We start from the raw sequence: 72,089 nt of genomic DNA, 5'->3' as shown, positions 1-72,089 counted from the left end.
GCACGCCGCTCCTGACACCAGTATTATGGCCCACCCTGACCTGCATAGCTGAAAAGGGAGGGTAAAAAGAGTTCTTTCAATATATGCATGGCAAATTGGAGACCAACAAATCTCCCAAGGTAAATTCAAATGCAGTATTTATTTTGTAAAAAGCCAAAATCACAAACCAGGTACTCGGGTGTGCTTTGAGTCACAATTTCTCAATGCTGCAAAAACAGATCCCAATCAGTTCAGATCACAACTTGGTACCTTGAACACAGCCAAGGCTGCTAAACAGACTACAACACAACTCGGATTTGATCCGATACACCATAGCGCCAAGAAAAAAAAAAGAAGGTACAGTAAGATAAGCCAGAGAAAGAGAGAGAGAATTAGCAGGGGAAAAAGAAAAATTATCATCACTTCAATGGGGCACAGCAGTTCCTCAGGAAAACGTGGTCCATCCAGCTTCAAGTCTTCAGGAAGATGTGGAGTTCTTCTTCGGGCCAGTGGAGCACCAGCAGCACTTCTTCAGGCCGATTCCATGGGGTGTGTGCACTGCGCCCTCTTAGCAGGCACTTTTTACAGGTCAAGTCCATGCCTTACTGGCAGGTGGTGGTGGGTGAAGAGCACTACCTCCCTGCCCCTCTCATTGTTAACCAGGAGCCACAGAAAAGCCCCTCAGGGCACACAGACCTGCACTAAGATAATGTTTGAGACTAAACAAATAGAAGTAACAAGTTGGTCTTTACAGAAGCCTTCAATTGAGTTTTCAATTATGGTCTCCCTAGGTCATTTTCGGTATGTCATCAGTTCCTCTTAGGTCCTGTTTTCCCCCATGTGTTCAACAGGGGTAGGAAAATATCTCATTTCTCCTCATCCATTTTGTCTGGCCAGATTGTGTAGTTCAGGTCCAGTTACAACTTGAAGAGGCTATGTGTTCACAGTAGAGCTGAGTTTAACCCAAGATGATTAAGACACCAAGGGAGGCAAACGGACATCCCTCCTCACATACAGATTTGCATGTCTCCTGTTGCCAAGGAGCTGCACCTATGCAGAGCTCCTGCTGTGGTACCATCCATTCCCACTGTGCATCTGCTCCTAGGAGGAGACAACTAACTTTCTGTAAATGCTCTCCCCCCATCTCAGCAGGGCAGAGGGTTTAGTCTTTGTTTCTTCCACAGGCACCACACCACACCTAAAATATAAATTACATTCCATAAGGTGGGGGATTTGTTGGTTTTTTTCACCCCCTTTTGTAACCTTGTGCTAGGGTGTGGAAAGTGAATAATCCCAACTGAGCGTTCCTTACCTAACAAATTTACAGTTGGCTGTTTAATGAGAAATTTAATAAAGATTACTTAATTATCTCTTAACAAGATTGCTTTATAAATGCCTACGGCCATACCCCTTCAGGGCTCTTGATCTTGTCAGATCTCAAAAGCTAGGCTGAGTCAACATTTGAACAGTTACCAATAAAATACCTTGTGCTGCCAGAGGTGGCATTTGAATGTTACTAGATGATTCCCTCCCCAGGTTGTTCTCTGTACCTTCACATACTGCCAGCTAAAGCTTTGCTCTCAGAAGTTCCTTCTCTATGTGAGATGCAAAGTGGAGAACTGAGCACTTCTGACATAGGTCACAGTAGGCAAAGTCTTTAAAAGTCTTACTGGCCAAGCCATACTCAAGCTGAAGTAATTACAGTTTGCTTTACTTCAGTTTTCATTAGGAACTAGTCTTCTTCACTTTTGAAGAGCTGTTCAGCAATGCTGCCATATACTATTAAGACCTGTTGACATGGAAGACTTTTGACATCTTAAGTATCTGAAGTACCTATAAAATTCTCCTTGGCCACCTAGCAGTTTTGTTACTATTAGTATTAGAAGAGAAGCATGTATCGACACCTCTCATTTCTATTCTCAAATGGGTTTTTAAACTTGTAAGCAACTTCATTAAACTTGAACTTTTTCAGGTTGAACCCTTCTGGTTTCTGCCTAATATTTTTGGAAAGTTTGGTTCAGCTGGTATATAGATTTAAGGCAGTGAGTAGGCAGGTGAAAATACAACCGTAGCCATGATTTAAAAGTTAAAACAAATATTCTGTCACCTTATCTTGAGAAATAGTGTACTTCATCAAGAAATTAGAACTTCTAAAGCAGGCTCAGACATGCACTTATTAGTTTTGCAGTGAAAACACATCTCAGATTAGTTGAATCACATCAATGCCTACCAAGATGACCTACTCAGAATCCACTCCTTAAAACCCAGGAACAAATTCAGAGATGAGTATCTTAGGCAATAACCAGTCAATAGCAGCAATGGTGATAGAGGTCATGGCCCTTGAATGTTAGAAAGATATTTTGCAGAGCCAATTCTTCAGGTCAAAGGAAGGTGGTTTAGAGGAAAGGTTGCATCCAGCATCTGAAAAGAGGAAGATGGTGCCAGAGAACACCCTGTTACTGATGGTTTTTTTATTGCAAAAGTAAAAAAGCAAGCAACACTCTCCCATGCCATGCTGTTAATTCAGTACACAGCAGAACAGCAGAAATAGCTGCATCAGTACTGCAGAAGACGCAGCAACCCCTGGGGAACAACTGCCTGATGAAGTGACATCTCAAAACGAGTCTATAGCTGACAGAATTGTAGCATAAAGCCACAGATTCAACACAAGACCCTTATCCAGCTAGCATAAGAGGAACAGATATTAGACAGCAGAGTCTTTTCTTTTTTTGCCATGGCTACCCATATCCCAGATAAAGCTAAAAATAGTTTTTTATGAAACCCCGTGTATTTTAGGACCTTGTACTCAGCAGACCGTCTCTGGTCCTTTCAAGGTATGGAGAGCCTTTGTATCATGTTTCCTCTCCTGTGATTTGAACTACCCAGTGTTTCTTACATGCAAAACAACTGTAGCTCTGTACACATTTTCTCCTGGCCTGCCACAAAATGAAGGTGTGTTTCCTGGCAGGCAGTTTGTTGCTCTTCCAAACTGCACAGAGCAGTCTGTTCAGTGTTACAGGCAATGCAGACTGTTGCGGTGCAGCACACTGAGGAAATGTCCTGGAACAGTTTTATTTGGAGTTGACATCTCTGAGGTGAGCTGATGCCTCATGGAAAGCTTCAAAGCAGAACTGACACTACCTCTAGGGCAGGACAGCTTCTGTTTCCTTTTCCCCCTACCATGGATCCTTCTTGTATAGAAACAGCAGAAGATGTATTGTCAGAGGTGGGGCAGGAAACAGTAAACTGGAAACTAGAGACCCAGACACTTCTCTTGACTTCACCACTCCTCTTCTCTACCTCTTTAAGTTAGTTGCCACTTCTCTGCATTTGCTCTCTTTCCTCTCCCAAAGATGTCTCATCTGTATGGGTCACAAGCTCTTCAAGCCATGGGCAGCAACTCAATATATGTACGCTTCCAGTCTAATGTAATGGGGAACTTGACTAAAATATTTTAAATAATTACACTATCAACCAATAAAAGCCATGTTGTGTGGAAGGAACTGGTCAGTTCATCTTTGTTTTATGCACTTGAAGGCTAAATGCATACACACAGGGAGGAGGAAGTTGTTATTGGGCTCCAGTAAAGCAAAACTGCTGCTGCTTGGCTAAGGCAGCCACAGCTCACTGCTGCCTGGGGCTGAGGAGCAGCTGGACTCCTCATTAGCATGGACTTTCTCTTAAGACATCCCTTTTCCTCTAAGTTCTGCTGGCTCAAATAGGTGATGCTGCAGCACATCCCCAACACATGACAGCTGTAGCTAAAATGTATTGGCCAGGCACTTTGAGAACCTTAGAGGAAAAAAAAAAAAAAAGGCAGTCTGCCTTCCAGCAACCTGCTTTGGCACCTCAGCCCCAACTCAGCTTGCAGTACAGGTTCCTCCATCTGTCCCTCACCCTTGGCCAGCTTCACCAGTGCAATTCAAAGCCAGCTGTTAGAGAGAAGTGTCTTTAAGTCAGGAGTCTCTTGTGAAGCCTACATAAGCACACGAGAGGGATCTGCATGGGAAAAAGCTTTCAACAAGGTTGCTACAGCTTTGCAGAAGCACCAATGCCAGCACCCCTGTGAACTCCTCTTCCTCATGGTATGTTAGTGACTAAAGCCCAAAGGTTGCAGAGAGAAGAATGTGTAAATACCATGGCAGTAGGTTAACAAAGCAGATTACCTCCCCACCCAACCCACATAGTATCACAAGGGAGGCAGGTCAGCTCCAGCCGAGGTTTCAATTAAAGAGCACACTGCAGTAAAAATTGTCCCTGCCTGCTACTCATTTGGGTTTAAAGTTCTTTCACGATGCAGCTGCATTTAGTGCATTTAGTGCATTTAGTCTGTTATTGGTCTCATCTACATTACAACCTCCTCGACTCACTGGAACCATCAGGAGAGAGAACAAACAGATGGCACATGGCAGCCCTGCAAAAGGTATACAGTCATTTGAGAAGTGGTGTTTAGTTGTAATTAGGAGTGGTAAAGGGTGTTTGTGTGGTTTAATAAACCTCAGAGTAAAGATTAGCCTCTCTGTGGCACGTTGCTGGTCATTTTTTGGCTGGAAGTTTCAAGACATGAAGGAATATTAAACCTTATACTTCAGGGCTGAAGCCAAATAGATACAGAAATGTAGAAAAGATATTTCACACTTGCCTTTTTTTTTACAGGAGTGGTCTTGCATTTTCCTTGGAATAGAGCAGTGACATCTATGTTGGCACTGGGTGAAGCATATATACTTCAAAGCTGTTGTGGGATGATAGCTCCTAGACGAACGCATACACACATGAACACACACTTGTAGTAACGTGGGATCCATGCACCTAACTAGGCAGATGAGGCAGTTTCACATTGCTGCTGCAGTGCTGTCTCCCCAGTGACAGGCAATTGGAAAGAGCTTTAAAGCTGAGCTAGGGAAAGGACAAAGTAATGAAGCATAGCTTTACGTGGACCTGTGGCCAGAAACTGGCCCCATGACCCTACATACTATGTGTATCAGCAAAGCCCAGTATTTTCAGCTAGCAACTCAAGTCAACAGAGTGAAAACATCTCTTGAGCACTAACATCAAGTATCTCAAAGAATGTTTCTGTTCTGGCTTTTAATTCCCTTGGCAGACACTTCTGTACAAATGCATGTAGAGGTATATTTCTCTTTCATCTGTCCAGCAGTCATGTATATCCAGAAGCATGAAGACTAATAGCTCGGTCCAGTTAGGAAAGTACTGTTCTTCATGGGAATGCCTGAGCTTTCTTTTCCTTTAGTGTGCACATAGTTCTCTCCATTTCATCTTATTTCTTTCACCATTCATTACCTATTTCTCTGCTACCTTATGTGCCTACAAGGCTTTGAAATCGTGTAGGGCTGCTACTTCTTCCCTTGGGTGATCACTACACTGTCTGGCAGCTCTCACTAACACTTTCCAGAATTCCTAGTTGGCTAATGGAACTGCAAACACTCAAAGAAAAGGACACTCTACCAAACCCTGTGCATGTTGATGACAGAACCAAAGTACACTGCTGGAAAAAAACAGAGTTGTCCCAGGGCAAACCACGTGCATCTGCTGCCCATGTGGAGCTCTCCATCCTTTCAGCCGCTGCTCCCCTTCCTGCTTTGGTTCACATGCATGTGGTTTTCAACTGGTGAGATCATCTTTTGAAAAAGCTTCATGTTTGGCTACAAACAGACCCCAGGGATGCGTGTGATCCAGGACAGGCATGGAGACCATATTAATGAGGCTTACTATTTCCTTTAAAATGGTATGCTCACTGCATGTTATGAACTGCAGAGGGACAAGACTTCTCTCTCCTGCAGAAGAGTCCTTGCAGACTGAAATAGAACAGAAAGTGCAAAACCTTCCACAGAAATTCCTGAAGCATTTCTGTACCACAGGAACCTGCCTGACTCTCTGTGAGACTTCAACCCCAGCTGGGGGCTGGGCACTGGGGAAAGCTGTAATAAAAACTGACCCACTCCAGGGTGCAATTTCCAGGGAAGCTAATATTTTCTGTAGATCTTTAGTCCAATTCTAGGCATAGTCTAAATACTAAAGGCAGTGGGAGTATGTAAAAATCAATACATCAGCAAAAAAAATATTGCCTTCAGCTCTTACAATATCCTTGCAATATACTTTGACCCTGCAAACAGGAGAATGAGATAGAAGAGCTGGCTTTTATCCTACAGATGCAGACATTGGCTTGTAGCACACAGCGCTGCTGCTGATCTCTGACTGCTGGGAATATTCACCAGAATCAACAAAAGAGGAATCAGTTTAGAGCCATCTTCTAACAGCAACAGGTCCCCATAGCTGAGACAGTCAGAAATACACAGCACATTCATCCAGAACGTGTCTTTTCCATTTACACTGTGCACCTTGAATAGCTATATTAGCACATACCTACATAACAGGCTTTTACCTAGTTCTGATTACAGTCATCAGCAAGGATTTCAGCTTCTCCCCAACAGTATTGCCCTGTGCACTCACATCAGCAAAGCTTCCTCCCTAAGCAAACTCTCATTTCTGGCACTTTACAGGCTCATCTGCTTGCTGGAAACACCTGGACCATGCAACATAACACACAATATAAAACGTAACACACAATATAAAAGACATTCATGTTGTTGCCTGATGCCACAAGGACGAAGGACCAGTTGACAACCAGTGTGCACAGCCCCATTCCCCTAAATGAGGTAAAAGGTGTCTCAGTTTCCCAAGACCATGGGGAACTTCTGCCCCACAGTACAGCTGTTAATCATTACTTACCTGCTGACTTCAGATTAGCTGCATTAACCAAGGATGAGCAAATTTGCTCAGAAACTCACCTACAGCAGGAGGAGGCCACATGTGAGAAATCACAACATAAGTCTGGGATATTACGTCCCTATTTGATACTTTTAAAAATTCTCACTGAAATCTCAAGACCTTAGAGCAGATTTTATTATTAATCTAACTCTAGAATTTGGTGAAATCTTGACTTTTTTTTTTGTTGTTAACTGGCTATGAATAGTTACTTCTAAATGTGAGCAATTTCAAACGGAATAAACACTACTCCTTTCTACTCCATTCCTTGGTATTATGAGAGTTATGAGGGAAGATTTAATGGTGTTTACACTCATAAGCATAGGCTCTACAAACTTCTCTGCATGCAGTAAATAACAGGTACCACTTGCACAACCCTATGATCCTCGAACCACTGTAATTGGTTTCACCTGCCCCAGCTTGAATGGGTTAAAATAGTTGCACACTTTTAATGAAGACAAGTTATTTTCTTGCTTTTTCAAACAGGGTACAATTTCGTCCAAACAGCTTCAGTCTTTTTAATTGGGAGCAGCAGGATGTTGAGCAAGTTCTGCATGCTAGCAAAGGACCTTTCCTTCAAACATACTTTGTAATTCAAACATAAGTCCAGCCAAGGCAAAACCTGAACATCACCCAGAGCTAACCAGGAAGCCCCAGATCAGGCGGAAACTCCTCTATTTCCCCCAGAGCCCTTAGCGTGTCCCTGCCCAAGGGAGGCAGAACGTGAAAGCTTCAGAAGAACTGCCCCACAGCACAACCTACCGGCACCTGTCAGCCAAGGTAGGACTGCTCTAAATACATCATCCAGCCTAGTAGCAGTACAGAAACACAAGGTTCAAGGACGTGAAACTACAAGGAAGTAAACCCAAAATGCTGTAGAGCAAAGATCAGCTTTGCTCTAAATAAATAGCTATCACAGAATTATAGAATCACCCGGTTGGAAAAGACCCACCAGATCATCGAGTCCAACCATTCCCATCAATCACTAAACCATGCCCCTCAGCGCCTCGTCCACACGTGCCTTAAACACCTCCAGGGAAGGTGACTCAACCACCTCCCTGGGCAGCCTGTTCAGTGCCCAGTGACCCTTGCTGTGAAAATTTTTTTACTAATGTCCAGCCTGAACCTCCCCTGGCAGAGCTTGAGGCCATTCCCTCTCATCCTGTCCCCTGTCACTTGGGAGAAGAGGCCAGCACCCTCCTCTCCACATCCACAGCCTTTCCCTCATCCAGCAGGCAAGTCACTTTATCATAGAAGGCAATCAGGTTTGTTTGGCAAGATCTGCCTTTCGTGAATTCGTGTTGACTGGACCTGATCACCCGGTTCTCTTGCATGTGCTTCATGATAGCACTCAAGATCACCTGTTCCATGACTTTCCCTGGCACTGAGATCAGACTGACAGGCCTGTAGTTCCCTGGATCCTCCCTGCGACCCTTCTTGTAGATGGGCACAACATCAGCCAGCCTCCAGTCCAGTGGAACTTCCCCAGTCTTCCAGGACTGTTGGAAGATGATGGAAAGGGGTTTGGCAAGCACATCTGCCAGCTCCTTCAATGCACCCTTGGGTGCATCCCATCTGGCCCCATAGACTTGTGGGTGTCTAGATGGGCAAGCAAGTCTCTAATCACCTCCTCATGGATCATGGGAGCTCTGTTCTAAATCCTGAGCGTGCACAGACAGGGGACAAAGTAGGCATTAAGTACCTCAGACTTTTCCTCATCCTTTGTCACAGTTGTTCCATTTGCATCCAATAGGGACTGAATATTCTCCCTAGTCCTCCTTTTATTGTTAATGTATTGATGGAAAGATTTTTTTGTTATCTTTCACTGACTTGGCCAATCTGAGTGCTAGTTGGGCTTTAGCCCTCCTGATATTTGCTCTGCACGATCTCACTTCCTCCCTGTAGTCCACCCAAGACACCTGTCCCTTCTTCCAAAGCTCATAGACATTCCTCTTCATTTTGATGACCCTCAAGATCTCCCTACTCAACCAAGCTGGTTTTTTTTTCCCCACCAGCTCCTTTTCCGGAACATGGGGATGGTTTGCTCGTGAGCAGCTAGCATTTCGTTTTTGAGAAGCACCCAGCCCTCGTGGGCTCCCTTGCCCTTAAGGACTGTCTCCCACGTGACTTTGTCAACCAGCCTTCTGAACAGTCCAAAGTGGTGCTCAGCCTTGCACTAAAAATCTCAGTTTCTGCCCAGAAAGTAATTCACAGATGTAAATGCAGTAACTCAAATAAGAAAAACAACAGGCTGTGCCAGTATCTGAAGAGGAGATTTGGATATTAACACACCAGGGCTGTGGGAACTGCAAGAAGCTCTGAGGCACAAGGTCCTGCTTGACTCACCTCATCTCCTTCTACAACAAGGTGACCTGCTTAGCAGATGAGAGAAACCCTGTGGATGTTGTCAATATTGACTTTTTTAAAGCCTCTGACACCATTTCCCACAGCATTCTCCAGGAAAAACAGGCTGCTCATGGCTTGGATGGGCATATTCTTCACTGGGTACAAAACTGTCTGGGTGGGTGAGTCCAAAGAGTGGTGGTGAATGGAGTTAAATCCATTTGGCAGGTGGTCACAAGTGGTGTTCCCCAGGGCTCAGTGTTGGGGCCAGTTCTGTCCAATATCAATTATCAGGAAGAAGGGATCTAGTGCATCCTTAGTAAGTTTGCAGATGACTTTAAGTTGGGCATGAATGTTGATCTGCATGAGTAGAGAGGCCCTACAGAGGGATCTGAGCAGGCTGGATCAATGGGCTGAGGCCAAAAGGATGAGGTTCAAAAAGGTTAAGACCTGGGTCCTGCATTTGGACCACAGCAACCCCACACACCGCTACATGCTTTGGGACAAATGGCTGGAAAACTGTCCTGTGAAAAGGACCTGGGGGTGTTGGTCAACAGCCAGCTGAATATAAGCCAGCAGTGTGCCCAAGAAAACCAATGCCATCCTGGCCTGTATCAGAAGTAATATGGCCACCAGGAGTAGGGAAGTGACTGTGGCCCTGTGCTCAGCACTAGTGAGGCTACATCTCAAATACCATGTTCAGTTTTGGGCCTCTCGCTACAAGGACATTGAGGTGTTGGAGCATGTCCAGAGAAGGGGAACAAAGCTGTTGAAGGGTTTGGAGCACAAGTCTTATGAGGAGGGGCTGAGGGAACTGCGGTTGTTTAGTCAGGAGAAAAGGAGGCTGAGGGGACATCTTATCTCTCCTTACAACTACCTGAAAGGAGGTCATAGAGAGGTGGGTGTTGGCCTCTTCTCCCAAGTAACAAGGGTTAGGATGAGAGGAAATTGTCTCAAGTTGCACCAGGGCAAGTTTAAACTAGATATTAGGAAGTATTACTTCACCAAAAGAGTTGTCATTCACTGGAACAGGCTGACCAGGGAACCACCACCCCCGGAGGTCTTTACAAGATGGGTAAATATGATGCTTAGGGACATGACTTAGTGGTGGACTTGGCAGTGTTAGGTTTACAGTTGGACTCAATAATGTAACAGATCTTTTCCAATCTAAATGATTCTGTGATGAGTACTCACCTTCCTGTAACAACATGTTAAAAGACCGTGAAGAGTTCTATGGGGTTTTCTTTTAGCTGTAGCTGTAATATTCTTGCTGCGTCCATGAGAAACTCCCTAATACAGTTGTACACCAACTCCTACTCTTGTAATTACATCAAACCCACTTAAATTATGCCTGAAGGTTTTTATTTGTTTTCAATAAACCAATCTTAGAAAGCATCTCATTTTAGAAAAGAAAATTTTCAAGAGTTTTGTATAAGTAATGCCTCCTTCCTTTCCCTTCTCATTCTACTCCCTCCAAGAAATCAGAAGTCTAATGTCTCTTCAAAGAAGAGAATAAAACTAATGCAACTTCACAACCTTCCACTTCACAGAATCTGGTGTCCAACCAGATTCTGGTCTATGAATATATCCACAGAAACCAAAAGAAACAAAGACAAAGTTAGGGTGAAGCTCATCCTAAAATTTCCCTGTTTTCAGGATGAGCTATTATAAGGCCAATGATCCCAGTTTGTCTTTTTTGAAATGGCTTAGGCAACTTCAAAAAACCCCAAACATACTGCAGAGCACTAGTGGAGCAGCTGCAACACTGACCCTTTGTGCAGGAAGGCACTTCCTACAGACAGGAATTCACTTACATGTGAAGGGATAAATTACAAGGAAGAGCACTATTGCCTGGATTCACCCTATCAAAATGCAAGCATTTACCTGAGATGCCTAAACGAGGAGAAGAAGTAGTAAGCTGAATCTGAGGTAACACCTGTCTTGGACTTGAGAGATGGCAAGGAGTCAAGGAGGCAGCTTTTATTTCAGTATCTGGAGTAGACGACCACATGCTTAGGTCTGTGGCTCGTGATGCACCTGCAATTAAGATGAAACCCAAGACTCTTATGTAAAGATAAGTCTCTGGACTTTGTGGTTGTAAAGTAGCATTTGCCTGACATCTCCTAAAAGCTCAGAACATTCGCACTGAGAGGTTAACATTCCCAAACATCTCAACAGGGTACAACTCCCCAGCTATGCTGAGGGATGTTCCCAGCAGCTTGTTGCATATATACTGCACACAAGCCTCTCCTGGAAGACAGCAGAGATCAGGGTTCAGTTCCCTCCTGCTGAAGAAAAACCAATTAAAAATTCAGTCCCTAAAACTCTTTTTTTCCCCCCCTTACAGAAGTGTCATGTGATTTTTTTTGTCTATACTTCAAGCTTTCAAAGGAGAGAGACTCCCAAAACCACACTATCCTCTTATCCTGAGAGATGCTCTAACCTACTAGCATGCAGATGCAGTCCATATGAAAGCACTGCAACACACAACCTGATGCTGACAACCAAGTCATGTAACTTCCAAAGCAATCCCTTTCCTATCCTCAACATACATGCTGAAATTTTGTCCTCAAAACATGCATGGGTAAGATTCAAGAAATTACCTCCTATGCGTTTCTTTCAAGTAACCCCTTGCCTCAGCTGCTGCATGTTATTTGCAGCTGTTTTCACAGCACTTTCAGCTTAATGATGAACAAGAAGTCTAAAAAGTAACCTATTCCAGCATAAAGACTCCCTCCAAATTCTGAACAGCCAAATAATTTGGATAAATAACCAAAACAAAATCCAACAGTTCAAATTCTGAGGTTTGCCTATTATCATCCTCAAGAGTACACGCGAGCAGGATTAAAGAAGAGCCAACTAATTTGAAGTGAGAGACAAGCTATCAATCCGGTTAAAAAAAATACAACGCATATTGATCCAACATTTTGCTATTGGCATGTATGTGTCATTCCAATAAGATGCATCAATCATTGATGAATACTTGCCAAAAATCTCTCAACTGCAGTATCAGGAGGTGAGCTGCAACTGCACATGCAGTAAGGTTTCCATATTACTAGCAACTCTGAACTGGTCCTACATGCACCACAAAAAACAAACCAGAGCTTAACACTCTATGCATGAAAGATAATAAGGAATGAATGGCTCTGCATACCTGGGAAGCTGGCAGTATGCTACTCTGAAATTACAGGAGTACCCTCGAAAATGATCAGCATCTTCTGTGATACATCCATACTTCCAGTGAGGTGTTCAAAGCCCCCATGCGTGGAATATTGAAGTAAAGCTAATTTGCTTAAGCCCCAAAAGCCCGCTTGCCTTCTTCTGAACAGGCAGGGACAGGAATGAAAACAGAAATGCAATGAGATATGCCCTCAGGGCCTCATTTATTAAGTGAATACAAAAATAAGATCATTTAAGTGCAGAGGCGCAGTAATCCGCTCCATGGTGAAAAGACACCTTGGGTTATCAGTAAACAGAGTTTACAATGCCTTGTAAACAGATCTCTTTACAAGCAAGAAGCGTACTGAAACATGACACGCATTGGCTTAAAAGTTCCCTGTTGCAGCAGTACTCTGCAATTCTCATCTGGTGATTTCAGAGCACTTCAAAAAAGGTGATAGAATCCTTTGCTCTGTTTTCAAAGGAGCACATGCGAAATGAATGAAACATGAGGAATTTACACTGTAAACAGCTGAAAAAGTGCCACAGCATTTTCTGAGGATCATGGCTTACCCCTTGTTAGGTTTGTTTTGCAATGAAAAATAATGGCAAACCTATTGTGCATATGGAAGTTTTTAAATTTACTCTTCTTTTAATTATTTTTTTTACAGCAACCTGTTGCACAGTTGAATAAAAAAACCCTTCTTTTCCTTAATACAGTACATGGCATTTCTCCTCAATTGCACCAGAAGTAAATTTGGAAGCACTTTCAGTTTATGTTATAGGCAAATAGGAAAGAAAACCAAGTCAGGCAGGCTTTCAATCTGCTTTCCATCTCTCTGCTGACTGTTTTATCCCCATCCTTTCACATCTCCGAGTCCACATACATTCCATTGATAAGATAATCCACTTGTGTGTAATCCTTCTTCTTGTAGCTCTCGTAGGCCTGAATAAGGAAGAGAACTATAATAGTCATGAAAAGAAAAGTACCAACTAAAAGCACAGCAAGAAGTGAATTTTTATCCACTAAGTACTGAGTCAGGGGTTCGGCAGCGATGAGAAAATACTCATTGTCCATGCCCTGAGTTTCTGCAAGGCCTAAAGCCGTTGTTTTGGGTGCATCTGCTGGAGCTGTGGTTATTGAGGAAATGGGAAGTGTTGACTTCATCCCATGTGCAGTCGTAGTTTTTGCTGCAGAGGTGGTAGTTAAAACCGTGGCACCTCTTGTAGAGCCCAGAGGAGACGTTGATTTACTCAAGGACGTTGTGGCTGTACTTGTTTCTGTCTCTAGATATAGCAACGTAACAACAGAGAGTGTAGTTGCAGAGTGTGAACTCTCCAAAGGAGTGAATGCTGTGGCACGAGTGGAAGCAGTGGGAGATGTTACTGCGTTCTGTAAGATGAGGGTGGTCAATGTTGTGCTCAGTGTCTTTGGGCTAGCTTCAACAGTGATAGGGCTACTAGAGTGGTGAGCGCTTGTGGTAGTGGTGGCTGGGTTGAACTGCTGTGTTTGAGGAATTTGAGTACCTGCTTCAGAAATAACAGTGAGGGGAGCAGAAGTAGAAGTGGGGGACAATACTGAAACAAAACTACTATTTCCTGTTTTTTCAGTAGTGGCCACTAGCTTGGTGACATGGCTGGAAGTGGAAGCAGGGATGTTACCAGAAGTGGGAGAAGAAGCAGCAGATGACAAGGCTTCACCAAGGAGTTCAGAACCTCCAGGGGAATCTGAGGTGTTGGCAGCTGTTCCATAAGCTTTAGTGAGGACAGTTGCATTTGTAATATTTGTTGTTACGGCTCTAGCAGTGGCGGTAGTCACTGCGGTGCTGGTAGTATTGCTTGGAATTGTTTTTCCGGCATTTCTTGCCACATTTTCACTCTCAACCCCAAGCAAATGCCTCAAGTGAATCTTAGGAGTCTGAGCTGTTGAGGAAACCAGGTTTTCCACGCTGTGTCGGTCAGCCCATGTATTCACCATCCTCTCCTTTTTCTGTGGATAGCTTTGGTGGTGAAACAGGACTGTTTCCCTTTTCCCACTGACAATTTCTTCAAAAAGACAAAACCAATGAGTTTCATAAGAATAAAACCCTCAAGCTCAAATCTGACCTCACACCCCCAACATGCAAACCAAAGCACATACTCGGTAGCACAAATGAATAAATCAGTCCTGAAGTCAGCAAGAACAAAAAAACTCCAACCCCTGCCTTTATTGCACACAATCCACTTGGGGTTTTGGGTTGTGTTTTTTTTTTGTTGTTGTTGTTGTTAGTTTTTGGGTGGGGTTTTAGGAGTCAGTTTGTTTGTTTGGGTTTTTTTGCCACTTACCTCTGGCATTTCCCAACCAGGGAATTAATTCCACAAAAGGTGGGTAATGACATACAACGCAGAAGCACATGATCAACAGGAGCAGCATTCCAAATGCCAGCTCCCGAGAAGATGACTCATGCTTTCAAAGTTACATGGCATTGACAAAGCCTCTCAAAGCTGAGTGGAAATTTCCACTCACACCTTCATACTTTGGGAGAATTTCCTTCACAACTAGTGATCTAGATTTATAATGACATAAATCCCACCTGTTAATCAAAGGTCTGGTTGCTACGTTGCAGAGAAACCCTTGCCAACTCAAAAGAAACATGAACAAGCTTTTTTTAAAAAAAATTTGTTTACAGCAAACTCTTGGAATGTACTTTAGAAGACTGATTCTTCAATTACCAACAAGGTCCATTTTGTTATTGTGTCATTTAATTAAAACTGAAGACCCTGGCACCAGAAAGTCACCATGAGCAATTGCTGCTAAGGCTGCTCTGATTGTAGAAGCAGACTGCTGCCTCTAGCACAAAATCTTGGCAATCTGATAAAAAACAATGCCAAGACATTTTCCTTTCTTTTAAAAAAGTATAAATACATATGTTACGTCTTTATTTTCCAAAGGACAGTGCATGGAGTGCAAATGGCTTGAGTGAATGATGTCTGCAACATGGAGACAAACTGTTACTTAGTTACAGCAGTTACTCAAAGACACATCATGCACATGTAAGTGCCAAAGCCCTTATGAGGCTAGTGAAATAGTTTTTCCAGTGAACCACTTTATCCACAGAATATCTGCAAGCATTTCACAACCCATCTCACTCAGCAGAAAGCCAGTCAGAGTCTAAATGTAGGCATTTAAAGCAAAAGTACCAGGATCCTGGATTTAGTAGGAGCCTGAAGCATGGCGTTACCTCCAAGCAGACCTTTGATGTCCTGTTCTCTGGCATTCTGGCACATGCTGAGCTGGTGACATTGCAAGAGGATGCAGCCACTCTGGTAGGGCACAGACCAATTACAGCGATGGCTACCTGAAAACAGCAGAGAAAATGCATACTGAACACACTGCTTCATGGCTGTATTTAAAGAATTAAAAAACCACAAACAAAACATGACAGCTGGAAGGTCTGGCTTTAAAGGATCTGTTGGATCCACTGGATTTCATTGCAAAGCCAATGAAATCAATACAGCAGCTACAGCCTACCTACCTGTCTGTCTTCTGGTACCGACATCTCCTAACAACAATTCACTCACCCAGACAGGAACACTACAGTTTTGACCCGTCTAAATGCTAGCACGCATCTGAATGTCTTAATGAGGTAAAAAAAAAAGTGAGCTAAATCTGAGAAGACACCCATCTCATCATTCATCGGAGACAGCTCTCATCTCAGTGCGTGGAGTTACACAGAAATTTACTCTTCATTCGCTGAACAATGACACCATTCACCATGGCAGCCACCACCAAAATTGTCTTGCAGTAAGTCAACATAAGCTAAATAAGCTCATCACAGCAGAAACTCTTCTAAATAAATTCATCACAGCAGAAACTCTTCTCACTCGACATCTCTTCGAACTCATTAGCTTCTTTCTGGACATGTCTACATACATGTGACCAAGCTTTGAGGGAAAGAACAAACCTCCTCTAACATGCACTGAGAAGACATCCCAAACGTTGCAGCCAGTTTTGGGCTCCCCAGCATACAAGAGCAGTACTGACATGCTGGAGCGAGTCCAGGGGAGACTAACAGATGTCTGAGGGGCTGGAGCAGATGATGTAGATGAAATCTCAACTCAACGTAGAGTCATAAAGGCAAAAAACTAGTTTCCACCACAAGTGCATTCCAACACTGGGCTGGGAGCCAGAGAGGTGGTACACTTTCCATCAGGTCTTGAACAGCCAAATCTAAGGTGGGTTCAGACCAGAAACCTTCAGAAGGTCCCTTACTGCCTAAGTTATCTTATGATTTTATGTAATATCACAGTAGCACACAATTTCTGGGACACATGTTGTAACAAAAAACCACAGAAGATAACACAGTGCTCAGTCCGAGATGAAACGGATGCGTGCCCAGCTGATCACTCATCAGTGTATTAAAGAGAACTTAAGTGTACAGTAGGAGAAACTAATTTCTGGATTTCTTAGAAGCATGAGAAAGGGCAAAGAACATGCCTATATGGTATATACGGTTATATTCAAAGCTCTCATCTACAAAGAGTTACCTTTACTGAGGATTAAGGCTATTGAGACCTTGAACTCTTCGTAAAAAATCCATTTGTGTTACCATACTTATTAAAAGGACTCGTGGAAAATGTATGAACATGAAGAAATCCCTGTACTGCAGTCTGCTTTGACAGTCCTAAAGAAAGTAGCAAAGGTGGAATTTTACTGACTTTGGTAAAATATTAAGAAAGTGACTGAAACTATTCAAAGCCTTTAAAAATGGTACTTAGGAAACAATAAAAATGAAAAGCTTCAACAATCACACAGAGCAGAAGATACAGCTGCAGCCCTTCAAGAAATTAAAATCCACTCCTCAGAAATGAAAGCATGTTTACCCCAATTCTCAATCCCACCTCCTGTTCCTCACTTGATTAGCCACACTAGTGGAGAAACACAGACCATCTACTACCATAAGTTGTGCGATTTCTCACTTCTTGGGAAGGGGAAAACAAAAAGCCAGCAACGTATCTTGCACTGTCTACATATATAAGTAAATCAGTTCAGAAAGGTCAAGAGATTAATGGGGTCAGCATGGTCAAAGCACCCTGGTTTCTGTGGCCATCAGGATGACATCCACACTTCCCTATTGTTCCCCGGGACAACCAGATACTCCTGTTTATCTGGATTGAGCAGTACTCCCTCATGACTGTAATGAAAGAAAGCACAAAAATAAGTATTCTTGGGGAACGAGAATGAGAGCAGTAAAGCTGATCTTAAAATCCAAAGCTAATCATAAAATAAAAAGACGTCAAGTCCTTCTCTCCAGATGATCTCTCTGCACATAGCTATACATTTACGTCAAGAGTTTGAATGCTGTCTATCTCCCTTGACATCAGGTACTGCAGACTGGCCATCAAGTTACAAATGGAAATTAAATTGCCTCGGTGAGTTGTTTAGGCTTTTAAGTTTAGTTTTGCTTGGTTTCCTGAAGATGGAATGGGTCATCTGGTGATTCTATGACTCTATGATCTAATTCTAGAGGCTCAAGCCCCTCTTCCCAACAACGACAACGCTCACCTGAACTTGCCTGTACAAAACATGTCAGGAGAGAACAAAGTGAAGGATGTAAAAAGGCGATTGAAGTCAACAACAGGGTTGAAGCATACACTCAAATCATCTCCCAGCCCTGATCACAGACTAACTGAATTCCTATTTTCACTCGTCTGGAAGAGGCAGCTAATATCACCTTTTCTACCCTTATCAAGATATCAGGAGGTTATAACACATGTGCGCAGTGTTCACTAATCCTTCCCTCTCCCTCCCCAACCCAAGTCACGGTCTCATCTTCACTACTGCATCACCAATCGTTTGTAGGTGCTACAAGCTTTCACATGAGGTTAGATAAGAAAGTCCTTCATAAGGACAACTCTAAAAGACTCATTTACAAGTTTAATGCTTTTAAAGACATCTCAGAGGTAGACAGCAGAAGGCTCTCATCTTTTCAGACTTGTTTAACCCTGCGCTTGGTTGCAGAATACAACTGGCTTCTCCTAAGGCAGAAAAAGCACACATAAATACCAGTGAGCAAAGACTACTCATTCCATCACAGCTGTTTACAATGGCACTGTTCACTTGCCAACATCTGGCAGCACAGAATAATCAATCTTCCAGTCAAGTGACTTAATTACGTTTGCACGCTACCAGTGCCTACCAAGTACACATTCATGCTGTTTCTTACAGAAGCTAGAAGGGCCCTGGGAAATGGTTGTTCTGGATTCAATTTAAGCAAAGCTGTCAGAAGCAGCATAGAAGTGTACAAAGAAGCCGTAACTATAAATGCCTGTAAACCACCGGAATTAAGAAAGATAGTTGTCAGCAGAGCAGCGGAGACCTTTAAGGAACAAAACCGCAACTGGAATTCCAGCTAAAGGGGCAAGAACCTCACCTGAGGCATCTCGGTTTTGACAAGCCTGCCTGCATTGCTTTTCAGTTGTAAGCCTGTTTATTCGCACTACATAGACTCCTCTTCCTTTCAGGACAGAAAACCTGTGTTCACATATGCAGAAGGAAATTGGCAGAAAGAACACAATGGCAGTCCACATCTTCAGGGTTGGAGGGCTGGCCTTCCAGGGTGGCTTCTCTTCCTAGGAGCAACTCTTTCATATATCACTTTCAGATCCACTGCAATATACCTATTAAAAAGAAAAAAACAGAAAAAAAAGAACAATTTATGTCAAGACAGTGTTCTACTAAACACACTCATATCAGCCAGAATGAGAAAAAAAAAAGTATGAAAGGCAGGCAAGTATCATTACACAACATACAGGTAAAGGCATAGAGGTAGAAAGACTAAAGACCATTCCCAAATTCAGAGAGGCTCTTTCTTTGGAAAGGGTATGTTGCCTTCTTTCCCTCAGGCCCCAATGGAGAACAGCTCAAGTTAAAGTGATGTGTACAAAGCTAAACTCAAAGCCCAAAAGTGTACTGGCATAACAGACATGATGTCTTTTGACTCACTCTGGGATCAATATTGTTCCCAGGCTCAGCAGAAGGTTTTGCACAATCTTGAGCACACTGACAATATGGGCACCATAATCCTGGCTCTGCCTTCACATCAAGTCTGTCAAAACCAAGCATCAACCTTAGTTGATTCCGGCTCTGATTTTCCTGCTCATTGCAAAAAGATAAAAGAAACATTGATTGAAAAAAAGCAAAAGCCAATATTTCAGGTATTCCTAGACATTATACAGACATATCAGCTGCTACTGAATATTCACACCTACAATAAGCCTTCATTTCCCCATATAAAACAATAAATAGGCAATGTCTTTTCTTCATTACCAAGGCACACAAGACACTATCCCAATGGGTGGGTTCTCACCCTGTGTGATTCTCACCCTTGAAGTCACTGGAGCAGCTCCTGTTGACTTCAGAGCAGATCATCAAAGACTTCTTAAAGCTTTACATGAGCCGCCAAACAGTTCAGACTGAACCAGACCAATCTTAAATCTCTTTGCCAAGTAGTTTTTAAGGGCAACCTTCTTCCTCATCATGGAAGCAAGCATTAGCCATTCTGCATTTACGAAGAGAAATGTCATGGCCTTCAAACAGTGCTGAAATTCAACTTTGCATGGCATGTCAGAGGAGTATGTGGTGACTGCAGATGTAGATGCAAAGGCAGTTCACAACACAGAACAAACAACACACGTGAATGTTATAAACAGCATACGGAAAAAAATCCAGCAGTTACATGTATAAAACCTTGATTTAGCCATCCATGCAAGAAGTTTTGCCCTGAGCTCTCAACTCCAGTCCCAATCACATTTGGCAATTTAAGAATCTGAGTCAGAGCCTTTTTCCCTCCAAGAAAGCCCAAGATAATGGTTATTAGCTTTGACTCCCAGATTGAAACATTTTGATGCTTCATATCATGCAACTTTTGTTTCCATATTTTCCTCCTCACTCAAGGGCCTGCGGCTGCAAACAAAGTGGCACAGTTTTAGCTTCAAAACCACCCTGCCTGAAAAAGGTTGAAATATAAACAGCTACCCCAGGCTTCACAGAGGACACATAATACATAAGTCCACATTGGACTATCAGAGAGTCAGAGATGGGGACAAAACTTGATACTAAAATGCAGTGCCTCAAATTCATCATCTCTAGCCACCCTACAAGTTCCCAAAAGAACTTCTCATTCCCCTTTGGTTTATTCTAGTATAAAGAGTTATTTTGCCTGTTGAAAACAGATGGAGCATTTCTACATTTTCTGCTCTCCCAGAAAGCAGGGGAGCCTGAAAGGACTGGACAGTAGGGTACTTGCACTGCTGACCTTAGCTTGTGCACTCCTCCGTGGCTTTCTCCCTGGAGTACGTGTGCACATCATCATGCTTGTTTTGTGTGAGCAGGTTTCTCATTGCAGCTAGAAGTTCACACCTGGGTCATCCCACTTGGCGGCTGGAAACATTTCTAAGTCTGACCTGACAACAGAAGTCTTGTTGGAGAAAGACAGCTCACCAGCCCCATCTAGTCCCGTGTACCAGAGACTGCGCCTGGTGTCAGCCAGCACCGGCTTCACCAGGGTCTCACTCCCATGCACTGAGCAGATTGACTGCTCTTTCCTTTCTCATCACTTGTTTTTCTAAGTTCACCTTAACAGAATTTGAAAGAATCAGCACAGGAGAGGAGATGACTTGTTCAATACACAACCACAGCTCTGCAACACAGGCATTGGCTGCTCAGGAAAGCAACCCCATGTTTTCAGCATGCAATTGATAATAAGAATTTGTGTTATTCAGCCAATATAACATCAATACTTCTCCCGCTGTTCCAAACTGCAAGGCACTTCCACAAATTTGCCTTAGCATGCTCTTGCTGTCATTCATCATATGTTGTTTAATCACTGAAAACTCCAGTTGACAAGACTGAGAGCAAGGGGGGAAGCAAGGGAAGAGGTGAAACACTCTGCCCACTAGAGATATTCCTAGAGCAAAAAGATCCTTATTGCTGATAGACAGCAAAATCATAGAATAGTTAGGGTTAGAACGGACCTTAAAGATCATCTAGTTCCAACCCCCCTGCCATGGCCAGGGACACCCCACACTAGATCAGGCTGCCCAAAGCCCCATCCAACCTGGCCTTGAACACCTCCAGGCATGGGGCAGCCACAACTTCCTTGGGCAACCTGTTCCAGTGCCTCACCCCTCTCATTGGGAAGAAATTCTTCCTTTTATCTATCCTAAATCTGCCCCTCTCCAGTTTATACCCATTGCCCCTAGTCCTATCACTACAAGCCTTTGTGAACAGGCCCCTCCCAGCTTTCTTGTAGGCCCCTTTCAGGTACTGCAGTGTGCTTTAAACGCCAAGTCCTTCAACCTAAAGCAAGCTACTTCTATTTCCTCATGAACTCCAGGTACCTTACCAAGACCCACAGAGAACTGTTTGCCAACCTGCACTCCCACCATGTTAAGCAGAAATAAGAGCACTTTTTGTAAAGTTCACAGGCAGAGATTCAGCAAGTAGTATCTGGCCCACAGAAAAAAAAAAAGGAAAAATATCATCATTGGCGTAAATTTTACATTTAAAACAGAGTCCAGTTTATGTTTGCTGTCCCTTTTCAAGGTAAAAGGCTTATAATGAGCAATATTTTGTAGCCTAAGAAATGACCTTGGGAATTAATTGGCTATGTAATAACACATGCATTTACTGTTTTAAAGAAAACAGTAAATAATACTAGGAGGGAATGAAACTCACTAGACATTTACTACTGTAATAAATACAAAGAACACTCCTACTACAGTTTTTTTTTCTCCTACCTCTACTAATACCTTTGTAGTTATATTAACCAACCCTCAAAGAATAAACATCTTCCATTGCCTTTTGGAAATGCAGATATAGCAGCATTACATCTTCGCACAAATACTACAATTTTTATTATAGTCAAAATGTCAGTCTTTTAGGACAAGTAACATACTCTTAATCTCAACTGACCAAGATGTATTTGTAAGATCACGTTGATCACGCTTAGTGTCTAAAAGCTGTTGCATTAACACAGCTCTCTGTCCCCCAAGCACAGAGATGCTTTGTATCCCCAACCACATTAGCCTACCAGAAGTCCTTCCATCACAAATGACTTCGGTCCCACTTGACTATAACAGCTACAGAGGAAAGCAAAATCCCAGTAAATGCCTCTTACCTCTCTGAAGCATCAGGCAGTCTTTCTGGATTAGGCCATCACCAAGCTCAGGCAAGAGGTTTATCTCCCTTTTCCCTCTCACAAAACGTGGCCTCATCAGGGGTCAGCTGATAATCCCTTCCCCAAGGCACTCAACAGAAACTTACAAGCTTATAATAATTTTAAATATTCTTTAGCCAGTTATGAAAATCCCTTTATGAATTACAGAGTGAGCATGTAAAGTAGAGAAACACAATACACACTCTAAGTACAGCAGACAAGGGAACAGTCCATTTCCAAGTCCAGTCAGAGGAAAACCAGATGTAGTCATACCTTAATGCAGTCCAGATAATGCCTGGAATGCTTATTAAACAGCAGAACGTCCAGCTAGTTTTGCTTTTTTGGTTTTGCTTTTCGGTCTCTTCCACCCTAGCATAATCCTATACACCCAGAACCAGAGTCGTAATTACTTGCATATCACTTTTCTCAACTTAACAATTGTCTATTATAATTACAAACAATAAGCCTTATTTCTGCCTTTCCATCACACTTCCAGCCAGTCCCACATGGCTCCATTTGTACTTGGAGACCCCACTGAGCACTCACTCCACATACCTACATCCCAGAAAAGCATCTGCTAAAGCTTCTTCTCCAGATCATGTTGTTCCCCAGAAGAAATCATCCTCTGGATGTTAGAGACAACACAAAGGAGGAGATGAATCCTACTGTTCCCATCAGAAGTAATTTTTGGAAATCAGGGCAAAATTCCTTCTTTAAGTGAATTTCACCTTCTCCACCTGTAGAGCACTCCCAAGGAAACTAAAAGTCAAATCAAACCACAAAAGACAGAAACAAATAAAAGCTGGGAAAGTACTACATTCTGAAAAGTGCTAAGTTTCCTTTTACCATCTGTGGCTATAACTCTACAGGGAACAGGCATGCTGGAAAACCAGAATAACTTTGAGTCAACAACTACATGACTGATGACATCGCAATGTACACACACATCCAGAAGGCATTGCCTCCTGCATCTCAGAAGCATTCTTCTGCTCTTGCTGATGCCCGAGTGTTTGAGCCAAAAAACTTATCAAAAAAAATAAATTCAATGTATTATTTAAACAACATTGACAAGGCAAAAAGCCGTTTCTATAAAATGCCATGTGCCATCAACAACGAATGACAAACTGAACAGAGGTTGTGAAGCAGAGAAGCATTAGAGATTACAGGGGAGGAAATGCGTTACTAGGTCTCTGGTCTGGACACAGTTCCTTTGACTTCCCACGACATCTGCACAGCATGAAGCATTCCCACTTCCTTACAAAATCCAGGATACAATGGTCACAGGTCAATTTGCTGCCCAAATGCAGACTCTCCATACCGCCACCATTTCTAGTATTAACAAGATGCTCCCCTCGGAGGATGACTGAGGTGGGACATGCACAGTTCCATATTTTCAGAGGGAGTTTTGAAGGAAAATGTCCCTAGAAATCACTGTTATCCCATGGATACATCATCCAGGCTAGCATGGTTACCAACAAGCTAGATCTGATCAACACCTGAGGCTGACATGCGGCCAGCAGAGCATTATAGGCTGATCTGCTGCAATGGTAAGAAACAAGTTACAAATGCTCAAAAATGTGATTCAGAGAAGAAAAATTGTCAGCTCAGGTCCAGAAGAACATCACTTATAGTCCTTCTCCTACCACATAGCTTCTTCAAAGAGTAATACCGCACAGCTGGCCACGTATTATGGAAGAGCTGGAACATCCCTCCACATTAGCAGGCACACTTCTCACTGCAGAGGGCAGAACAGGGTATCAGATAGACATCAGTTTGGTCTGCTGTTGCCTTTTCTGATGTTTCTCCAGATATATGCCTGCAAAAAAAGATTTTTAAAAGTCCTACAAAGCCAAACAGTCTGGAGACTACACTGGAATCTGTTAAGAACAACAGCTGAATAAGCAAAAACATTTAAATTAGGCAGCACTAAAGTTATCTATCTTTTCCTCTCCTAAATATGAACCACTTCTTCAGGTTGTAGTGTAGTTCCCGTCTATGGTTGAATCTCCTATCAATCTGCATGACACACACCCCATAGGAAAGATGACTGTCATGCCTACAGCTATATCTACTATGTTCAGGGAATGTGACACAGTACACCAACAGCTGCAAATGATGAAGTCAAAACAGTAGAGACAGCAGCCTCACTCAGTCACCCAATGCACCCTCTAGATTCACATTTTACTTAGATGGGAATTATTATGCCAGACAGCAAGGAATAATCCAATGTCACTGAGCCTCTGAGAACGCTGCTGGACCCTCTCGAAGATTGGCATGGAAACAATGCTTTTTAGAAGAAGCTTGCAGCTGCTGAAGTATTTCTGCAGCTGCTACATACTAGTCTCTGCAAGAAAATCCATTCTTCTGCTCATAAATGGCCAAACACAATAGATCAGGACTTTCAAGATGCTCTGCATGAATAGACCAAACACCTTAATGTCTCTTTCAAAGAGGTGGAATGCCAAGTTTGGACAAAAAAACTCTGTGATCACACTTGGACTTGGCCAAAACATGAAATTTTCATGCGTATACAGCACTTTCGGCTCCATGCTGACAAGGGTACATTATGCTACACAGGGTCAAGGCTCTGCAGAGCACAGGAACAGCATCATCGCAAGGTTAATGCCACCAAGCTCCCACAAAAAAAATGGAAAGCCATTTCCATGCAAGAGGTGGATTAATTGCAGGCTCTGAAGAGCAGACCTCATTCACACAGGTGAAGTGCTGCATCCTTCAGTTTCAAGATATTCAGGAACATGCTCTATGTTTCTTTCCCTACCAGGAACCCAGAGAGGAAGGAGTTTTTAGTGGTTAGAGCCCATGTCTGACAAGTGACACAACCTAAGCTCAGGCTCCTTCCCCATTTCCAGCTTCCTGTGGAAAAGGTGCAGGGCTGCAGATTGACAATCTTTCGTACAATGGGTTTTGTGGATGGGGTTTTTGATTAGTTCCATTTTGAATATTACCAGCTCTACCCATCTCCATCCCTCTATGCCTCAGTTCCTCAACTGTACTCCTCTCTCAAGGCACAGGGCAAACAGCTTATGCATTTGTTACCCACTAATGAGGACAGCCCACGCTGGCACCACTAAGGCTTCACAACCATCACATTTTGCCTCTGAGAAAATATCTGTTAAAGCTTAAAACCCCAAAACCAGCATCACCCATGCTTCAACCTTTCTCAGCCATATTAGCACCATGTTTTGCAGTTCAGATGGTGAAAAGTACTACTCAGCAGGACACTTTTTCTGTGAAAAATGACCAGACAGAAAATATGGCTTGTTTTGGAATATCTGAAACAATACAGTTTTAATAACTTAACTGTCAAAGGCTAACTGCATAAAGCTGTGCCTGGACAATAAATCCGTCAACAAAAATACCTCCAAGCAATAAAAATGTGCACTATGGTTCAACTGCAACCTTCTCTGGTATGATCGGCACCCAAAGCAGCTAGTAAATTTTCAGACACACTGTTGCCTCATGGGAACAGGAGACCATAATACAAGTAATTTCACACTACGTGTTTCAAATTAAACAGTTTTCCACTGAAGGAACCATCCCAATGGACTCCCACATGAACTCTGCAGCAATCAAGTTAATACAAAGCAAAAGAGATAAAGAAGGGCACAAAAGACAAGCTCATGAATTTGTTTTCTTTAATGTCTTTAGAAGCAGGTACTCGGCAGCATAGATTCTTCATGCTTGCTGACAGATGGCATTATAAGCTAGAACCAGTACAGTGTACATGCACAGGAATAAACTGGGTCTGAGGTGCTATTAAATTCAGAACTGCCAAGTATGGAGCAAATAGCAAGCTAAATCACCAGTGACTTCAGGCTGAAGGTACAATTATTCGAGTGTAAATACAATGCTTCTTTACTTGTATTTGCTGTGTCTGTCTCTCTGAGTTATCCCACTGTACCTTCCTTTTTCTTCGCACTATGGTGTATCGGATTAAATCCAAGTTGTGTTTCAGTTTGTTTAGTGACCTTGGCTGTGTTTAAGGTGTCAGGTTGGTATCTGCACAGACTGGTATCTGGTTTTGCAACTTTGAGAAGTTGTGACTTGCGCGGCACCCAAGTATCTGTTTTGTGACTTTGGCTGTGATCAAAATACATACTGCATTTGAATTCACCCTGGGAGATTTGTTGGTCTCCGATTTGCCACACAGATATTTAAAGAACCCTTCTTGCCCACCCTTTTCAGCTGTGCAGCCTGGGGTGGGCCCTAACACTACTGGTGCCAAAAGTGGGGTGTAACACCAAGCACTACTTTTGGAAACAAATAAAATTGCCAATTTGTTAAAGTCTGTCACCCACCCAATGCAGAATTATACAGCAGTCAGCAATTTCCTGGCAATACAGGTCAAGTTAAATTTAACTGAAGCTATCAGTTAAACTATCGTTGCAATGTTATTTTACACTCCAGATATTTTTGTGAAATCATTACATTCCTCTACATGTTCATGTAGCTGTAATACTAATTTTAGGTGTGTAGAAATAGAGGGGACATGTCCATCCAGGATATAAGTTGCTCAGGAATTTTAAGGCTGTGTGCAGTCTTGAATATGGTTACGAACAGCACTAATGGCACCCTATGCTACAAAAGCGTCAGTCAGTACTGTGGAGAGCCCTGAGACAGGGAAGAACGCTCAAACAGCCTAGAAACAGACAAAACATGGTCCTAGAGTAATGACTGAAGGGGAACTTCTGCTCTGTGCTAAAAGAACTGGAGGGAAGGAAAGCAACTTTGACTATTTCTCCATTCAGTAAGGAAGCAGGATATTTGTGCATATTCCAAAACATGGAGAATTAAACAAATGTAAAAAAAAAAAAAAAGATGAAAAGATACACGCCTCCACCTCCAGTTATCCTCATAAGCAAAACAACCTGAAGGCTCCTAGATGATATGAGTTTTCTTTTTAAGCTAAGATCTCCAGTTAAAAAACAAAGGTAGCTTTATAAGGAAGGTCTGCCAGATAAAATGCAGCAAAAAGACATTCCAGGTAATCACAATGTGATATGATACTGTTTTCACCAGTTTAGTGGAGAAGTACCATCTTCTCAGGACTCAAGGGATAGCAGTCCTTTGTGGAAGGCTGTGGGACTATGGCCATCTTGGTAAGAAGCTGAAAACCAACTTGTCAAGTTCTTTCTGGTATATCCAATGCCAATGCTCAGTTCCGAAAGGCCAAAAACTAATCAGGCAAAGAAAGTTAGTTCCTCTAGCCTTAAAGCCTGGTTGGGCAGAAAGTGCCCTGGCAAGGCAGTATGAAGGAAGACTTAACCCTTTTTTTCAACAAGCTCTGAAATACCTCTTTAAGAGAAGTACTTTGGTGAGCCTTTCACACAGAAATCTGCCATTAGTCTTATAAAGCAAGAGCCAACATAGCAAATCTCAACCTAGCAACGTTTAAGTTGCATAAAACCTGTCACAGTACTACAAAAAAGGTGCCTTTGCTTGTAATGGAGAAAATACTTGGCATGCTCCACTTTATGGAAGAATCAGCTTCAGCCAGAAGGCTGAAGCTATTCACATAGATAGTACCTCTCTGAGACCAGAAGCTGTGACCAAGTTAAAAGAAAACTGGTCTTGGCAGGAAAAAAAAAACAACTCTTGATCAGTACAGCTGAGAAAGGCAAAAAAAATATTTATAGCAATACACACTGTTTATTAAGTTAACGACTAGACTAGCACCCATGCAGGTAGAGAGGTAGAGATCTATGGAGCAAATGCTCTTTGTTTGGACATGGAGAATTTCAACTTATCATTGGGCATTTCTCACCCATCAGAAAATCCCATCCCTAATCCCCTTAACATGCCATTCTTGCATTTATCTTATGGCAAAAAAAAGAAAAAAAAAGAAAGAGTCCTTTTCCACCATGCTGTCCTTTTGTACTTAGATATAGGAATTTAAGTCCAGATGTTACCGCCAACAAAAAGATATGCTGATGATGTAAATTTCCATCAAAAGGATGATAATGTAAAGGAGCTTTGCTGACACAAATACACCAGAGCAATCTTTGTAACGGAGGTCAGTCCATAGCATGACAGGACATCAGTTCAGAAGATCAGAGTATAAGCCAACCTTTCCTGATGTCACAAGGTGGAGGAAGAGGTGTGAGAAGATTGAGCAATTTGTGTATAGCTATAAGAAGAACTAGTCAGAGCTGGAAATGAAAATCATCTCTTGAAATCCAGCTTAGTGCATGAGCTACAAGACCACTTTCCTATGAAAGCACGTATTTAGTGAGAGTGTCATTAAGAGCATCTCAGGTACATACAGAAATATCTGCTGTGGTGCTTGTCTTTTATGAAGGAGAGGGAGGAAGAGGAGTGATCCTACAAAATAAATCACATAGAAATAAAAAATAGTCAAGATTCAGGGGATGATGTACATTGAGAAATAAGGAAGTGAAGAGGATGCACAAACACATCAAGTAGCCTCCTCTTGGCTTGGTTGTCTTAAATGGATCCCCAGTTTTTCTCTTCAATCAGTTTGCCTCCATAACTCTTCCACCTTTATCCCCTGTTCTTCAATTTATTCCCAGTTCATGAACAGGGATGAATTTTGTCCTCATCCATCCACATATGCTCAGTTCACGCTGACTTTCACAAAATCTCCCTCTACTAATGGACTTGCTTCATAGCAGTTTTAAATCTGTCCAGAGGGAGGAAAAGAAAAAAAAATTGAGCATAGAAGCTTACCAGGCAAACACTTGTAACTGTTTTGTTGCTGCCAGGAATTATTGCACCTTTAGGGGAAGCAAAAGCCAATAAAAGCCTGGAAACAGTAAGACTACAGCAGAAAGCATAGAAAAAATAAATGTGTATAATATTATTGTATGCAACCAGAGAGCCACTTCTCTGAGACTGTCAAAGGATTTTCACAAAGAGATGGAAAGGTTTATCCCACTTTTTGATACAGAGAAGCCAATCAAAGGATGATAGAGAAGATGACTTGGAAAATAACATGCTTAATCCTATTAAAATTAATGAGATTTCACTCTGGTCTCCACACACAAGCTGTAGCAGGAGTTTAACTTAAGTGGATTTAAACCCAGATTTAGTTAAAGTGCTGCAAAGTCTCCTCAAGCCAAACAAATATAAATCCAATACAACTATGCAGGCAAAATCCGATGCAAATTTCATCAGATCACTTATTTTTCTCCGTCCTTTTACTTTTTAATAAAATGGATGCAAACCCAGTGCAACTCCTGTATCTGAAGTATGCACTAATGTGTTTCACTAAACTATTGCATAAGCAGTTCTCCAGGACTGGCATCAAGTCAACTGGAGCTCAGGGAAGGCAATTCCAGTACTCTCCTGGACAGTCAGAGGCCAGAGGGCCATAATTAACAGCGATGGTTGCGAAGAGGACTTGCTGAATGTCTCAATGAAAAAAATGTCTGTGCCCTTGTACACAGACAACCTTCCCTTCCCTCTCTGTGTATTAAGGGAATAATGACAGTAGCTATGGGAGCTTAGACACTTCACAGACACATCTGCAGAGCACAATTTATTTGTCCTTTAGTGAACACAGCTCAACTGAGACTCTCCAATCAAAGGTGATAGGAGCTGTGGCAATCAATGTACAGAGGCATGCAACTGCAAACCACACCGCCTGCAGAGACCTAACTTCCTGCTGAAATGGATGTCCCAGCTGGTTCCTCAAGCAGATGCAAGATGTACAGATAGACTCTGGGTCCTGCCACATGCATTAGGGAATAGTCCTGCTCCTGCAAATAAGTACGCATATCCCTGGCTGTCTGCCCTGTGTTCCCTTTTTTTCATTCCACATTGGGCACATAAACAAGTGCCCAATGTGCTTTCCAAATGGTTGACAAGTTATCACATGAACTGGGAGGAAAGGATGTGATGGATACTCCAGGCTCACAAACTGTTGTTCCAAAGATCTCATATTTTGTAAAGTGCATTTGAAAATTAGCTCCCCCACCACAGTGATGCAACCGTGGGGGGACTATGTTTCAGTTCCACCCTTCCCCAGTGACACTGCACAGCACCAACTCGTTGTTAGTGCAGTAGTACCCCCAACTCTCAGCACTGACATCCAAATTCTGATTCTTGAGGCCAAGCCCATGACTGCAAAGAAAAACAAGGCCAGCAGAGCAACGGAAGACTGCCAGAAGTTTTGGCACCAATGCTGTTCAACATTCAAAATTGCCCAGGGGAAACCTCATTTCAGTTATAAAGAGCACTATAAGAGCACAGCAGAGCCATCAGCCAAATGCAGAGTTTCTGTGAACCAAAGCAACAAGGAAGCCAGACAGCGCAACAGCAAGCAGCTATGTGCTGCTCTACACATCAACAACACAAGTGTTTCCACTGAGCATTATAACTCACCTCTGCAGTTCTTGCCACTTATTTTTGTTGGATAAGTTGTTCACAAGAACATGCTGCAATGTCCATGCAGACACTCCTTCAAGAAGGGAGACCTGTACCACATCAGAGATATTTTCTCATCTCCTGGATGAACTGCTGTACCACAGACACCCTGGGCACCATGGAGACCTCCTTGGATTGCCAGCAGTCAAAACTGGAGAAGCTGTGACCAACATTTACAAAGTGCACAAACAGCTCCTGCTTGCACCCATTTTCAGCACTGCTACTGTCCCTGCAGCACCAGCATCATCCTTGCACCTCACCTGTCAAGTTATAAGCTCCACTCATTCCTCAAAGTCTAAGTTGTACAAATGGATCCACAACTTCAGTCCAATGGAGCAGAACTGACAGAAGGAATGTGTTAAGTGCTTGCTAGAGTCCAGAGGAAAAGGATTCAATCACAGTTTACTTCACAGGACTTCCTTGCTTCCTAGTCAAAGACAACAGCTTTTTTGGAGTCCCTCCCAGACCCAAACAGACTGAGTATCATTGGTAAGTGAGGTATGACAAAGGGTTACACCTGCAGAACAGCCTGGAAGCTGGGAAGGGAAGTAACCTTGCTGAGCCAGAACAGTGTCAGATGGCATCCACCAAAAGTGCACACAGCAGGGATCTGGCTGTCCGAATCCTTTTAAAGGTAGAAGGGAAAAAGACACAAAGATAACTAGTTTGGCTCCAAGGAGTTTCGTCCAGCAATTACTGTGTTGGGGTGGGTGAAGGCAGACAGAGTATCTTACTTACCATGCAAGTGAACTTTGTACCAGCTCTGTGTTCGTATGGATGAACACCTCCTTCTAAAAGGCATCCAATCCCAATTTAAACAATTCAAATGGCTAGCTAGTGTGAATTAGTATTGCTCTACAAGAGAGCCACAGCAACGTGCAGCAGCTGAGGATCTGCACACAAGTGCTAGTGAACTGGCTGTGTTTTCCTCTGATTTTCCCTGTGCAAACCCGCTCTTGCTATTAGAAGACTAGAACACAAAGGAACAATCAAAGAGCAAAATCAGCCTGAAACAGACATTAGCAGTGCCTGAACATGCTTGGATGTGGGGTCCGGTGATGAGAACAGAAACAAGTCAGAGCAGATGGATCTGAACGTTGCTGTTCAGCAGATGCATGCAGGCAATACAGAAGATCTCCATAGGGAGAAAAGGGCTGTAAGGAAATGCACGTGGGTGACACACAGCTATCCACGCAACTGCTCAAACTGATAAACCCAGAATCACTCAGAACATGCACATCAGCCAGGATGAAGTAGCAGCAGCCAAAAAACACCTGGTTTGTGATAACACAGGAGAGCAACAAGTTCATTGTTCCTGCATTCAAGTCCTCCATAAGTTTTCAGTGCAAATATACTGACATGAACTCTTGCTGGATATCCTTTATGGTGCTTTCAGCTTACAAAACTGTGCTCAAGAGGGGATGATGACCTATAGTCCTCCTTCACTGGAGGCTGGGAAATCGTATGGCCATTTAAAAGAATGATTGGAGGGAGGATCTGGGGAACTACAGGCCTATCGGTCTGACCTCGGAGCCAGGCAAGGTCACGGAGCAAATCATCGTGAGTGCTATCACACAGTACACACAGGACAACCGGGTGCTCAGGCCCAGTCAACATGGGTTTATGAAATGCGGGTCCTGTCAAACTGACGTGATCTTCTATAACAAGGTTAACTGCTTCATGAATGAAAGACAGACTGTGGAATTAGCAGGTTTTTAAATCCAGCAGAGAATTTGCAATTGAATCAAAAAATAGAGATGTCTGCACTGACATGCTAAGAGGCAAATAGCTGGGTATTTCCCCCAGAAAAGTACTAAAAGTATATATATATTTATGTATATACACCGGAACCAAGCAGCAACATGCACGCCAAATACATTAATACACTACAGGTGCGAAAGCTAATAAAAACTGACAGATTCCTTTCAAACTATCTATTACCATCTAATGGACTGCATTAACATATATAGTAGTGGAAAATTCTGGTAGGTAGGTAAGATTAATACAGAGATACATGTACTTTTGAGAGAAAGACACTTCATCAACATGCATGTTATAGACTAGTTTTCAAAGCTGCAAATTCTCTGACATCTAAAGGGTACCTAATACTTACTTATCAGCAAGTTTATCTCACTCAGCAAGGCTGCAACCATGCTCAATGTGGGGAGGATTAGTATCCCTAAAAGTTTTTTCCTCCAGTAAACAGTCAACTACTCCTGTTATCAGGAAACAAGAGTGTTATCGCATGACCAAGCCTGGCAGGGATTCAGACAGCTAACGGGTAAGACTTACCTGACAGGATCCCGAGACAGGATTTTGCATTGCCAGTCCTATAAGACAAAGTTTGGGAGACAGCAGAGGGGAAAGTTAAGGGATTCACCGAATCCACCAGAACAAGATCCACTGCAACAGGACATCCCCACAGGACGCTCCATTTGAGAGCGTGGTCAAAGAGCAGAATTTATTCTTCCTACCGTTCACCGGGTTCCAGCCGACACCTCGCCCGGTCCAACCTACCGAAAACCTTCACTTCGGGAACGACGAGGCCAAAATTACAGCAGTACGACACCACACAAAGCAGGATTCCGTTTGTAAGGGTAATCCCAATCACACTCGCTCGACATTAATTATTCAGACGCAAGACACGTTACCTATCTGCGGTGCGGGCCGTTAAGGGGGAGCCGCAGCAGGCGCCGGACGTTCCGGGCGGTCCATACGGCCCGACGCTCCGCCACTCCCCCCGCGCAAACGAAGCCGAGCTCCCTCCGCCCCCAGAACGAAGCCGCCCGCGGGCTCCCACGGGCCCCCGAGCCACTCGCGGGCCTGTGGGCGGCTCCGGCCGCCGGGAACGGGCGGGGCCCTGCGCGCGGCACCGCCCCCTCCCCTCCCCCGCCCCGGAAGCGGCACCGCCCCGGAAGCGGCACCACCTCCCACCCCCCCGTCCCCCGCCCCGGAAGCGGTGCCGCGCGGGGCCGGGAGGTGGTGTTGGGCTGGGAACCGCCCGCGTAAAGGATGCTGAACGCACCCCGCGGCTGAAGAGCCGCGTGTTTTCGCGGTCGGGGCGGGATGCGCGCGTGAGGAGCTGTAGTCGGTTTGCGTTCTTCTAAACTTCCCTCACCAGAGCTCCAGCATCCGCCACCTCCGCGTGCAGTGGCGCGGCAGCAGGAGTGGCTTTTTTTATAAAGCTCAGTTTAACGTCATAGAATCATAGAATCACCAGGTTGGAAAAGACCCACCGGATCATCGAGTCCAACCATTCCTATCAAACACTAAACCATGCCCCTCAGCGCCTCGTCCACCTGTCCCTTACACACCTCCAGGGAAGGTGACTCAACCACCTCCCTCGGCAGCCGGTTCCAGTGCCCAATGACCCTTTCCGTGAAGAATTTTTTCCTAATGTTCACCTTAAACCTCGCCTGGTGGAGCTTGAGGCCATTCTCTCTCGTCCTGTCCCCTGGGAGAAGAGGCCAGCACCCTCCTCTCCACAACTTCCTTCGACGCATTTTGCCCATGTTTTCTGCAAGCAAATGTCACAGACTTTTTTTTTTTTCAACGAGCAGAGGGAGAGCGGCTGGATTAGTTGAATCCACACTTCCATAGTTGCCACCAAGAAGGAGAAATTACAAAAATGTACAGTTTAACAGCTTCTTGCTACCCTGGACTGCAAAAAACAAGAGCTGTTCACCTTCCCTGGAGGTGTTTAAGGCACGGGTGGACGAGGTGCTAAGGGGCATGGTTTAGTGTTTGATAGGAATGGTTGGACTCGATGATCCGGTGGGTCTTTTCCAACCTGGTGATTCTGTGATTCTGTTTACTGTAATCTAAGCATAACTTTTCTCATATAAACTGTGCAAGTCTGGTTTGCTAGATGTGATAGTCCACTGGGAACAGCATTGTTCAATCAGAGAATGCTGCTGAATTAAATATTGAATCAAATAGCAGAAATCAGCTCCTCGTTGATTGTTTTAATATTTTTAGTGCTATTGCCTATGCCAAAAGTTGGCACATCAGCAGCCCACAGCTGCTTGGAGTGGAGTTCTGAAGCTTTTATATACCACATTATGTACATACATATACAACACATATATAATATACAGGTCTGAAACATTCTGAAGCATGGAGCAGATTTCATGAAATGTCAGAACATGCAGGACTTCCTTTAAGATACTGGTGCTGGTTTTAGAACAAGCACACTATCTCTTGAATTTGGCTCCCTTGGGTTTTTTCCAGCTTGCCCGAAGAAGAATCATCAGTAAAAGATGCAGAAAACAGAATTGTGCACATACAGATGCAGTCCTTACTGTAAGATGCTTTACATAGTGATTTCTGGCACTGAAAATATAAGGAAGGAGCACTTGCTACTGCAAATCATGTAAGGATTTCAGGTGCTAATCTGACTATAGATAAAAGTGATGCTGAAATTCTTCACACATCCCAATGTAATTTTAAAACACACAAATTTGCTTTTCAAATTTGAGCATCGAGGAGGAGGAATTGTTACGATGATCCACCAGTTAATTAAAAGTAGTCAAAATGTACAGCTGGCCAGCACTCCATATTAAGGACTCAATTTAAAGCATGTCTGTTTGTATATATTGTAGAGATAAATCATTCCATCATTCATGTAAGATAGTGAAATCTACTGAAATATTCCCTCTCCTCCTTTCAAGAGAAGAAGGAAAGGAGAAGGAAGCTCTGGAATTTAAGATAATTAGAAGAGGCAGTTGAAGTGGGAAGGAGGACTGTCTGATGTAGAACAGATTATCTGGCAGGACAAAGCGCAACGATGAGAGGAAGTAATGTGAAGCTGTTCAGCAAAGCAGGAGGGCACACAGGCTTTAGGGTTGGTGTAGTGGGGAACAAGAACATTTCTGGGAAAAGCAGTCCCAGGAGAAAAAAAATGGACATGGAGAAGCCCAGATGTGGAATGGGAAAGCACAAGCACTGAAAAAGCTGAGAACACACAAAGAGAATAAGATGTCATGAATGTGCCCTCGCTCACCTTTCCCTTACGATGCACGGAGAATGTCAGTCAGTCAGGCCGGCCATTTCCTCTGAGAATCACAGAGGACATGATTTTGAAGTGTTTAGAGATCTTTGCAACTTTACGTGCCTCCTGTGAAAAAACTGCTGCTAATGAATGCTTGCAATAGCAAGTTTTCATAAACTGTAAATGAGGGCTAAGCCAATGTTGAGCTTTCAGTTGGTTTGTGTCTATTCCAGATTGTCAGTAGAGCAGAGATTATGGAATGTAATGAAATGCTGACAAAGGGGATAGGGCTGGAGGTGCAGGGATGGAGATTTTAGGATGTTAGTGTAAACAGAAATAGCTCCAATATAGTGAAGCTATGTCCCAAACATTAGCCCATTCAGGGATTTTGCACTGACTGAGCTAGAGATCAAAACTAACGTCTGTGTTTAAGGAATAACACACTTCTCTTTTAATAACTGGGATAGGGAATATTTGCTCTTCTGGACTATTCACATAAACTTAGCCAGTTGATGCAATGCAAAGAGTAGTCACATATCTGCTATTATGTCTAAGAAAAGATGGAACTACATCCCTTAAAACACTTAGAAGATTGAACCTCTCTGCCCTGCATCATAATGGCCCTTCCTGTCCAGTGCCAAGAAAGGTTCCCAGCCTGCTTGGGTGAGCTGACCCCCTGGTAGCATCATCTCTCCAACTCTGCTTGTGGTAGATACTAGCTCCTATAACAGAGTTTTAACTTGGTGTGGACCAGATTCACCTCTGGTATAATTCCAGTCTAATTAAGCAAAGAACCTATTTAGCCTGCTATTATTTTTTTCCATAACCATCATTTCACAGAGGACATGCTTCTGCCAACTTTCAGGCTGTGATTAGGAAAGAATCTGGTTAGAAATTTTGACAATATACTTGCAGAGTACTAAATGCCATTGAACATGATCTGTAAATACTTACACTTTGCATGGTTTGCATGCTGTCATCTGCTGGGCTGAATAGAGTACTAATAAAAATCACATTGTGAAAAAAATAGTCCGCACTGATTCTTTGGAGGTGTTTTATTAAATATGTTGGTGTGATAAGGAAATACTTTCCTTGGGAATCACATCTCTCCAAAATTTCAGTGCTGGAACAGGCACTGTTGCTCTGTGGAACTGAGGCCGTACACAGTGCAAGAGTGCAGGCTTTCCTGGCAAGGAGCCCTAGGCTAACACAAGGTACATTTTAGTTGGGAGAGTCCTTCTTCTCCAGCAGGAGTAGTACTTGTGGCCAACTGTACAATAGCTTGCTTTGGCATGACAGGCTTGAATGGACTTGGCCACAGTTGCTTTCTCGTCTTGCAGATTTCCCAGCCCTGAATTTAGTCCTACCCAATCATGAGTCTGTCTAGTTCTTGTAATTTTGAGCCTTTTCCAAGCATTGTAGATTCCTCAGTCAAGATACTGCATGAGAACCTTAGGTATCATTTTAAAATGCCTTTTATGTATGTGAGGAAATGTCTGGAAACATGAAACAAGTGTCCCTAGAAGTGGAAACATGCGTAAACATATCTCAATTTTAGTGAGCTGTGCTCCTCATATTTGAGCACAGAGATTCCCATCCACTGACAGTAGTCACTTAAAAGTCAAAGTTCATAATTAAAATCCCAAGTGCCGTTGATAAACTTATTTTAAAGCCAAGTCTCATGTAATATCATAATTGTAGAAATATGCACAAAAATAAAGAATTGGTCACAGGGACAGAAAATCAAATTAGCTGCATGTTGAATTATTATAAATGATTAAATACATGCAAACAGCTAAAAATTATCTTCTCCACAGAACATTACAACCACGGATATAACATTACTCTATTACATTACTCAGGACCCATCATGATGCTTCAGTTATGTACAGACTCCTACAGCTGTCACACTGATATCATGTTACTGTAGCTTCATCATGAAAAATGGATATCATGCTTTGCCAGAAATTCTGCCTCTCTGAAGCAATGGGAATCTCTGAAGCACAAGTTAAAACATCCATTAACTCCTCACAGCTAAGAAGCAGCATGAAAGATATTTCCATCAGATGTGTATTGTACCTGACGTCATGGCACAATATGTTGCAAAGTCCTGTACCTAACTATCTTTCTCCTTACTGGCTAGTATTGCCTCCTGTCGCAGCTCCTTGCTTGGCTCATCATCCTTGATGGAGTGGAAGAGAAAAGTACAGGCTGAGAGCAGAGGGAAGCTGGGACTGAAGAGAGCCGGACTGTGCTTTTGACTGGATTCAGACAAGTTCTGAGGCATCCCTGCATAGAAAGAGGCAAGCCATTACAATCTGTACTTGTAGCTTATTTTTTCTTTAAATTAAAAAAATCACACAGCAGCCTAAATAGTGGAAACACTGATGGAAGAACAGGGTAGCTGCCCTAGTGTTACAACACATACATGAACACCTACCTTTTTAAACAAGGGTCTATGCACCGTCCACAAAAGCTGGAAGACAACAATGCATGGTGCCATTCTCCTCCTGAGATCAGGTACAGTCAGAGTAAGAGAAGGCAGTTAACCAGTAACATACTTTCCGGTGCTTTGTTTCATAAGTGACAATATGTTTGACATCAAATGAGCTGATTATGGATTTTTAACCTGTCCATGTAGGGGGCATATTCCCACCAAGGGATTCAGAAACTTCCCCAGGGCTGGCAGGAGAAAGGGCAGCAGGTGGCAGCAGTCACAGTGGGGGACACTCCAAGTGCCATATGAAAGTTTCATCTGGAGGCTGCCCTGGACACTGTGTGTTTTCCAGCCTCCACCCAGGAAGCCCAAGGACTGCCAAAAGCCTCAAAGGAGTGGGGTGGTGGAAGGAGGTTGCCTGAACACCACTGAGGAGTTGGACTGATTGGAAAGCAGGCTAGACAAGGAGGTGCATGCACATATCCAAGGGTGGTTTGGGGACTGACTCCCTTTTCCAGACCTTGCAAGGAAGCAGAGAAGGGTTAAAGCTTCTTCTCCTCACTGCTTTTTCTGCCTGATTAACCTATTACCTGTCAGCCAAAATGGATGTCTTTGATATAAGCCCATCCTTATGCCACTTCGGTGACAGAGCTGAAGTCACTCTGTAAAGCCCCAAGACCAGCACGCAGTCAGATGCCTTAAGGCTTTCTTTGACCTTCTCTTCAAGACTTGACCTCATGCCAGAAGCAAAGGAACCACATTCCATTCACGCATGTGCTTCTCGGCAGTCCACAAGCATGCTCAACAGCTGGCTAAGGAGCATTTTCCTTCATGCTGGCATCCGCTGGTGGGAAACGTGCCCCATCATTTGACAGTAACATGCTCCAGTCTGGGCCTAAGCCTCCCAAACACATGCACACACACATGCACAAGCAGACAGGTAGGAAGGTGTGCACTGGATGCATGTAGAAATAAGGAACATGGGGGTAGAGAGGGACTCCACACCACCACCACCTCCTCTGGCTGCACCAAGTCTCATGCACATCTCAGCAAAGCAGCTGCTAAGAAACACGGGGCAGTCCAAGGGGACAGTGTATGCGGCACCATTGCCTCACGAACTGTTGCACACTTCTCAGACAAGCTGGGACCTTTTGTACTTGTCCCACCCTGCTCTGCAGCACAGTTGCAAAGTGGTCTGAGTTTCATACTGCAACTTGAACTGTTTGGGAGGCTCCCCAGCCTGCTGGTGTCATGGCAAATGGACTTTCTCTGGTATGTACACTCCCTGCAAAGTTCACTTTGCACAGACTATGCTGAAAAACAGACTGTTAGCAGCTGCTGGTTGTATCCGTCACTTTCCTTCTGCTCTGGTACATCCTTTTGCCCCTTTGCTCCATGCTGATGCCTTCAGAACTAGCAAAGTGCTTTTCAGAGTGCTCTTCAAAGGACTTGATTTTATGGCTGCAGTATGATCTCTGATCAGAGCATCTCTTCTGTCCCTTTCAGACCGGCAGAAAGTGTGCTTTGCCTCTGTCCTAGCAACTAGGTAATTTAACTTTGAAACCTAATGATAATGACTTTTAAATGTCAGTTGTTTAGAGGTGGCAACCAGCTGCTCAAACCTGCGAAGACACTACTTTTCTCTTACCCTGTAACCTCACAACTAGATAGTGGTTTGAACAATAGAAACATCTCCAAAACATACGTACACAAAAATATATCCATGTCCCTAAATCATCAGTGGACAGATATGTGCTTTCTTTGGCTTCATATGCTTTATTTTTATTAAGATGGCAGACTGATCGTGAATGCACCAGCACTACCTAACACAGCAGCAAACTGCAAGTATCTACATGTCCATATTAATGGGGCAAAATATAGAGTCGTAGAATGATAGAATGTTTTTTGTTGGAAGGTACCTTAAAGATCATCCAGTTCTAACCCCTCTGCCATTGGCAGGGACACCTTCCACTAGATCAGATTGCTCAAAGCCTCATCCAACCAGGCCTTGAACAACTCCAGGCATGGGGCATCCATGACTTCTCTGGACAACCTGTTGCAGTGCCTCACTACCCTCACAGCAAAAGAAATCTTCCTGATGTCTCATCTAAATCTTCCCATCTTTCATGTTAAAACTGTTACCTTCAGATTATCACTGCTCTCCTAGATAAAGAGCCCAGCCCCCTTTTAGTACTGGAGGCTGCTGTAAGGTCTCCCTAAAGCCTTCTCTTCTCTAGGCTGAACAACTAACTCTCTCAACTCTCTCAGCCTGAGACTGACCAGCCTGCAGTTCCGTGGGTCTTTTTTCTCTCTTTTTTTTAAAAAAAAATGGGAGTTATGTTTCCCCTTTTCCAGTCAGTGGGAATTTCACTGGACTGCCATGATTTCTTAAATATGACAGCTAGTGGCTTAGCAATTTTATCTGCCAGTTCCCTCAGGACCCATGGATGCATCTCATCAGGTCCTGTAGACTTGTGCACCTTCAGGTGGTTCTTGCACCTGATCCTCTCCTGCAGTGGGCCAGTCCCTATGTTTGCCTTCTGCTACTTGCATGGTGTGGCTTGAGCCCTCACCAATGAAGACTGAGGCTGAAAATGTCATTGAGTACCTCAGCCTTCTCCGTATCCTGGGTAACCAGGTCTCCTGTTTCCTTCCGGAGAGGGCCCACATTCTCCCTAGTCTTACTTTTATTGCTGATATACCTATAGAAGCTTTTCTTGTGGTCCTCAGTGTCCTTGGCCAGGCATAATTCTCTCTGGGGTTTAGCTTTCTTAACCTGATCCCTGGTTGCTTGGACAATTTCTCTGTATTCTTCCCAGGCTACCTGCCCTTGCTTCCACCCTCTGTAGGCTTCTTTTTTGAGTATACGTTTGTCCAGGAAGCTTCTTGTTCATCCATGCAGGCCTCCCGGCAGTTTTGCCTGACTTACTCTTAGTTGGGATGCATCACTGCTAAGCTTGGAGAAGGGGATCCTTGAATATGAACCAGCTTTCTTGAGAAGAAAGAAGACTTTAAGGAGGAGTTGTTGAATCGGTCCATAAGAAATATTCTTACCGCAAAGTCCACAAAGTCTCATGGGTCTGTTATGGTGTTCAGACAAAAATTTGGTTTTTTGTAAAATAGAAGAGGATAGGGAAGGAAGAAAAGGATGCAGATAATAATAATAATCACACTGTACTGTCTGACAACGGTGCCAGAGGGCAGCACAATACTTCCAGGTAGTTCCACAAAGTCCTTACAACCTACAGGGTAGTATCTACCACTATCAGTCATAAGGCATGGGCTGGATTACTTGGCCATAGGCCCATTCAATCTAAGTACTTTTTGATACAACCATGTACAAGGACAAACATCAAGAAATAGGAGTTTCATCCCAAGCTGGCAAGAGGTGATGTGGAGGAGAGAAAAGCACATGCTGCATCTTGGAGAGGGTAATGGTGAATATGATAAAACACAAACTGAACACAGACATGGAACCTTGCAAAATACCTAGCAAAAACAGCTAATAAAACTTTGGGGTGAGTTAATAAAAGCTCTTTGTTGTTACAGAGGAAAAACTCTATTTTATTGGGTACTAAAAATTATGATTGGGATGGCAGTAGCTGTGTAGATTGACGACTCTAGAGGGAAGAGGTGATAGGACACAAAGCCAACAATTCGAATAAAGTTTCTTTTCTTGCCTTTCACTCTCATGAGCAAAAAAACCCCAATTACAACTCCTCACTTGGAACAAAAAACATTACAACTAAGTGACTGGTCTCTCTATTTCCCCAGCTCCTTTCTTTGTGGATAATAACCCAGTTCAGCAGCTGTTAGGTCCTTCAGGCCAGTAACCTTAGCTAGACATTTCATACTGAGAGAGAAAGCGCAGCAGGTGAGGAGAGGCGCAGGTGACTTGGGAGTTCATATAAAAGATCTGTGTGTACTAAAGAGCTGTGCAGAGAGGGAGCACAGGAAAAGGAACCTGGGAATTATTCAGGGCAGGCAACTGGTGATCAGAGCCATGAGTCGTGTCTGTGTGTTAGGCACTCTTTGGTGCTTCACAAGTATCCCATCAACAGTGAGAAACAAGAAGGGACTTGACATCCCTGATGTTGCAAAAGCATAGCAAAAAAAATACATAATCACAACAGGCAGGAAAAACCCTTAAGCAAGCAAATATACTTGCAGGCACTTTTTGTCTATCAGTATGAAACAATATGGCCACATGCCACTTCTCTGCTCACAAGAGCCCAACTAGAGCAAGTTTCATGACTCCTGTCCAGAGAAAACATTCACAGCTGGCATAGAAAACAAAGCAACCAAACCATTGACACTGCACGGGTTCCCTAGTTCCTCTTGATCTGAGGCTGGCACCATACTATTTGAATTAATAAGGTACTGAGTGCAGTCCTAAACCCTGAATGCTTGCACAATGCATTGAGCAACAGCATAACACACTGAAAAAAATCTGTCATTGCTGGCGTATGAGCTGAATGAGTGAAATATATGGCCCTCCGCTCATTAATGACTAAGTGTGGCAACTGTCTTTCACTATGTCACTCAAGCCATGTCAAACCATCACCAGACCAAGCAAGTTAGACAATACTTCAATCAGTTCACGGTGTTGCCCAACATGCTGGATAAACCTCCCTCAATTTTTAGTAGATCACAAACCATTTTTAGTAGGTTTTAACTTTCCTACAGTAACATAGAATTTCTGGTTTAGTAGACTAGAGAGCAGAAGGGGAAGTGAAGGCTGAAGTTCTGTAAGAGAGCGCCAGCACCCTTCAAAGAAATAACTACATTTCAGAGATCATACTCACGGATTTCTACCACAGCTTGCAGCCTTCCCTTTAAAAGGGCTAGAGTCTCTAAAAGAGCCAGGGAAGACACTTGCTCACTGGGTATCTTCCACAAAGAAAGGTATTGCTCAGCTCTCGTGCTTAGTGCAGTGAAGTACTTCCCTTTTGGTGTTTGCAGAAAGAGCAGGTGGGCCTCAAGAGCTGCTGAAAACTGATCTGGGAAATGGTATAGTTTATACCCTTTACACTAGTTCAGGAGCTACCAAGATCAGCTCCACAGTTGCCCCACCCATGGAGTTCCAGAAGGAGTCAGTTATTATTGTTAGGCATCCTGAGATGCCTGCTTGCATTCTGCCTCCAGAATGACCATGTGCTGATGTTGCTGCAAAACATGGGGTTATTCAACATTCTTCCTGACATCTGCTAGCTTGATGTCAACTGCTTGCTAGGTGCCAGGAGACATTACTCACCACAAGAGAATTAAAATTGCTATTGGCCATATTTTTTGCAGCTGGGCTTTAAAACTGGTTTCATTTTGCCAAGGGTTTGTGTTGTCAAGCTGCTTTTTGTCTTTTTGGTTCTTCTTATGTTTCATTTAAGCTGGTTGTCACTGTATACACTCAGAGCTACTTATCTGAATATTCAGATGCATGTGAGACCGTCGGAGCTTGTCCCTCTGGACATATTGGTAATGTACCTTACGTACCTCCATTTTACCTGCTTGCATTCCTGGGTCACGTACCCAGTACAAATGATCACATAGGCTCTTGAAGTGGAGGGTGAACCACCTACATCAGAGCAAGGGCAGAGGCAGCAGTGGCACACATGCCATATTACCACAACACCCACGAGAACAGACAGGAGAGTCATAGTTGTAGGAGACTCTACTGAGGGGGACAGAGGATCCAATATGTTGAGCAGAGACCACTCACAGAAAGTCTGCTGCCTCCCAGGAGCCTGAGTAAGGGATGTTGCCAGGAATCTTCCCAACCTGGTGAGGCCTACAGACTACTACCAGAGGAACCAATGGGAGCCTTGTGGTCAGTGTAAACAACAGGTCACTCGATCAAGGAATGCCTACTGATGAAGCCTTCTTCCTCCAGCTACAGGAGGCTTCACACTCGCAAGCTCTCATCCTGCACAGGGACTTCAACCACCCTGACATATGCTGGAAAAGTAGCACAACAAGCTGTAGGTAATCCAGGAGACTCCTGGAGTGCATTGAAGATAATTTCTTAGTCCAGCTAATAGAGACCCCCACCCGAGGGGGTGCAATACTGGACCTGATGGTCACTAATACAAGTGAAATCATCAATGACATTAGGATTGCAGGCAGCCTGGGCTGCAGTGATCATGCACTAGTGGAGTCCAAGGTCTAGGGGGATATGGGACAGGTGAGGACCCTACATTTCAGGAAAGCAGCTCTTCAAGGAGTTACTCGGTAGGATCCCTAGGACATGGACCTTGGCTACAAGGGAGTGGAACAGAGCTGGCAAATATTTAAGGTTGCTTTCCATCAAGCACAAGAACGCTTAGTTCCTGTATGTAGGAAGTCAGGCAGGGAAGGGAAGACACCAGAATGGCTGAGTTTGACCAGCTGGTCAAACTCATGAGCAAGAGGGAACTGCATAGGCAGTGCAAGCAAGGACAGAGAATCTAGGAAAGGTATAGGGACACTGCTTGGTTCTGTAGGGATGAGGTCAGAAGGTCCACGGTGCAGCTGGACCTGAACTTGGTAAGGGATGTGAAAACTAACAAGAAGGTCTTCTACAGGTATGTCAATCAGAAGAGGAAGGTTAAATAGAACATAGAGAAGAGGAGGCTGAGGGGAGACCTCATTGCTCTCTACAACTGCCTGAAAGGAGGTTGTGGAGAGGAGGGAGCTGGGCTCTTCTCCCAAGTGACAGGGGACAGGACGAGAGGGAATGGACTCAAGCTGCACCAGGGGAGATTCAGGCTTGACATCAGGAAAAATTTTTTCATGGATAGGGTCATTGGGCACTGGCAGAGGCTGCCCAGGGAGGTGGTAGAGTCACCTTCACTGGAGGTGTTTGAAAGACAGGTGGATGGAGTGCTCAGGGACATGGTTTAGTGGCAGATAGGAATGGTTGGACTCAATGATCCTGGGGGTCTTTTCCAACCTAGTGATTCTATGATTCTATGATTCTGTACCCCCACTGATTGTTGAAAATGGTGAACTCATGTCAACAGACGAGAAGGCCGAGGTACTTAACAAGTTTTTTGCCTCAGTCTTCACTGATAACCACGCTCCTCACCCCTCCTGGGTCATGGGATAACAAGATGGGGACCAGGGGTGTAAACCCTTTCCCAGTGTAGGGGAGGATCAGGTTCATGAACACCTGAGGAACCTGAACATATATAAGTCTATGGGACCTGATGAGATGCATCCCAGAGTCCTGAGGGTATTGGCCAATGTGGTGGCCAAGCCACTCTCCATGATATTTGAAGAGTCATGGCAATCAGGAGAAGTCCCTGGTGACTGGAAAAAGGGTAACATTGTGCTCAGTTTTTAAAAGGGTACAAAAGAGGATCCTGGGAGCTACCGACATGTCAGCCTCACCTCTGTGCTTAGGAAGATCACAAAACAGATTCTTCTAGAAGACATGCTAAAGCACATGGAGGACATGGAGGTGATTAATGGCAACCAGCATGGCTTCACCAAGGACAGGTCCCGTATGACCAATCTAGTGGCTTTCTGTGATGGGGTAACCACAGCAGTGGACACAAGAAAAGCAATGGAATATGATATATCTGGACTTCTGTAAAGCCTTTGACATGGTGCCCCACAACATCCTTCTCTCTAATTTGGAGAGATATGGATTTGATGGGTGGACAGTTTGGTGGATAAGAAACTGGTTGGATGGTTGTATTCAGAGAGTAGTGGTCAACGGCTCAAAGTCCAGATGGAGATCTGTGATGAGTGGTGTCCCTCGGGGGTCTGTACTGGGACCAGTGCTGTTTAATGTCTTCATCAATGATACAGACAGCGAGATTGAGTGCACCCTCAGAAAGTCTGCAGACAACACCAAGCTGAGTGGCGTAGTTGCCACAGCAGAAGGATGGGATGTCATCCATAGGGACCTGGACAAGCTGGAGAAGTGGGCCTGTGAGAAGCTCCTGAGGTTCAACAAGGCCAAGTGCAAGGTCCTATACCTGGGTCCAGGCAATCCCCAATTTCAGTACAGGATGGGGGATGATGTGATTGAGAGCAGTCCTGCAGAGAAGGACTTGGGGGTGCTGGTTGATGAGAAGCTCGACATGAGCCATCAAGGTGCACTTGCAGCCCAGAAGGCCAACCGTATCCTGGGCTGCATCAAAAGAATTGTGGCCAGCAGGTTGAGGGAGGTGATTCTGCCCCTCTATTCCTCTCTTGTGAGACCTCATCTGGAGTACTGTATCCAGTTCTGGAATCCTCAATGTAAGAAGGATATGGAGCTGTTGGAATGGGTCCAGAGGAAGGCTGCAAAAATGATCCTAGGGCTGGAGCACTTTCCCTATGAGAACACGCTGAGAGAGTTGGGCTTGTTCAGCCTGGAGAAGAGAGGAGATCTTATAGCTGGGGAGGGACTTCTCACAAAGGCTTGTAGTGATAGGACTAGGGGCAATGGGCTCTGGGCCTTACTTACCTGCAGCATTTTCAACTCTGGCTATTTTGCTGTCATGCAACAGGCTTTGGGGCTGTGGGTTTCCAACTTCTTAGTAGTGATTTAGACACCTGAGCTTTCACACATGAGCAATAAAACAGATTATAATCCCTACAATTAGAGAAAAAAGTCTAAGAGCAAGTGCACCCTGTAGCCTACAGTAACCAGCAGAGAGCTATGATTTTGAGGGGGGAGGGAGAAGGGAAAAAGCCTTAGTATTTCAGGATGCTTATAATTGAGCTAGCACATGTGATGCTTATGATCACCCTCTCCAGTCTCCAGCTTCACTCCCCCTTGAGGCATCTGAAGCTTAAAGTCACTTCTTGAATCTCCAACCAGACTCTCAGCAGGCTAATAGAATACTTCCTTCTAAGCTTGTTGCCCCACACCATTGCCTTAGGGCACCTGTCCTTCACCATTGAGTGACAGCCAAGCTAAACTTTTTATTGCTCACTTTGCATTGCAGCAACTTTTGAAGGTCAGTAGAACAGGGTGTATTGATCTGTAATTAACCTTCTCTTGGTCAACTAAAATATAAATTAGAAAAAAATGGTAGCCAGCACACTCCATGGTAATACATGGGCTCATGGTATCATAGCAGGGCTAAAAGCCCCAAATCCAATAGAAAGAATTTCTCTGTCCTCGACGCTTGCATCCTGATGCCTCTGATTATCCCTGGGACTGCTTCACCCCACAGGTGCCCCGGCTTCTACATTGTGTGGCCTCACTTTGCTGAGGGGAGCTAAACCATTGCTAAAAGCTGGCAGAGAAGTGACCGTTTTACCACAGGAAGCCAAGTCACATGAGAGGACAGCCCTCCCTCCTCCCCACAGGTTTTGTTTCTGATCCAACAGAAGTCAGTGCATATTCCATAAAAACCTAGTGCTTCTTTTTGCTGCTGCTTCTTCCTGATTCTGCCAAGCCATGCATTTCAGATGCATAATACAGCATGTGTGTACGCCCTAGAGGTTGCTGGTTCCTGCTAATGCTGATCCATATGGGGTAATTCACGTGTAAGAGCCCAAGATTTGACCCCTAGCCTACAAACATTTCTGCTTCCAAGTGAGCTTTCCAAGCATTTCTTCTAGTTAGGGGGTGTAGGTGGTCTGTCCCCATGTTCTAGCTCTCCAGACATCTAAAGAAACATTAACAGATAGATGAGGTTCAGAATTTACCCTTGTAAACCAGCTGAGTCAGCATCAGTGCAATAAAACTGCGTTCCAGATCAGCCAGCAAGGTCTGTCCATCAGGGCTGGACCACAGGGGCTGCCAAAATAAAGCAGAAGGGCTGCAACAGTACTGTCAAACTTCAGAGCAAGGTCACAGCTGATCAGTGGGTGTCCTGACTTCAATTTTTGCCAGCCAACCTCTTCTGTCTTTTCTGCTCATTCATGTGGATTTAGCATCAGCTGGCAGAAAAACTGCAGAGACTATACAAGGTCAGAGACTGTATAATGTCAGGTCCTGTATTTCTCATGATCTCTAGCCTGTTGAATTTTGTTGGGCTTCTTCATTTGCTACTGAGACCATTGCCCTTAGTATCATGTTAATGGTAATGACACTCAAGTTGGAAGTTTTGATTAATGACAATTGCTACAATAAAGGACAGCTTTCTGGACAGCTTGGATTTCAGCATTAGCTGCTGGGGTTAGGAAGGACAACTGACTGCTGGAAATCTCTGCCTGTACCTCATACCTCAGAGTTACCTCATAAGGGAATCATACGCAGAGTAATGTGTAGGGGTTTTCCACTGCAGACTGTTCTATATTCACACATGAGATCTAGGTGGATCCCTGCCCCCTAGAAAACAACCTGGATCTCCAAATGTGCACCATACTCACATCTTATAAATTACTGCAATCAATGACAAAATGTCTTCTCTCTCTCTTAACTGGAATCCCTTGCTGGGAAATAATAAACAAAACCTTAGCTGATATTTATATAAATTAAAATTTACCTAGCAAATTCACTTTATACACTTGAGTTTTCAGGGCAGGAGTCCCTCACAGTCAGTCTGAAATGGATTCATTGTTGCAGGACCCCACTGGTGAGGTAATTGTGAGCTCTGTAGCCTAGTGCATCAGACCTCTCCTCTTCCACTGCACTACAGTGGGTTTGAACAGTTAAACATACCAGGCAGCTGCAAATAAAGCTGGTTTGTACTGCAGTTAGAAGGAGTCCAGCTGCCACCATAAGGAGTGCTGGGGCAGGGGAGGTGAATGCAGGGTCCAATCAGACCTCAGCCAAGCTAGGAGCAGGGAAATCTCTGCCAGGGACACATAACAAAAGAAATAAACGGGCCTGTGAGGTATTAGAGCCTGTTAGATGAAAATGAGAGTCAGAAAAGGAAAAATGCCAAGCCTTATGTAAGAGTGATGGCTTGCAGACTGCTGTGGGAGAAGAGGTCTGCAGGAGGATGAGCTATGTTTTGCTTTCCTTGGGTTAGGGAGAGACAAAAAGTATTCCTGTCTGATAAAACCGTGTAAAGGCAGCGATGACATGGCTGCAAACCAAAAAGGAAGGATAAGGCAGGAGAGGGCGCCACTGGTTTGCTGGCATCACCCACTTCATCAGGCAGGCTTTGCCAGGTCCAATCTAAAACTGATAGAAACGTTCCCACCAAGAGCAGAAGACTCCGAATAAAGTAGATAGAAGAGACATCTGAGCAAGAATCAGAAGGATGCTGAAAATTCCCTTCAAGGAAGGGCAGACAGGGTGGTAAAATCACTTGTAGGGTGTTACCCCGAGGATTCATTTATTCTGATGCATGCCTCAGTACCTGAATGACTTCATCCCAGAGCACCTGTGGTTCTGTGAGTCTCCTGGCATGATAGGTCACAACCTACTGGTTGTTGGGCTACATGCTGCAGGGCAATATGTTCCTTCTGCATACCTCATTCTCCACCTTGCTTCTGCCATTGACATTAGAGGAATCACTGCAGTAAAGTGACAGGGGACAGGATAAGAGGGAATGGCCTCAAGCTCTGCCAGGGGAGATTCAGGCTGGACATCAGAAAAAATTTTTTTCATGGAAAGGGTCATTGGGCACTGAACGGGCTGCCCAGGGAGGTGGTTGGGTCACCTTCCCTGGAGGTGTTTAAAGGACGGGTGGATGAGGTGCTGAGGGGCATAGTTTAGTGACTGATAGGAATGGTTGGACTCAATGATCTTGTGGGTCTTTTCCAACCTAGTGATTCTGTGATTCTGTGAGTAAGCAAGCCACAGTTTGGGTGTGAAGGGAGCGAAGAGGCAAGATGGTGGGCAGACAGATGCAGGCTGTGATTCCCTTTCTGCTGTCACTTCCCACTTGTGTTGAGACACCTCTGCTTAAAGGTCCATCACATTGGTGCAGCTCCTCAGCACTGGACAAGAACAGAGCATGCTGCTGAGGTATCTGCAATGTGTCCTCTCCTGTCCTGCAGGAATGTAGCTGTGCCCAGCAGATCAGCCTTCACTCTGTGCATGGGAGGAGCAGTGGAGGTTGCCCCTGGGGAGGGAGAGAAGCACAGAGGAGTGGAAAGTCCTGATTTGCAAATATGATGTACAACTGCTTTTCCTTATTTAGGGTACACTGAAGAGCCCTGAGGCCGCACAACATGCTGATTCCACTCACGTACTGGTGAACAGAAGCAAGTGGGAGCATTTGGGAACAAGATCTAGAGTGATCTGGAAGGGGAGGGCAGCGCTGCAAAGGGTAGAGATGTGGGGAAGGAAGAGTTGGGGCCCGGTGCAGAGCTATAACCAACAGCTAGGGCTGAGGATGGCACAAAGGCTAGCAGACAGCCAAGTCAGGGGAGTAAAATAGGAAAAAGGTCTACAAAGGTGCAAAAATGAATTCTTCTGAGTCCCCAGGGATTTTTCTGCTCCTGGAAGCAAGGCAGAGGACCTGTCACAGGCTTCGGGATCAGATAAAACTCTGGAGAGGACTGAAGGTTCCAGCTACTGGAGGGGGCTCTGAAGGAGAGAACAGAGGGGCTTTCTTCTAAGGAACCATGGTCCCACTTGCCCATTTCTCACATAACACAGGCTGTGGATGCTCCTCACCATCCACAGGGCACCTAGCAGCCATTCACAAAGGATGGTCTCTTTGGTGTGCACTCAGTACCACTCTAGGAACAGCGATGTTGCTGCCTCTGAGAGCAGGTGTTGACTCCAGGTGAGAAAATAACAGGGTTACTACAACATAGCTGTTTCAGAAAGTTAGCCAGCCATGCATTGCTTCCCTTTTTGCAGGAGATGATAGACTAGCATCTCCCCACTCCTCTCTGCTGTCTTTTCTTGATACTTGCAGGTACTGTGTCATTTTGGTCTTGTACTATTTTCCATCTGCTTGGTACAACCTTCACCACTTTTCCTCCTACCAATCATTCTTCCAAGAGGGAGGGCATCCAGACAGCAGCTGGTTGTGTCCCAACCTACACATATTCTGCAAGATCACTGGCACAACAGTGAGCAGGAGACCCAGCAGCTCAGATGTTAAGCTGTTCTGCTATGTCTGTCTGGGTCTCTCCCCTCCTACCTTCTCCCATTAGCAGGTTTCAGCCCTGTAGGCCTTCAGAGGGGGTCCAGCTGCTCTTCTGCAGGCAGTAGCATCCTCTAAGCTACAGTGGGCTAGCTGTCTCAAGGAATAATTTTCAGGAACAATTTCATAGTTGAAGGGTAAAATGAAAGAAAAAAAACAAGCAGAGAAAAAGCAAAGAGGTTGAGCTTATTCCAATGACATTTGACACAGGGGCCAAAGTCTCAGTGTTTGTATCTCCCAGTATTTTAGGGAGAGGGGGGATGGTTTTCCAGAGGCCCTGGTGTAAAAAAAAAAATGCAGAGAAATACTCATCTTTGTGAAGGAGAGAATCATAGAATCATGGAATAGTTTGGGTTGGAAGGGACCTTAAAGATCATCTAGTTCCAACCCCCCTGCCATGGGCAGGGACATCCTACTAGACCCGGCTGCCACAGGGACATCCCACTAGATCAGGTTACCCAAGGCCACATCCAGCCTGGCCTTAAACACCTCCAGGGGTGGGGCATCCACAACCATATCCTGGGCCTAAAAGGAAGCTGGAGAGGGACTATTCATAAAAGCCTGTGGTGACAGGACAAGGGGGAATGGATATAAACTGGAGAGGGACAGATTTAGACTAGACATTAGGAAGAATTTCTTCACCATGAGAGTGGTGAGACACCTGCACAGGTTGCTGAGAGAGGTTGTGGCTGCCCCATCTCTGGAGGTGTTTAAGGCCAGGTTGGATGGGGCCTTGGGTAACCTGATCTAGTGGGATGTCCCTGCCCATGGCATAGGGGTTGGAACTAGATAATCTTTAAAGTCCCTGCCGACCCTAACTATTCTATGATTCTATGAGTCTATGCAGTCTCTGTGAAACAGGCCAGGCTTACTGGGAACCACCAAGCTGGGGGCAGTGCTGAGTGCTGAAAATGGGAGAAAGTTTTCTGCCTCTTTTTAAATTAGTAGCACAATGCTGTCCCAGTTTAGATGATTAGTGCTAATTCCTCCTGTCACCTTTCCTGTATGCAAAGCTTAAACCTCTTCTTATTCTTATCTGAGAGGAGAGTCTCTAGCCTTGTTTCTCCTCACCTGCTGTGCTTCAATCACCTGCACTATTGATGAATCGAATGCTACAGAGGGAGACTGTGTGCCCAATTGTCTGCTCCTGGTACACCCTGCACCAGGATGTGCACCAAGGGAGGTCTTCTGCTGTTTGCTTGAAATCTCAGCTGAAGAGTTTTAGAAATCTGAACACTTTATTTACCCTTCTGAACAGTCAGGAGCACTTGAAAAAGTAAACATCTTTCCATATGGAAATTATCAGAAGGCACCACAAGCTGAGCATAGATTTAATCAGAGCACAAGGGGCTCTGCGGACTGAGGGACATGGATTGACACAGGGTGGGCGAGTGCTTTTCAGGGAGGAGCATGCTGCTCCAGAAAGCAGCAAAGGCTTCACATAGGGTGAATGTTCCCCAGGCCAGGAAGAGGACACTGGTCCTTGGCTCCATGGGGAGATGTAGTGTTTTGAGGCCTTGCACTGCATGCTGCTGCTTACATGCAAAGAACCACTAAGTCCACAGCTGCAGGACTTTGTGCTGCACAAAGCTTAAAGCACCAGTTCAAAATGTATGTGTATAAAGGAACAGAGAATTAGACATAGTCTTTGCCACATACTGGTTGATCTTCCGCAGCAGGCAGCTGTACACCGAGACTGAGGTAAAGTAGTTGATCTGAAATACTGTAGGAGTCTTTGCCTGGTACTCCAAGTACTCTATCACACCACTTACCTTGGGGAAAAATGCTGGGACAAAAGGGCCAATCACACTTTATTCTTTCCACATAAGCAGTGATTACGGGCTAGCATAGAAAAGGTATGTGTATGGCCTAGGAAAAAAGTGATTAGGACTGTCTAGATTTCCTTTCTACTCTTTTGTTGACAGAAGATTACTGGCAGACATGATGGGTAGTATTCTGCACAAGGCTGGGATCAGCCCCAAAACAGGTCGGGATCGATGCTGTACCATTTGCACAGCAGCAAAAGATGGTTTTGTCCCTGTGGTTCTCTCCCAGGCTACAGATCTGCCTCAGTTTTTCTGCTGCTTCAAATTAAAAACAGAATAATAATATGCAAAAAGAGATGCCATTATACAATATTTTCTAGCTGTTGGCACAGCAAACAGAAGAACAGTAAGAGCTCAGAGAAGAGAGTCACTTGGCAAAGCATTGCATGGTCAGGAAACCTCAGCTCATCAGAGGTGAACTTGCCTATGCTCGCACTGAAAATTACTCCCCATTCGTAATCTCTGTGAGATTTGAACTTTAGTCTCTGATTAGAGACTAGGGAGGACAGGATGGGTGAGGTAAAATACTTTAGCAAGAGGAGAAAACACTTTCCCTGCCACTTCTTCCCAAGGCTACTGGGTTCTGGACTCTGGTCCTGACTTCACCACTGTGTTGCAGCATCACTCCACACAAGGCTGGGTGCTCCAACTGCAGCACCCAAGGAAAATGACAAAGTAACCAAGGGACATGGAGCCGCAGGCAAAGCAAGAGTGGTGGGAGATTCCCTGTGGTCCCAGAGGGCTTGTGAACTCTTTTCAGAGTCTTTTCTCCCAGCTCTGTGATGAAAATCTGATTTGATTAAGTGTTGACAAAAGCAAACACGGCTTTAGATGGGTTCCTTTTTCTCATTGGTCCCCTTCAAATGCATCTGTGATGTTAGAATGGTATTATCTCACCCATTTCTGTACCACTTCAGAGGAAAAGCCAGGTGGTACTTGGCTTTATCTGTAATGAAAACAAAAAAAAACAGCTGAAGAAAAATACTTCATTTCTCTTTTCAAAAAACAAGAGGAGATTTCAGACCTTCCTTTATCAACACATCACCCAAATGAGCAAATCCCCGTTTATTATGGGAGAAAAGCAAAGGATCTACAGAAAGCTCTGGAAATATATCATCAGGGTTGATGCTTTCTTTTGGTGGGAAACTGACCTCTCAGGATGGGGTTAGAGTCATTTGAGGATGATACACCTTTTCTGGCTTGTCAGAAAGGCAGCGTCAGTCCCCTTTACTCATTGTGCTCCAGCACAGTCAAAAAATAAGGTCTGCATAGTGCTGTGCACTGTGCAAGCCACCTGCACAGGTCAGGGAATGGGGGATGTACAAAGTTTTGCTCAGCTCACTGACTCCAGCACTGAGATGGGAGAAATTCTCACACAGCTGTTGCCTTTCGTTATGAGCCCTGAGGGGCAGAAATGCAGCTGTTTAATTAGCATTTACCCCAGAATTTGGGACTGCCAGCTCCCCAGAGCTAAAAATTTGGATTATCTAAAGCAGGGAAAGAACTGAGGCCTGGTGTGTGTGTGTTATTTGCCAACTTGGAAATTGGCTGCTTGCAGAAATTAATTATATCAGCATGACACTAAAAATCTGGAAAAGTTGTTGGCCACATTATCAATTTCAGTCCCATGGCCTCCTCAAAGGCAAGCTGGAAAAGAATCAAAAAAGTCAAGAGTTCATTCACCATTAATCAAGCACTGCCTAAGATAAGAAAAGGGTACTGCCTTGGCTTTAGCCAGGAGTGAATTATTCATGTTTAGAGATGCATCCCTCCACAGGTGTCACCACTTCTCAGCAAAAAATAATAGCAGAAATAGAAAATACCCTTAAAACAATGGCAGTGAAGTAATTTTAAAACAAATCTTAACATTGATAATAATATGTCCTGCCAGCATCCCTTTGGAATTTGTTTAGTAAAGGCTTCAAAAAGGCTGAGCTGTCAGGACACAGTTCTGGACAGAGATGAACCCACTCAGGGATGAAGGCTGCCTGGCTGTAAGATGCTACTTGCTGCAAGTCTTCCAGAGATAGGCTATGCTCCCTACCAAGAGCCCCAGGTCCTACAGGATCCTGGGTCGCGGCACAGATCTTTGGTTTGCTCTGCTTTTTAAAGCTAAAAGAAGTTACTGCATAGGGGACTGAATTAAAGGCTTGTGCATGTGAGTGGAATGTGATCAGTGATCTTCATCTTTCTGTTTAGGGTGATAAATTCCCAGCCACTTGATGTTTTCAGCTTTGCTGATATTAGACTGTTGCCGTATTTTTGGCAATCTGAGGGGGCAGGGGAAGGCGATATATTATGTTTGCACCATACCCAGTAAAAGCGTTGGTACCTGTAATCATCATTATTCAAAGAGAATATTAATAATAAAACTAGTACTTTGCTCAGGACTTCAGCACCACAGTAGAGTGGATTTGCATGATGTTCCTTTCCAAAAATGAACTACCAGCTCTCTCCTTTCCCCTTCTATCACAGCTTCAGCAAAACAAAAATCACCCCAAGCAGTTTGCAGCATGGAACACATGACTAAGATGAGCAGTCTGACCTCTCTGAGAAGCAATGATGATACGATCAAGCACAGTTGCAGTAGCTTTCTGCAACCAGTTTATCATGAGCTACAAGGAGCATCTCACATGTCAGCTTGTCAGAGTTTCCTTAAAAAGTTAAATGGTGCACACTTTATTTGTAATTGGGTGCAAATTAAAATATTGCTCATGTGAGAGCTGAAATCCTGGAAGGGCGGATTGCATGCATTAAGCCTCAGGATGTGAATAATGTCAGAGAATATGCTGTTCCTTTTCACAGTTTGTTTCTGTCCCCTGCCACCCCAGCACATTGAATAAATCAGTTTTCTTCAGTTTCTTCACCCTGCCTGGAAAGTGAAAGGGCAAGATTTAGTATCTGCTGATGAAGAGCATTTGAGTCATTCACAGTCTGCTGATTGGAGCTGCTCCCGTCCAAAGTCTGAAAGGCAGGAATGGCAGCAGTTCCGTGGGGCTTGAAGCAGGGACAACCAGCCTGAGGCAGTGTGTCTCACTGGGAGTGCAAAGACCAGCCTGCTCTCCAAGGCAGTCTGCCACATCCTCAGTGGCTAAAGAAAATCAGTAGATCTGCCCCTTGAATTCAGCTGTGAAGAGGGAGACGGTGTTGGGAAATAGCCACCTTCCTTGTGCTTGCTGTGGGGTTGGGCTCTGAGGAGGATAAGCCCAACCTCCTTCATGCCCTAGGGAGAAAAATGTCTTGCTCACAAGCAATGAATGAACAAAAGCAGCTGGAAGAGATTTTTCCAGAGTTTTTCCTTCCTGTTCAGTGGCCCAGAAGAAAACGTCTCATGCTTCCTTTCACCCAGATATATGGATGTGGACTGGCAGATTCCTTTCTTGTTCCTCTACAGAGGATGACTTTAGGGGGTGGGCAAAAGGCAACAACTGTCTTTATCCTAAAGAAGCCCTGGCACAAGCAAAGGATGAAAGCCAAGCTTGTCCCATCTTTCATAGATTAACCAATGGCCAAAGATGTATTGCTGAGATCTCTCTAAACTGCTCCAGAAAGGACCAGTGAGGTTCCTTACTTGGCCCCACTCCCAGCAGAAGGATTGAATGTTGTAGGCATTGCCATAATAAAGATGGATAATACAAAGATGGAGGCTTCACTCAGTGCTTCCAACTTTGTGGTCAGTAACTGTTTTCTTTCATGCATTCCATACACAAATACATGACTGAAAGGTGCTCTATATCTAAAGCATAGATCCTCTGGCAAGACTGTTAGCTCACATTTGCATCCACTCTAGCATGATCAGTCTTGCCACAGCTGCCATATTGCTGCCATTCTCCATAACAACTGGATTATTTCAGGAAGGGTGGAAAAAAACCACCCCAAAACCTGTCACCACCAGCACTACTCATGCAGAGAGACCGGGGCAAGACTATGGTCAGCTTACCAGGACAAGCTAGGCTAAGACTGGTCTGAAGGAGCTTTATGAGGACATCCCATCGCTAGGGCGACTTCCCATTGTTCTTTGGAGTGTAACAGAAGACACTGGGTGCAGAGGGAAGGCAGCCAGGGAAGGGGGCACTGGTTTGTGCAGCCCAGAAATAAGTATAAAAGATGGAGAGGCACAAGATGGAGAGATGCAACCCTGATGGCCATGCAAAAGAAGGACATCACCCCTCCTTAATTACAACTGCCACTTTATTACCCAAGTTCAATATAAATACCGTCTTTTAGGGAAGTTTTTGCAGTATCACACCAAAACAGCTGCCTCGCCTGTGCTGTGTAAAGGGACAACTCTCCACAGCCAACTCTACAGCCAGCTCTCCATGAGACAACACTACATGCCTGACTCTCCTCAGAGACAACTCTCTGCAGTGGACAAATCTCCACATGACAACTCTACACAGACAGCTCTCCATGGGGATAATACTATAAAGGGAGGATTAAGGTTAGGGTTTGAGGCTCCTCATGTAGAGTTTTCCCTGCAGAGTTTGTCATGTAGAGCTGTCCCATGAAGAATTGGCCATGGAGAGTTGGCCGTGGAGACTTCTCCCATGGAGAGCTGGCCTTGGAGAGTTGCCCTAGACTCCCCGTGCTGTGGTTTCTTTTTATTAGCAGGCCCATGGGATTATAAAGCTCAAAAGGAGCAGGGAGAGTCTTCCCCACAACACGATCACAAATGGTTTGTGGGGATGTCAGGACCAGTTTCTGAATGCCAACAGTTCAGATCACTGGGAAGATGCTTTTCTCCCACCTCACTGGAAATGCCTATCCACCTGGATGTCTCAGCTGCGTGGGGCATCCTGGCATCTGGAAATGAATTGCAGGCAGAGGAAAATCTGTCCTCTCTTGGTGTCTTTTATTCTGAGGAAACTTAATTAAAAAAATAAACAACAACAAAGCAGCTCCAAAAGCACTTAAAACCTCCTTGCTTCATGAACAGCATATATGCACTCTGGCATCACAGCCTCTCTATGAGTGAGGCATATCATTCCTCACTACAAGGCAGAAGCTGTCCCCTCATATATGCCCAAAGAAATTTCTCAGAAGAGGCTTCATAAAGGACCTCACCTCTCTAAGAAAAGGAATTCCATCCAGACAGGACCCTCATGGGTTAGCAACGAGAGAAGAGGCACACCACTTTCCACCTTCACCCTACAGGTAGGAGCTCAGCTCCTCCAGTTTTCCCATTTTCTTCCCTGCCCATCACCTGAGCAGGATCTGAGGTTCCTGTCACCTCTGGAAGAACCAACTGGATGACAAATATTCAGCAGGCTACTGCTAAACTAGCTGCCATTGTTCTCTCCAGCTCATGCAAGACACAGAAGCACTGCTATATTTGTATACCAAGACAACTGGTGTCAGTGGCTGTGAGCTTATAGAGATGAAATGGGGAAGCAGGATTGATACCACACAGGAATCAGGTGTCAGTCACATGCTGCACAGGCAAACTGTTTTGATTTTGCACCTGATGCACATGACAGACAGGAAGGGGTGTGCTTGTTACACTGCTTCTCTGGAACAACTGTCAGCCAACTGAGCATTTTCAAGGGAGAGAAGAGAAAAATGGTGTCTGGGTTCTGCATTATACAGGCATTTAGACACATGCTGAGAAGAGGACGTGATACCACCAAATACTTGAAGATGTCAGAGACATTTGTTCTGCCTACCTCCTTCTCCCAGTCAAATTCATAAGACAAATATAGCAGCTATGGATATCTCCTTTGCTGTCAGCCTACAGGGCACTACCAGCTTTGGGTTTTTACCTCTATTATCTTTGCAGCTTTCCTTTCTGCTGCCAGTAGCAGTAAATACAGCCTATCTTTTTACACAGGGTAAGAGATGGTCTCAGAGGTAAGATAATTTTCTAAATGCATAGGCTTTTTCCACTCCTTTTTCTCTCCAGACTTCCAAAGATTCAGAAATGAAACTATGTTTTGAGCCTTTAACTAGTAAAAACAAAAAATCCTGTTCCTGTAATCGGTTTTGCTAACTGAATAAGTGAATAAAATTTTGCTGAGTAAATTAATTAAATTCTAGTATGTTTAGAAATATATAGGGACAGGATTATTTCTGGCCTGTCACAAACCCTCCAGCTACTGATCAGCCAGATGCAGGTCATGCTACAATCCTATATGAAACCTCATAGTGAGATATGAACAGGAAGCTGTTCACTAGGTGATACTGGTCAGGAACAGCTGGCTCTTGCAGAGAGTCTGCTATGAAGTTTAGTCATTTCAAATCTCAGTATTTTTTATCTAGGGTTGCAAATAGTCAGATTGTTTTTTCCCCCTTTTTTGGCACTGCACGTAAACCAAAACCTGAGTTAATGCTCCAAAGACAATATCTAGCCCTGGGCTAATTGTTAACACTGTTGCAAAGAAAAGGCTGTGTGGAAAATCATAGAATCATAGAATCACCAGGTTGGAAGAGACCCACCGGATCATCGAGTCCGACCATTCCCACCAATCTCTAAACCATGCCCCTCAGCACCTCATCCACCCTGACCTTAAGCACCTCCAGGGAAGGCGAGTCAACCACCTCCCTGGGCAGACCTTTCCACTGCCTAATGACCCTTTCAGTGAAGAATTTTTTCCTTGTGTCGAGTCTGAACCTCCCCTGGCAGAGCTTGAGGCCATTTCCTCTTGTCCTGTCCCCTGTCACCTGGGAGAAGAGGCCAGCTCCCTCCTCTCCACAACCTCTCTTCAGGTAGTTGTATGACACTGAAGAACAGTTGCAAAAATCATAGTGCAACCCAAAAAGCAGAAGATTATTTTGTATAGGTCTGGATTACTTACGCAACTTTTTACTTTTCCCAGGGCTGGACAATGTCAATCTCTCATTCAAAGTTTTCAACTGACAGGGCAAAATGGAGAGGTGTTGCTAAAGACCACCTTCTGCTCATAGTTCATAACTATGAGTGTGTTGGTGAGACTATCTGAAACCATGATGTGATGACAGAAAGAAAGAAACTTTCTGGTTTCTTGCTAGCACTGAAATGCCAAACCTAGAGAGAGAGAAATAAGAGTTTCTCAGGCAGTGATTTGCCTCTTGGTATTGGTAGTGTTGCACATGAAGAATCATAGAATCATCAGGTTGGAAAAGACTTCTTGGATCATCAAGTCCAACCATTCCTATCTGCCCCTAAACCATGTCTCTGAGCACCTCGTCTACCCATCTTTTAAACACCTCCAGGGATGGTGACTCAACCACCTCCCTGGGCAGACTGTTCCAGCGCCCAATCACCCTTTCCATGAAAAATTTCTTTCTGATATCTAGTCTGAACCTCCCCTGGCAGAGCTTGAGGCCATTGCCCCTTGTCCTGACCTCTGTCACTGGGCAGAAGAGGCCAGCACCCTCCTCTACAATCTCCTTTCAGGCTGATGTAGAGAGCAAAGAGGTCTCCCCTCAGCTTCCTCTTCTCCAGGCTAAACAACCCCAGCTCCTTCAGCCACTCCTCATAAGACTTGTTCTCCATCCCCTTCACCACCTTTGTTGCTCTTCTCTGTACTCGCTCCAGAGCCTCAACATCCTTCTTGTGGTGAGGGGCCCAGAAATGAACACAGGATTCAAGGAGCGGTCTCACCAGTGCCGAGTACAGAGGGAGAATAACCTCCCTGGACCTGCTGGTCACGCCGTTTCTGATACAAGCCAAGATGCCATTGACCTTCTTGGCCACCTGGGCACACTGCTGGCTCATGTTCAGTCGCTGTCAACCAACACCCCCAGGTCTTTCTCCTCCAGGCAGCTTTCTAGACAGACCTCTCCTAGTCTGTAGCACTGCATAGTGCCCCAAGTGCATTGTAGTGCCCCAAGTGCATTGTTGTGCCCCAAGTGCATTGTTGTGCCCCAAGTGCAGGACCTGGCACTTGGCCTTGTTAAACCTCATGCCATTGGTTTCAGTCCATTGGTCCAGCCTCTTCAGATCCCTTTGCAGACCCTCCCTACCCTCTGGCAGATCAACACTTCCACCCAGCTTAGTGTTGTCTGCAAACTTGCTAAGGGTGCACTCAATGCCTTCATCCAGGTCATTGATAAAGATGATGAATGGAACTGGAGCCAGCACTGAGCCCTGGGGGACCGTGAGATGAAGATGGCTGGGGTTTGATGATGACTGAGCGTTGACAGATGTTTTGTCTTCTGTATCACTTGAGGGGCTACCTAGCTACCTTTCCTAAGGACACACTGATTATCTGAGCTGATCTCCTTTGTGGTTTAGCTTCTAGGAAGCGTTCCAGGCAATACTGTATTTTGTGTGCCCTAAGAGCTGGCTCCTCACAGACCTTTTCTAGGGTGTATCTAGAGCAGCACTGACTAATTCTGTTAAGGGGCTTGAGTCTGTCTGTTTCTTCTGCTCTAAAGAGAGATGCCCCAAAACAGTGAAACCTATTAGTATCTCAGAGATGTAATAGGAACTACTTGGTTCTCAGGCTAGACTGGTTCCAGTTAATTAATGGCTTCATTTCATTTGTAAAGTCCTAACACCTACTCCAGTCCAGAAGCTTTCATGGTTCTAACTTCGGCTACCCAAAGATCTCAAAACAATTTATTACATTACCTGATTTCATGGTTATTATCTTCCTCCTCCAAAAAGAGAACAAAGGCAGACTTCCCAAAGTCTGCCATCATTTTCAGGTGATGCCTGATTTTTAGCCACCTTTTCGACTAGTTTTCAGAGCTCCAGGCTTTTCTCATAGGTAGTAGGTACTGCAGGGGTCTAGTATTTATAATGAGAAAAACACAGATATTTAAAGTTTGTTGTTAGAAAGAGCTAAAGTTGATGAAAAACTGGCTTTAAAAATTCAGAAAAACTACCAGATTAGATAATAGAGCATGGAACTGGATCCGAGGGCTTATGTGAGACCCAGTGAAAGTTCTCCAGCTAGCCAATGGACCTTGGGAGGCCACAGATGGTTGCTGTCAGTGGAAAGTCCTGGATATCTTTGGGAACATGCTGAAAAGCATAATTGCAGGTGACTTCAGCAGCCTGCCAGTGTAACTGAGAAGCTCCAGATAGGAGTTTGAGGATGAGTTTTGCCCATGGTCCCAGAGGACTGTGTTCCTCCTTCCCTACTAGGAAGAGGATGAATGCATGTTCCTTCCATCACATCCTAGGGTGGTTGTGAAACAGCCTGGAATAGCTCAGGCTCAGCTCCAGAAAAAAATCGTGTTTTCAGGACCGTAATATTCCTGGCCTGCAGTCTGGGCATAGTTCTTATATATTTTAACTCAATTGACTGCCAGATTTGCTCCCTTTAAGCTCTCCCATCTGAGCCTCTGATTTCTTGGCTCCCCATTTATAATTGTCTACTGTTGCTGCAAGGAGTTACATGCTCTAGACTGGAGGGAGAAATAATCAGTTTGGGTTATATGGTCCCAGATTAGTAATTAAGGAATTTAGTAATACTCACAAATTCATTAGCATGTAGCATTGTTTTGGCCTCCCTAATGGTGATGAAGACATATGCCTTGGTCTAGTACTATGGTGTCCCTCACTTCTGTATGCAGCGTGAAATGGGTTCTTTAGACTGGATCTGCACTATAGCTGTTTAAAACTGATCAGAAGCATGAAGGAATATGTGTGTGAGTGCTTGGAACACAGAAACACATATTTTCTCAACAAATTTAAACACATTATGTTGATAAAAAAGAAAGATCATGAATGTCACAGCTAGGAAGTTGAATTCTTACGAAGTTTCTTGGGGTGACAATCAATTTGCCATAAAATTTAGAAAGTAGCTTGCAAAGTTTATGTTGTTCTATAATATTTATATCCTGTTATATTCTATCGATCTGCATTCTGTTGGGATTTTTTTGTCATAAAACATGTATCAGTATTTATTTGGTGTTTTGACTTGCTTGATTTTTTCCTAAGATAATTATTATTGTCATCAGACTGGCTGAAAAAATTTAAACCAGATAGAAATTATTTTTCAAAATGGTGGCAATACTGAAATAAACTGCAGTATGTCTGCAATAAGTAACTGTTACACTGGCATTTTGCAAATCATTAATGCAGGGATAGCTGTTATATGAGAGGAACTACGGCAATACTGAGTTTAAATGCATTTGTTTATTTTTAAATGTTTAATTGAATAATTGCCAGGTTTGTGGAATGTCATTAGGCTTCAGAATTAATGGCTGCTCCGAGGTGATGGATGCTAAAGGTGTTAGGTTAGGCCGTGCAGGTGCTCAGACAACGTCTTGCATGCTGCTCAAGTCAGCAGCCAGCTCAGCACAGCAAATGGCCCAGCTGCGCATCATACAGTGACGAGATGGGACCTGCAGACACCCTGTGATATGAGACACTTCTGTGCTTGGGACTCTGAGCACCAGACGTGCCCCCTTTTCTGTGCAGGCCTGCATTGTGCCACATCTGGGCAGGGGAGCCCCACGTCCAGTGCTCCCATGGTTACAGCATGACATCAGACTATGCTGGGCAACGGGCAGTGCCTACAAGAGCAAGGAGAAGCGAGTCTGCAAGCCAGTTTATAGATGAGTAAGAGTCCTGTCTATGTCTTCTGATCTAGTAAATGCAGATGGAGGTTTTGTGTGAACTTGTTTACTCTGCAGAGCCAGGGAGTAACTGGCTCTGCATCATTTTTACATCTCAACTCTGTTTTATATGTATGTGCTTATTTTATAGTGTTAGTGAGTTAAAAGCAGGAGGAACCACACAGCATTTTCTACTGCCAATGAGCCAGTGACTTACCTGTAATTAAAAAGTACATCAACTCATTTATTTGTTGATTTAGGTTGGGCAGCGAGGAGTATGTTGACTCTTTATTGCCCAAATTAGAATTGGGTAAACCCCATTCACTGTTGTGGATAGAGAAGTCACCTTTATATTTTCATTTAAAGTGAAAATACACAATCAGTCCAACAAAACAGATGACATGTTGGAAAGCTACGAGTAGATAAATTCTACTTTTTGCAGCATTTATTTACAATATGTTGTTTATCCCACCTTATGTAGGGGGGAAGTCTGTTCTACAAATCAGAACTGTTACAAATTACAGGTTTAATCCTCAGTATCACAAGATGGTCTCCATCACGTAAGTGGTTTTGTCCAACAAATACCCAGTACTGCAGATAAAGATGGACAGATCCTATTACAAGTGAAATCCCCCACTGCTCATTGCTCTCTTCTGGGTTACAGGATATGCATAGTGGCAGCACTGCAAGTGGACAGGACTAAGGCAGAATCCGTGGTATTGAGGGTTTATTTAAGATATGGTTATCATGAAGACTTTGTGGCTTAAAAGCTCATTTGTTTGCTTTGTTCCCTTATTTGTCAGTGTAATAGATGAATCCATGATTCTTCCCCTATCACCTGCAGATCTCTGGAGATCCTGCTTGTAAGAAGTTGAGGAAAGTATCGTCTGGAAGCTCAGTTCACATCATTACTACCTACCTGTAAAAATATCCACCACAAGAAAAGATTGGAGATGGCTGATGTTGACTGGTTAAACTAGTTCTGGTTTAGAAAAAAAAAGTGATTTTTGCAACTAAATGCTACTGCTACATCTCTTCTACTCCTTTTGCTGCTTCCCTTTGCTTTGAAGAGAGTGCACCTTCCTCCTTAACTGCACACACATATTCCCATAAGGAAGTGCACACTGTGCTACTGAACTAAAGATCGTGCAACAGGTGGGTGTGACAGATGGGTGGTCAGCAAGATAACAGTGAGATAATTAGGATTAGAACCATAAACAGCAGTGGTGGCAGACATTATGAGAGACACGTATGAAAATTGAATCTTTGCTTATGAAGAGTTCATTGCTTCCTGCTGTTTTCACAAAAAAAAAAATAGTTACTTTGACATCACAGTTGGTTGCTATGGAAATGCTGATGCTACCAAAGATAGGACTGAGCTGAAGGACTATAAAAAGTCCTGGAGACCTAGCTGAGTCCATATGCATATGGGAAAGGCCAACACAACATTAATTTTTGGCAGTGGCACAGCAGTCCATATGTGTGACAGAACGTGATACCAAATGTAGGTAACGGGACATAGCAATACAGCAGAGTGCAATGACACTGGTGTAATGGTGGGGCATAGTTAGGTTATTGCTATAACCTCCTTTCAGGTAGCTGTACAGAGTGATAAAGTCTCCACTCAACCTCCCAATCTCCAGACTAAACAATCCCACTTCCCTCAGCTGCTCCTCACATGACTTGTTCTCTAGACCCTTTATCAGCTTCATTGTTCTTATTTGGACATGCTCCAGCTCCTCAATGTCTTTCTTGTAGTGAGGTGCCGAAAATTGAACACAGCTTTCAAGTATTCATATCATATAATCAGTCACACACAGTTACCCACTTTGCAGGCAGAAACAGATGTTTCTGCAGTCCTGCTAAAGAGGTTGGGAATTGACGATCTAATACTTGTGTCCTATCCTTCCCTCTCCCTGCAAGCAGGTGCTTTGGGACAGCAGCATGATGGCTGCCTGTTGACCATAGTTTTGGCAAATTCAGAGCTGTGCATAGCACTTTTCTTCCTGCATCCATAGAAGTAACTGCCCAGGGATCATGAATCCCTCTCCTCACCTTATGCTAGGGACTGGTATGTGCCCATCTGAAAAGAAAATGAGTCACACTACTTCCTACAGAGGCAATTTCTTTCTCCCTAGCCCTGCAAAAGGCAAATGCCACTGGCAATCATTAGCCACAGATGTGCTGTATTAATTATTTGGATGGCAAGCACAGACACGCAGTTCCTTTATTTTTTCTGTCTCAGAATTGCAGTGATTCATTCAGAATGAAAAATGTAGTTGCTTGATTTAAGTAGGAACCTGTCTGACTGTGCAGAGAGAAATGGGTCTGAAAGCAAGCTGTTAGTTGTGTTTTCTTTCTCCTCTCCCTTTCCTCCCCTCCCTGTCCTGTTGACCTATGAAGTCACACAGTACGAGTTAATTTATTGCTTGGTCCCATTTGCTGTCAAGTCTGCTTGCCTTTTAAATGATGCACAAGATGGATAATGGCACAGCAATTTCTAAAGCATGCGTGTTTAAGCAGGAGGAGTAGGATTGTTGACTCGAGAGCACAAGTGCGTAACACCTCCTCTACTCCTGATCTGTCTGGTCTTAACCTCCTCACCACCAAGGCCAGGCCCAGCCACTCCAGGGAAAGGTGCAAAGAACCCTGACCACTCTTAGCAGACAATTCATCTTCCTGACATAGTACTGAGCAACTCTGCCTGTCCTGGCAAAAGCAAACTGCACGCTCAAGTTTGCTGTGTCCACACAAAGAAGTCCCTAAAAAACCACCAAAGCCAAGCACAGGGTCCCATTTTGGGGGGAACTCGCTGAAGCTTCATCCTACAAAGGACTTCTCTCTCCTCCAGTAGTAACCTCCTCATGTCCCCACACTGCCTGACGCCAAGAGAAGGAGGAGGGATGTGCTGGAAATGCAACTGGACACTGTTTCCACATGAGAAAGGCCTGGCAACTCCACCCATACATCACAGGCCAGAGTTTTGTTCTGTAACAAAGCAATAAACAAAATACTTCTTGTGTCCATTCTGGATTCCTGCTCCCGAAATCTTTTGCAACTCCTCCTTGTAGCTTCCTCCTGTCATTAGAGGCACCCCTGGAGCTGCTAATTGAATAGAGCTCCAAGCTTTGGCCAAGAAGGAGGCAGATACTTTTGTCTTAGAAGCATGGAGGAATATACAGAGCAGACAGAGGAAGACACAGGGTAGAGCAGGCTTAGTGTGCTCTCATCCAAACTGAGATGGGACTGAAAGATCCTAATTTAGGGACAATCTGTTCTCTGCAGCAATCTCATCTTCACAGTAATCTCATCTTCACAGCAATGCAAACCCCCTACATTTGCATCACAAAGTCTTTATCTTTCAGTCTTTCCTACTGATACATCGCACTTGGATTCTCTTATTTATTTCTGAAGCCCCTGGGTTTTTTTTTCTAAACTCTTCAGCAACGCAAAATACATACTGTTCTTTACATAATGGCCATGTTGCTATTGCTTCTACAATTCTTTTTATGCAAAAACCTCACCAATTTTTACCAGCAGAAGTGAAGTGAGCTTCACCTTCTAGTGCCTCTGAGAACCAGAAAGCATGTTAGCTTCATCCTGCAGTTATTCTACTCTAGCCAAAAATTATTCAGCAACTCAAGGATCACAAGATAGAGGACCCTTAATTCAGCTCCTTGGATGAGAAGCATTCTTTTTCTACAGCTTGCCCGGTCATGGTCATAATTACATAAAGCTTTGCAAAAGTAAATTCCTAAAGAAGAACTCTGATATCATGCAAGTGCTCTGCGGGATAGCTTACCAGGCAGAGCACAAAATAATGCAGACAATTTTTCCACAGAAAGCCAAATGCATCCTGCCAGGCTCTTTTTAAGCCATTTGTACGTATTTCATAGACCTCAGCATTGCAATGTTGAGATTTGACGAGTGGTATTTGCTTGACAGGCAAGACTTATCACCAGATGAACCTTTAACTAAAAATGGAAATTATGTACAAAATAAACTAACAAAAATTTCCACCAATTTTGTACTTGAAACCTGAAATTTGTTCTGTACCTCTCCAGTCTTCCCTTGGCAGTGAGTATTTCCCAGGTTTTAAATCCCACACTGTCCTGCCAGCATGGAAAACTTCCCGCTGTCCCAGAATCATTCTCCTTACCCACCTCCTAAGTGTCTAACACAATACTTGAGGTACTTGGGACAAGTACTTGCCATTGTGCTCATGTGTCATTATTTTTCATCATAGTGCCAGGTCACATGAAAACAAAGTAATTTTAAATACAGTGGGTGTATTTGTTACAAAAATAATTGAGTGGGCTATTATAGGTACAGTACTTTCTTTTGAAAACTGAATGCTGGGAATATGTGTGCGTGGGTGTAAAGACCAAGTTCTTTACTTGTATTTGTTGTGTCTCAAACATTGTCTGATTGCAGGGCTACATGTGCCTGAGAGGCTTTTCTGTGGCTCCTGGTTAAAAATGAGAGGGGGAGGTGCAGAAGCAGGCGCTGCTCTCTCCCACCCACTCATCCCCCTCACCTGCTAACAGGGCATTGACTTGCCCTATAAAAAGTGCCTGCCAAGAAGGCACAGTGCACACATCCACTGCACTGTGGAATCAGCCTGAAGAAGTGCTGATGCTCCACTGGCCTAAAGAAGAACTACTGGATCACATGTTCCTGAAGACTTGATGCTGGAGGAGTTGCTGCTGGATGGACCACATTTCCCTGAGCAACCACTATTCTTCACTGGAGTGGTTATAATTCCACCCCACCCCTGCTAATTCTCTCTCTCTTTCTCTGACTTATCTGGCTGTACCTTCTTTTTTCTTGGAACTATGGTGTATTGGATTGAATCTGAATTGTGTCGTAGTCTGTTTAGCTACCTTGGCTGTGTTCAATGTGTCAGATTGTGATCTGAACAGAATAGGAATGCAACTTTGAGAAGGGGTGACTCTAGTGCACCCGAGGATCTGTTTTGTGATTTTGGCTGTGACTAAAATACATACTGCGTTTGAATTTACCCTGGGAGATTTGTTGGTCTCTGATTTGCCACACAGATATCAAAAGAACCCTTTTCACCCTTCCTTTTCAGTTGTACAAGTCAGGATGGGCCCTAACAGTACTGGTGTCAGGAGCAGGGTGTGACAGTGGTTTTTAAAGAAAATAAATTGAAAATGCTTTGCAGCCCACCTCCCGATGTCTCATAAACCACAGATTAAGAACTGCTGCTCTATATCAAACCACTTTTTAGAGCCCATTTCAAATTTCCTTTCTTACTTAAAAGTCTGTAAAGATAGCAACCCATATCAGATAAAATGTCATAAGCCCTGTGGCTGCTTGAAAATAATGGTAAGTATGACACAGTCAGTCTCCTAGGGATTTTCAGCCCATTTTACTAATCTGCCGTGTTATGGAACTTTTTAAAATAAATGCATACTAGCAACAGCTTGTTCATCTTCAGAAATGTTAAGAAAATAATTCTGTGAATTATTTTCAGTTTCTGAATCTGTTCTTATTTTCCTTGTCTCGGACATGCACTCAGATGTGTAGAGGGTTTTTTTTCAAATTCTTCTATGACTGTGAGCAAAATACAAAGAGTCACATCAGCTAGCTGATATCCATTTAAGTTATCCAACGGTATCTATAATTTTCAGTATTTGCTCTAACTCATACAGCAAATCAGGATGGCTCAAGAAAATATGTTCTTACAAGCCTAGTTCTGGTTGACCTGGTGATACGTGTCCCAGCATCTCATATTGGCTTTTATATCAAATATCCAGATAGCCCAGCATCATGCACTGCAGTTGAGTCTCATGGCCTCTCACATGTTACAGACACAGCTTGGTCACATCCTCACAAAATACTTGAATTATAACTTCTCCCATGAAATTGAAAACTGTTCTCAGAGCACTCTCAGTCCTTTCTTCTGACAATCTCTGGTCTTCTGGACTGGTCTGTGCTTACTTGTTTTTCTTGCATTTCTGTTGTGCCTTCATTGGTCTATATCCAAAATGCAACGCCTCTTCCTTCTGGATATAATCATAGCTATTATGCTGTTTAGTAATCTCGTCATATGATCAAAGGAATCAGGGCTGTCACAGGATGTTTTGGCTGCCAGTTTAGCGCTGTGCCCTATCCCAACAATTAGCCATGTGAACAGATTATTAAAATAAGTAGGGAAATCATGGTCAGTGCTCCTTTGCCTTTCTTGCTGGCAACAAAGGTTTGTGCACCTGTCAAAAGCCTTCCAATAAGAGCTCATTCTTACAGTAGGAAAATGGAGGATGAAGTGGTGAAGCTTTGTCTCCTTCCTTAACCTGTCGTCAGCTTGCAGCCTTTTTTACTTTCTACCCGATTCATACTCAAGACCCATATGCTTGGAGAAACAGAGATACGGTCACCTTATCATGAGTGTGAGATGTCTGATCCAGACCATCAGACCTTGTGTTGACAGATGGAGCATATGCACTGTTGTGCATATTTATGATTACCAAGCAGGACCTGCAATGCATCATCAGAATCACAAAATATTTATTGGGTTTGGAAGTGTCTTTGACCACACTTCTCAAAGACTTTTTTTTCGGTTTGCTGTTCTGTTCTGTTTGCCTCTCCTTCATATGTCTCTATTTTGAAAATAAGGTAATAAGAAAAGTTGTGAAGACATCTACATCCGTACACCAGATTTTGCAGCTATTTTTTCAATTTGCTTGCTTATCATATCTATAGCTCCTGTGCTTGTGAGACCGACAGCCTCTTTCATGGCTCAACTACTGTACTTTTCTTTGTCTTCCTTTTGATGTCTGTGAACAGCCTCCAGGGATAGTCTAATATCTTCCTGTGAGTCAAAAAAAATGCCAGAAGTGATGTGCACACCGAAACATTCTTGACATCTTTCAGTTCCTTCATGTTGCGGTCTACCCATTGGGTGACATTGTGAAGGAGAAGCCATTTGAATTATATGATCATCAGTGAATGAATTTACTGACACAACTGAACATGACTAACTATTTCAGATTTTTTTTCAGACTGTGTGTTTCAGATTGTATCTTCAATATTGCTTGAGTCTTTGCATCTTCAACCAAATTTCACTTTGAGAACAGTCTCACCCTCCAAATGAAGTGATTTCATTCTTTGAAATTGATACTCAGCCTTGTTTGTTTGGTTTAAGTTTACCAAGCTCTTAGGATTTCCAGTCCTGTCCTCCCTCTTATTGAGGTAAGGGTCCCTGTTGCCAAGTCTGTTAGGCTATAAACATAAATTTACTTCTTTGCTACGCATAATGCTTGGGCCAATTATACCGCAGCCAGAAGAACTGTGTTGAATATATTCAAAAAGGTCATTCAAGAATGCAGTAGCTGCCAAATGCTACTCTCAACGTGTGGATCTTGGAGCACGTTGTGTTCAAGGAGATCTGTTAAAATCTTGCCATTGTATTTAATTTACTTAAGAATTTGGTTCATACCATTTCAGAATGGATTTTATTTCTTATGGACAAGTGAAAGCATTCCCCTTCATTTGTTTTTGTTTAATTCATTTGAGCTGACACAAAATCCTCTGAGTGGTCTTTCTCTAATCATAGCATCATAGAATCATAGAATAATCAGGTTGGAAGAGACCCACCAGAACATTGAGTCCAACCATTCTTATCAAACACTAAACCATGCCCCTCCTCAGCACCTCGTCCACCCGTGCCTTAAACACCTCCATGGAAGGAGACACAACCACCTCCCTGGGCAGCCTGTTCCAGTGCCCAACGACCCTTTCCATGAAAAATTTTTTCCTAATGTCCAGCCTAAACCTCCCCTGGCAGAGCCTGACGCCATTGCCCCTTGTCCTGTCCCCTGTCACTTGGGAGAAGAGGCCAGCACCCTCGTCTCCACAACCTCCTTTCAGGTAGTTGTAGAGAGCAACGAGGTCTCCCTTCAGCCTCCTCTTCTGAGGCTAAACAACCCCAGCTCTCTCAGCCACTCCTCGTAAGACCTGTTCTCCAGCCCCTTCACCAGCTTTGTTGCTCTTCTCTGGAATCGCTCCAGAGCCTCAACATCCTTCTTGTGGTGAGGGGCCCAGAACTGAACACAATATTCAAGGAGCAGTCTCATCAGTGCCGAGTACAGAGGGAGAATAATCTCCCTGGACCTGCTGGTCATGCCGTTTCTGATACAAGCCAAGATGCCATTGGCCTTCTTGGCCACCTGGGCACAGTGCTGGCTCATGTTCAGTCGCTGTCAACCAACACCCCCAGGTCCCTCTCCTCCAGGCAGCTTTCTGGACAGACTTCTCCTAGTCTGTAGCACTGCACAGGGTTGTTGTGCCCCAAGTGCAGGACCCAGCATCTGGCCTTGTTAAACCTCATGCCATTGGACTCTGCCCAGCAGTCCAGCCTGTTCAGATCCCTTTGCAGACCCTCCCTACGCTCCAGCAGATCAACACTTCCACCCAGCTTAGTGTCCTCTGCAAACTTGCTAAGGGTGCACTCAATGCCTTCATCCAGGTCATTGATAAAGACAT

At 44.0% G+C, this 72,089-nt stretch overlaps 1 protein-coding gene across 2 annotated transcripts; it reads right to left on the bottom strand.

The window, feature by feature from the left end:
- Positions 1 to 12,459: 12,459 nt before the first annotated feature.
- On the bottom strand, positions 12,460 to 38,321 carry C5H11orf24 (chromosome 5 C11orf24 homolog). 2 transcript variants are annotated; one of them, XM_069857837.1, is made up of 4 exons: positions 38,300 to 38,321; positions 18,678 to 18,913; positions 15,486 to 15,602; positions 12,460 to 14,310 (listed from the first exon to the last, which is right to left on the bottom strand). In XM_069857837.1, exons 2-4 carry the CDS (start codon positions 18,832 to 18,834, stop codon positions 13,130 to 13,132), a joined length of 1,455 nt encoding a protein of 484 aa, XP_069713938.1. In that variant the 5' UTR covers positions 18,835 to 18,913; positions 38,300 to 38,321; the 3' UTR covers positions 12,460 to 13,129. The 2 variants fall into 2 exon arrangements, with proteins under 2 accessions (XP_069713938.1, XP_069713939.1); XM_069857838.1 differs by lacking the exon at positions 38,300 to 38,321 and having other exon boundaries at positions 15,498 to 15,602; positions 18,678 to 18,924.
- Positions 38,322 to 72,089: the final 33,768 nt, after the last annotated feature.

Source organism: Phaenicophaeus curvirostris, chromosome 5 (genome assembly GCF_032191515.1).
Source record: "Phaenicophaeus curvirostris isolate KB17595 chromosome 5, BPBGC_Pcur_1.0, whole genome shotgun sequence".
NCBI lineage: Eukaryota > Metazoa > Chordata > Aves > Cuculiformes > Cuculidae > Phaenicophaeus > Phaenicophaeus curvirostris.
This window is presented reverse-complemented; position numbering and strand designations above follow the sequence as displayed.

Coding starts and splice junctions, on each gene's coding strand:
- C5H11orf24 (XM_069857837.1), bottom strand. CDS start 18,834: ATGTGGACTGCCATTGTGTTCTTTCTGCCAATTTCCTTCTGCATATGT. Junction 15,603..18,677: donor TCAAAACCGAGATGCCTCAG/GTGAGGTTCTTG, acceptor TGCTGTTTTCAG/GTAGCCATCGCTGTAATTGG. Junction 14,311..15,485: donor CATCAAAGGTCTGCTTGGAG/GTAACGCCATGC, acceptor GTCTTTTTGAAG/AAATTGTCAGTGGGAAAAGG.